The sequence below is a fragment of the Rhopalosiphum padi genome, chromosome 2, assembly GCF_020882245.1.
Source record: "Rhopalosiphum padi isolate XX-2018 chromosome 2, ASM2088224v1, whole genome shotgun sequence".
Classification (NCBI taxonomy): domain Eukaryota; kingdom Metazoa; phylum Arthropoda; class Insecta; order Hemiptera; family Aphididae; genus Rhopalosiphum; species Rhopalosiphum padi.
This window is the reverse complement of record NC_083598.1, coordinates 22335478-22407566: the sequence shown is the minus strand read 5'-3', so window position 1 is coordinate 22407566 and position 72089 is coordinate 22335478. Positions and strand designations below refer to the sequence as shown.

Genomic DNA, 72089 nt, shown 5'->3' with positions numbered 1-72089 from the left:
CCCCCTACGCCCCCTATCGCCGCGCACCGCCGGATGCACCTCCGCGCTCATTGTGTACACGGTTTAACTGTACGCATAAATCTGTGTGCGTAAAAAGTTTGCACCCTAAAAAAAGCAGTATTATTAGCTAAAATCTTAAAAAAAAAAAATCACGGTTATAGTTTTGTAACGGTTTAAAAACATCGAGCCTACCGTAGCCTGTGTACCGTATATGTTTCAGAGAAGACGTAGTCTTAAGATAACCAATAGATCATCCAAAACCATAACGAAATTAAAAATGTTCGTTTAATTACAATATCAATCTAATTATTCTGTATTCTGATTTAATAGTAAAATATTATATGCTTACAACTATTACCCATACGCATTTTTTCACACAATTGTTGAAATCAATGTTAAATCTTTTACAGAGCTCACTGTCGATTCCGTCGGTTATCCGTCGAAAGTTGAAACATGGAATTATTCTCTCCAGACCGATAATCATTCGAGATTTGAAGCACATTAATAACTATAACTTTTCGTATCTCCGTAAAAATAATGCACTAGGCGTAGGTTCATATTATCTCAAAGACCATTCTTTGGAAAGTGAACCAGACACGATTAAGAAAATTGTCACGCAACACTGCACATGGTGATTTTTAGCTTCCAGAATTTTGCTGAGTATAATTTTTCATTATTACAACGGGAAATAATATATTGATTGAAATTAAAAAAAAATCTGATCTATTGCATTTTTTAAAACTGTCTCCTCTCTGAAACACACCATTATTACTTATACACAAACGCGATCAGCAAACACCAAAGTACCGTACATATTATTAACAGGAACAAGAACGAAAAAAACTCGTATACTTTAATTTATGGCGAATATTATCCACATGGATATCAACGTAATGTCCACACTCACGATGTGTGAACATTTTATTGTAATTAGGGTTGCGAGCTTAACACCGATACATACTGTACAAACCAAAAATGTCCATATAAATGCAAAATGTAATTCATTGTTATATAATTCAAACTCTAGGTATGTTATCAAATTTACATTTCACTATAAGCTAAAAATAATGCACTTGGCTATAAATCCAGTGAATTATTGAAATTATGGATAATTACAGTGTATACGTCATAATACGATGATTGAGACCGGATATCGAAGTATTATGTACTCGTGTAGCACTACAAAACGTCACTTATACGGAATAATTACTATTATTATTCTAATTTATAAACATATACCTCTATATTATATATATACAATATACAATTATAATAAATACACATATAACTACGTATTTATTTTTTGAACGTGATTACAAGTCTTGAACATGTTATGCTAACGGTTTTATAAAATACTGCTGGTTTACCGATTTCTGTATACGTCGTATGATATACCATAGTGATGTCGTGTTTTTAATAACAATTTACAATCTATCAACCATGTTTTTTAGAACCACCGCAGTAAGTATAGTAAACGTTGGTATAGGTTGGCGTCGAGCAGTCGCGGATCCAGTGGGGTAGGTAAGGGCGCCCCCCCCTGTCGGATGTATCAAAATGTGTTATTTAAATTTTAATATTTTGCGTTATCTTAGGTGAATGTACTGTTATATTATTCAATCACAAATCTTCGTCTTTTATTTTTATAACAAACGTTTAAAGTATTCATAATAATTAATAAGAAAATATTGCATTAAGTACTATTGCATGTGTATATAATATATATATAAATATATATACATACCCGTATTTACCAGTAGGTAAATAGTAAATATGTATATAGATATTTATGATCCGCCCCTCCCATTAATGTAGGTTGGATCCGCGCCTGACGTCGAGCCGCTTTGGTAATAAAACTATTATGCGCAAATATAGTTTATCGCCGCAGCGTCGAATATGAACTTTCCGCCATCCGACGAGCGCCCGCGTAAAGGAAACGCGCGTGTGTATAACACTGCTGTGGTGCCTCTGTCTGTACAATTGTTTTTATTTACCTCGTACAAAAATTTGTCCGTATTGATTTGCCTATATACGGTTATTATTTCGGTTTGCGGAATACTACGCGAAAATCCTATTTCCGATTTTAATGACACGTAAAAATATTACGGACGAGTAACGACGAATTGACATATTATATTATTACATCAATATATATATATATTATACTACAAATACGGTATCATATATTCTACTGCGAGTATATAATAATAACGGCGGTCGTATATATACATAATAATATGTACATAGAAGCGGGCGAGTTCTGTCGATTTACGAGCGCGGGCGCGTTCGGGTCAGTTCAATACGTTGTAATATTAAATACATAATATACGTATATCATATTATATAATATGCGGGTCTCTCGGTTCAGAACGACCGGGGCCGGCGGCGGTCCCTCGTCATCCGCATTCGATTAGGGGGTATGTTCGGGCGGACGAGGGCGCGTTGTATTATACACAGTAGGTAGGTATAATATTATATTTTAGGCGATCGTGAAATCGGTAAACGCGGACGTCTGTTATTTTCGTGTACGTCGGGTCCGCTTTACCCGTAACTCGTCGTATACGAAACGTTCTTTTTTTTTATTTCTACGACACGTTATTGTACAGTATATTATTATAATAGAATGACGTTACGTTATATTTGAACACGGCGTTTTGGATAGGCAATACAGGTACACAACCGTCTCGTTCCCGCGGTGACAGTTGCTGTTCTCCGGTAATCCTATGACATAATAACGTTGAGCAGGGTTTCCACCACACCGGAACACCGCGGGTCCTGCCATGGTTCCATTTATTTGATGTGTAGGCATAACAAAACGTCGGTAACGGGTTACCTAAAAGTTGATTATAATATTCGACTCTGCTACGCGACACGTCGACTCTAATGACACTCCCTTATCCAACCTAACCCGGCTTTAGAATGGTAATACCAGTTAACACTAACCAGTTTATTCGTTTACGTTTTGTCCACTTGGAATGTGTGACGAACATTGAACAATCGATATTGCTTTCAAATATTGCACACATCACTTCAACGCACCGCTGCCGAGCTAAGCGCGGTACATAGTAACGTTTGTATTATAATGTACTTATTGTTGTCTTTCGGCCTCCGCGTCATTTGGAAAAACGTAATACGAACATAACAACAATTTCAAAACGGACTAAGATAGCTGAGAACTTATAATTTAATGATTGAGGAATGTGGAGGAATGATATAGAAACGTGTTGTATATTTTCTGATTTGCCTTCATCGGTGTTCTTTACTCTCACAATGTAAACTTTAATGTTATTTATTTACCGTCAAAACATTTAGTATGAACATCTCAAGTATATAAAATAACTTGATTGATATGCATATTAATAGCCCGGTGTCAAAAACGTTTATCGTTTTCGGACGTTTTTTGGTTAATCACACAAATCAAACCTTGAAACCTTTTATTCACATGATCTTTGACGAATAATTTAACGGACGCTTTGTTTATACTTAATATATTATTATAATTTACAAATGTTGCACTGATTCGTACCTAAAATAGTATTATACGTATTATATTAGTACTATTATGATTTGCGTCGCTAAAAATATTTCACAAAAAATGAAAATGCTTCTGTTGGCCGACTCGTATTACACGGATCGTATAAGCATCATGATATTATATACGTTCGAACATAAAGTACGACTTATATTTAGGCGGCTAACAATGCCGGTGTCCTGCACATTTTATCCTCTTCCCGTCTCTCTCCGTGTTCCCTTCACTGACTAGTCAAATATTATTATTTTTCTTCGTGTATACTCGCGTTTACGTGTAAATACGTCACATTAGCGTGTTCGTATAAAATGTAATATTATATTATGTAAGACGTACACATACGACACGAACGTCGTGCGCGGCTCGACATTTATTAGATATTATTATATTATAATATACTGCAAATACAGGAGGGGTTTTTATGCGTTTTTCCTCAGATCCTGTTCGGAAAAACACGGCCAACCACCATGTGCACACACATACACGACATAACCACACGAGTTTCGGTGCATTTTGTGCCGAAAGGATGGTTATTCGTTTTTTTTGTCGTGGCACCTTGTTATGGCTGCACCGTGAATCGTACGAAACGTAAAAATATCGGTCTGCGCGTAGTACGGCGACCACGCATGTCGTCGAAATAATATAACGCGAAGTGCCGAGGCCGCAGACACGTACATATATATAGTATAAGTATTATAGGTTTTCTGCACGGAAAAAAGCAATCAACCGGGTCCGAGTAATAATTTATGCAAATAAACATCGAATTAAATTTAATTATAAGACGATTAAACATTTTTTTGGTTGTTTTGCGATAGATGTTAAACGGTCAGCGAACGAAAAAAAAAACCAAAAATTTCATCTAGTAATTTTGAGTTTGCCACCTAGGGGAGGTGGCTCCGGTTCAGGAAACGGGCACGTCAAATTTTATAGAAATCGCCGAACACACACGATCGCCGATTCGCTTTTTATAATTTTTTTTCTTTTTCTGGCCGCGTCGTCGATGCAACGTATATTTTCATATAGGTACATTGAAATATTATACACATAGTTACTCACCCTGGTAAATGTTCAAAATCTATAAATACGTAGGTCATCGCAGATAATATGTACAAAATATTATACTACATAGTGTATAGGTAGGTCGACCGTGGTATACGTTTTTATTTTCCATTATTATAATACCGGTGTTAGTATTGTAGGTATGTATATACCTACCCACCGTAGCTATATACGTGTATTATATGTATACCTGCAGCCGTGCGTTGAAATTGTTCTACAGTCGGGGGTTCCTTGTTTTGCCCCTTATCGATCTCGAATAAAGTCGATTTACTATTTAGAGTTCCGCCGCGGCCGCGTATTTTATTTCGTTTTCTCGTGACAAAGGTCGCGAGGAAAAACAACCTCGTGATATAGCTAGCTACTATACACATTCGGCCGTACGCACTTACTTATTAACAACGTACGCGCACCGTATCGTTTTGAAATATTTATTCGTAGTACCAGTATAGGTAGTATACCTGCCTATATAACATATACGCGTGCATCACGGCTAGTGACTATAATATTATTAGTCGGCAGCAGTCCCATGGAGGTTAAAAAATACGCATTGTTCAAAAAATTATAATATATTATACATTTTTATTATTTAACAGTATATTAAGATATAATATATTATATATATATATATATATATATTATTGTAATTGTATGCAATATTTTCGTGCTATAATCGTATTATTATTGTTGTTGTTGTTGTTGAGTTAAATACTGTTTTGCTAAAAAATGTATTTCGCACAAAATTTATGCACATACATAATATAATAGCTGTCACTGTGATTGTCTAATATTTCTTCAAAAAAAAAATAAATACTTTTAAACAACACTTAAGAATCTGACTTGATTAGCGCTTTGCAAATTATTCATTATTAAATTTTGTTAAAAAGTATTTTTTCTTTAGAAATAAGTTTAAAAAAATTGTTTAATTTAATTTAGCTTTAACAATTTTGTAGGTGATTCAATTAGATATTGATGTAACGATCTCCGTATATTTTTAAGACAAAAGAAAAATGAAATTCAAACTGAACTTTTTTTTAATTTAATAAACTTTAAACAATTCATAATTGGTGTTGATTTAAATCTATGATTTATATTTATCATTTTAATTTCTTTCGCATACATTTATATTTTATTAGGTAATATTTTAATAACAAGTTATCATTTTATCAAAATATACAATAAATAGAATACTGTAAGTGTGTAAAAAAAAATATTGATTTGAACCAAACTATAAAAAATGTTGTTTAGTTCAAATATTTGAGATAATCAGTTCATTTTTCTAACCTAACCTATCGTTATAATTTATAATGAATATGAATATCAGAATATATACTAGCTAAATACGTATAACTACATGACATTCTTAAAATACAATTGAATTTATTCATTCTATAATAGAAAAATAATAATTTTATTATCGACTGGTCAGTGCACTGGTCGATAGAATATATCGCCTCTTAGCAGTTGAATTAAATACCGTTGTGTAGGTAGTTTAAGTAGTTACCATATTTTATAAATCAATCTAGTTTTCATCTTGTCTACGATGTGTAAATTTTTTGATTTTCCTCTGAACCGACCCATCTCTAGACACTCTAGTCCAACTTCTATGTGTAGGAAATAGTATGCAACCGAAATAAGGCTATATTTTTTATTTTTATTATATTTTATTTTTTATAAAAAAAACTAACAGCCGTATAGTAGAGTTCTATACTTATACACATGATTTTCGAAATTTCGAACGTTCAGTTTCAATCCATGTTTAACGCGATGACCGTTTGATCTACTTTTCTCATTTTTTTCTTTCACTGGGTTGTCTTCTTCAGTATTGTCATCGTGCATTCATGCGCGTATAATATTGTAAACGCAATTTTATTTCAATTCCGACTATAGTACCCTAGCTGCAGTTTGGGACGTTTGGGTCAAATCCATAATACAGAAATGTAACATCACGATAGTGGTTTGCTATACGTTTACAAGCTGTCAATATCGTTCACCCGTCGATTATTACCGATACAAATGCGACCAAGACTGCTGTGGACATTTTTTATATAGATAAACCTGCCTAGTACCTACCACTAAAATAATAATAATAATAATAATTATTATTATTATTATTAATAAATATAATAGTTTTATTTGTTGCGGTCATACGCGGCAGGTCAACGATAAATAATATATTATATACGTAACTTTTGTCATATAAACTTTGGTGTATAGAAAAACATTTATTATCTGTGCACCATGACCGTATATTGAATGCATTTTTTATTATCTACGTACAATTGTTTAGTCTTGGATACAGCGCATTTGCATGCGTGCAGCTTCAAGTCAGGCGTAGCAGACATTGCTACCTGCTCATTTTTCTTTCATATTATGATGAATATAAAATATAAGTAAAATCAAGATTGAATGTATGGATGGGTAATTAATATTTTTTTTAATATTTTACCGTTTCTATAACATTTTACTATATTCTAATAATATGACAAGGTGGTTTTCAGATTTACCTAGTCTTTTCATTGACATTAATATTAAAATAATCATTTTGATATATTAGATATATTTATAATATTGTATAAGTTAAAAATCTAAAACATAACTCTTATATATTATTACTAGGCATTGTGGGCCAATTACTATGCTCTAAATGCACAATATAAAAAATTAAATATTTTGATAAATCATTACAGATTTTTTAGGGGGGGAGTGGCTAATAATTTATTATTTAAGGTAGAAATAACTAGACTTTAGTATGATGCATGATGTATTAGTATAATATAAGTACCTATAATATAAATATTTTTTCATAGCTATTTTTAGTTATCTTTATTAAAATTTAAACCATTGATACGTTTACTATGCTATAGGTACTTCTTACGTGACACGTGCGTACAAAAGAGACCAGAACACTGTTAGCGTTTTTAAATTGTCCTAAAATTTTGAGGAGGGTGACAGGTTTAGCGGTGAGTTTAAATGAGGAAATGAGGCAAACCTTTCACACATAGGCTTAAGCTAAATTTAATTTTTAATATTGTTATCATGTTATAGCAATATTCGTGTACAGTTTAAGACAGGTGGTCATCAGAAGTAATTGAATACCTATATATGTTTAGATTTGTTTTCGGATTATTTTCTTGTTTGACGAATGTATTTTCGCATCAACCACAATAATATAGTATCTAATATAACATACCTATAGATTAAATACATTTTATCAACTATATTTTATCATGGCTATGAATCGTTATTCTTGTATTATAAGATATTATACGTTAAATTTGTTATACCACGCCATCGCACTCATAGTGTCTCGTTTATCGATTAGGTAATTATTATTTCATATTATTATTAGTTAACGCCGCGCGTTTCAACGTACAGAGAAATACAAAATGTCGCAACTTTTTTGGTGTTATAATATTATTATACAAATTTAATCACATTAAAAGTCAAAAAGAAAAATACAAGTATTTAGATATTGGTTATTGTGTCTTTAGATTGGCGATTGCAGTGATTTTCAGCCGGTGACACAATTTTGTAAGGTAGGTAAAATATGAGTAGGTATCATATTATCATAATGAAAACTAATTTATTGAAAAAGTAACTATTTACTTAAACTCATTAGATAACCAGGTGTAAATATGTAAAAACTAATAATTAAAAGTTAGTAAAACGACACGTCAATTTAAATTATTGCGCCTAGGCAACCAATTTAAACGTTTCTGAGTGTTTTTGAACACATGTTTCCTACAAATAATTATTCCAATCTATTGTAGTGGGTATATTACAACATAATTTTACGGAAGCCAGTTTGACAGTTTACCAACCCAACAAAATATAAAGCGTAATGTTCACAAAAGAGCGTATGCAATAATAGGTAATGTAAATGTAATAAATGTTCTACCCAGATAATTGGGTATAACCACTATAACCGCTATAACCAATAGGTAGGTACCAAAATATTTTTGTGTATGAAAGCTATGCTAATTAAAAAAAAAAACAATTACTGGTAATTGGTGTGGTAAGATAAAATGTAAAGAATTATATTATCGTATTTATTACAGTTAAAAAAGTGCAGAATTTATCTGCATGTCGTTGTAGCAATCCCTTCAATTATATTATAATACTATATTACAGATAATACCGAATTCAATACAAATTTAATAAAATGTGTATGTTCATTACGATTTTATCAAAATGACTTAACGAGGCAGTCGGGGCACTAACACCGAATGTCTTTGAATCGATCCAAGAATCACCAAACGGTAAAAGTGGCACACGTTACTTAGGTATAGGTAGGTACCTAGTAGTTTTCGGCCAAAGTTTGCTCATACATAATATACGTGTTTTATTAATGATCATTATCGTTGCTCGCGGGCAATAAAACCTAGGTACGAACTTTTGTTAGCACGACGTATATATTGATTTAAATCTGTACGCTATGTTTTTATGTGAAAACAACAATCAGGTATTTTCAATTATGTACAGTTTTTGAAGCCCGTTGGCGAAATTTATTGTAGAAAAGTTTTAAGTTGGGAAAGTAAATAAAATAAATAAATCTTTGCTGTAATAAATAGTATGTATTTTTTTTCATCACTTAACTTCTGCGTCTTTCATTTTACAGTGGACGTGGAACACCAGATGCCCGTTGTAGTTGCGATTACTCGATAATTTAATTTCATGCCATTGAAGAAAAAAATTATCTATAGGTAAGTGGAAATATATAAAGGTTACAATGACGTAGCCAGGAAGTCATTTTTATTTTTTTCAAGTGTACCTATCAGCAATACATTATCTTAACTCCTCGACACAAGTCCCTCTTGAAAAAAGAGACTTAAATGTATCTAAGTGATCGAATTATACGTCTAAATATTTCAATCAAATTATGATTCGTATTTATTCGTTATAACGATAACTCATAGGTAAGTACACTGCGAAAGACTAACTAATATTATATACTGAATCTGTATAAATATTTTATTATTTTAGCATTATCATTAAATCAACGAATTATACACAAATATAAAATGAAATACCTCTGTAATAATTATTATAGTAAGTATAGCTAATATTTATAAATAAGAACAAAGGCATAAATAAATAAGGAGAGAAGGGATAGGTAAAAATATTAAAAATATAAAAAAAAATTTAAAAAAAAAATAAATATTAAAGTTTATTTAAAGTACGAGTTTGTATTACGACTATAAGTTAAGTGATAGATATAACTACTTATAAATTAATGTTAAAAAATTTAATTAGTAGAATTAAAGTAGGTATTTACCTATCTAGCGAAATATCCTGTGTATAAAATTATTGAGAAAACCCTTTAAGTAAAAATTTAAATATTAGGTTCTATAAAAAAAAATCAGAATTTTTACCAGTGATCATTATTTACTCGAATTCTAATCGAAATCCTACTAAAATATATTCAAGACCTGAAATAAGAAAATAATGTTATCCATTGCCTATAGTTTAATATCGTAAAACGATTTTTAAATACTTTTCTTCTATAAAATAACAACAAAAAATATATACAACCTATCGCAGTTTGATAGTTGATGCGTGTAGGTTTTTACTCTTTATTAATAATTTTATTATCTTGGTAGATACGTTTTATTTTTCAGATTGCATTACGAAATTATTTGACCAAGTTGAAGAAGATGAAATAATAAAATTAATTATTTTTGAATTTAATGTATTTAAAAATGTGAATTAAGTACAAAACCAATTTAAATATAAATGTTTATTTATTTTAAGTGTATCATCTATATTATCTAATATCTAGTTATTACTTTTTAAAAACTGATTAAACAATTTTATACACTGGATTAGATAATAACTAAATAAAAATTGACTATAATGTTAAATGAGATAATCATTAATCATTAAACCATTACACAAATTTTAATATTTTGTGTAGATCATAGTATATTCTAAAAAAATATACTAACACATAGCATAATTTTGTATTTTTGTACATATTGTTAATTAAAATGAGCAATGTCAAGTTAATCAAGATTTGGAATGAACATATGAATTTGTTCAATATTGACTATTGAGCATTCAAGAAATAACATGACCTTTTTCAGTGTTGTGTGTGTATCAGCGAAACATAATGGAGTTAGATATAGCAGATAATTTCTCTGAAATTCTGATGTATCAAAATTAAAATTTAAACAAGTTTTTTTTTTTTATTATTACTTTATTTATATTTCCACAATCTGTTACATACATTTTGAACAATAAGTGAAATTGATGAAATAGATAACTATGGCGTGAAGGACGGATTAAAGATACCTTCCAGTGAAGGCACTTTTACATAAAATTTAAACAAGTAGATTTTTATTTATTGAACTTTATCTGCCAACCATAGTATAGATTTATGATAATGGGTTCAGTCGTTCAGAAGATATGGGGCTATGGAAATTTTAAAATTTTAGTAATAAATATATTAATCTATGATCTATCAATATTATGCCACTATAGTACAATCGTTTTATTGTGTGATTTTTTTTGGGGTAATAGGTATGAATAATATGATAGCACACAGATTGATAAATATTACTTTATCAACTATTTCATGATTTGTATGAAAAGTAATACCACACCAAATTATATACGAAGTAATAATGACTCGAATGGTTATTATTTTTATTAATATTATTATTAATTAACTTAATATACCTAGTATAGATGTACATAATTAATGAGTAAATTAAATTAACAACCATCTAAAAAAACGATTATGGAAATATGTAAGAATAAATTATCTCATTTCAAACGTAAATAATGCCTACGACCTACCTAACTATTGTTTTAAAATATTTAATAATACCTAATTTAATGTTTTCAGATGTACATAATTAGTGAGTTTTTCCATTATTTGAACAACGGTCAAAAATTATGTTTTTAAGTAGATTTTAGATGTAGGTAGGTATAGGTACTAATTTTAGCTGGTCTACCTATAACATAATTGAATCATATTTTTAAAGCATAATATTTTTGTTTTGTCTGTCATAAAATAATACTATACATTAGAAGTATTAATTAAATTAACAAAGTTACAATTACGATTGTGGATATCTTTTTTCTGAAAATTCAGTCATAAATCATAATTATTGAAAAAAAAATAAATAATATGTATGTTGTTGTTGTATGTTTAAAAAAAAATTGTCGTTTCTCGTTAAACCGTCTTTTCGATTATCCATCAAAGCTCTTGTCCGGATACTGACAAATCTGACTTATAAATCGAGGTTCTATTGTATTATTGTATTAGAATTAAAATGTATATTTCGGATTCAAAAATTATAAACACCTATTGCTGGCTACTGCTGCTACTGACAACTATGTGTATAGTGTTGAAATACATAATATTTTTTTCTGTCGCCATAGGCGCGATTTGAGTTTTAAATTTGGGGGTGCTATTATAATTGGCATGTATGTATACTGTACTGTGTGTATGCTCCCTGAGATATATAAAGGTGGAAAGGGATATATACAATCCATTTTGGGGGGGCTATAATTGATTTTGAGGGAGCTTATCCCCCCCAAGCCTCCTCAAATTGCGCTTATGTCTGTCGCACAGTTTATTCATTACTGTAGTGTTATTGTTACGAATAATAGGTACGTCGTGCAACATATTATTATTCTGTTCCTACTAAAAGTATTAAACATACATTTTTCGTACAACTATAATTATATCAACGGATATTATACTGCATAATTATATTCATTATCATGCAAAATAATACTACTACATCCGACGGCGAGACCCGATAGCCGCCTGCTCCGGCCGAGCATCTGGCGATGCTGCCGGTTCTAGCTGAGCCAACCGCGAATGGTCGGTCGGCAAAAGTATGTCGCGAGTTTTCTGGTCTGACCCAGGTTAGGTTAGGTTTAGGCCCACCCAGTTTTTTATGTTAGTGTTAATAATCAATACTAGTGGTGTAGGGGCAAAGCCCCACGGGTCGCTAATATCAATTAGCCAACCCAGAAATAGAGCTCTAGTTGCGCCTATGCTACTAAGTAGGTATTTCTAAATAAACTTTTGTAATCTTGCATAATAATATTACTAAAAAGTTTTTATATCCATTACTATGGGAATTATAACCCATTTAAATTAAAATAAGAGTAAATATAATTATTTTTATGAATTTTAGATCGTGAGAGAGAAGCATTTAGTAAATTTAGAAGTGGCGGAGTCAGTGATTTTAAAATAATAATAATTAAATTTTGATTTTCAATGATTCTTGAATTTTTCGACTAGAAGACTTCATCAAAACAGAACATGTGTTAGGTATTGTGTTTCCATTTTCCAGTGTTAAATATTGTACCTAATCTACTCAACATCAATACTATATGTATTATGTATAGTATGTTATTTTTAAAATAAATAAATAATAAGATAATTATTAATTGTGTGAAAAACCTTCTCAAAGCAGAATATAGGTAGGCACTTATAATAATATTAAAATAGCCATTTGTCAAATATATAATTAACCAATAAATTACAATGTAATTTAATACATATTATAAAATAAAATTATAACTTATGTTTTATGATACTTGGGTGCTATTATTTTCGCGTCATCTGCGGTTAGTTATTTAACTCAAAATGATGCTATTATTTTAAACATAGATATAGACGAGATACCATCATTTTAAATCAGGACTTTATCTAACATTAGAAAATATGTATTTAAAAACAAATTTTTAGTGTTATGACACCAAAGGAATATATAATTGTTTAACTTTTATTTAATTATTATTAAATAATAAATATCTATTTTACTAAAATATTTATACATTACATAAAAATCTGTGTATATTATATACTATACGTCTATACATGTATACATAGATTTTTGTATAGGTTGTTTTTTTTATCAATTTTTAAGAATGTTTTTTGTTAAGTGAAAATAGGAAACGCTTTTTCTCTATTTTTTCTTTTTTGATGACGGACACAGCGCTCTACATAATATTTAACAGCCAATAACAAAATTAACTAATTTTTTTTTAAATTATTTATGTTCTAGGATGTTAAGGAATAGTTACTTTCACAATAGATTCAAAGAATCAATTATAAATAAAATAACACATAATCAATATGTTTACATTTTATTTAATTAATGTTGTTTTTCACGTACAAATATATTAAAACCATCTCTACCTAAAATCACAATTTCGTACAAAAAATTGACTTAGATATACAGTAGGTAGAATAAATATTAACAAAACTCAATATTGCACTACGCTAAATACACAATTAATAACACAGTCTGTAAAGTTAGAGTGCGTTTGTGTGCTAAATAATTAGTAAATCTAATTTTAGAAAGTGAATTAGCAATATTATATAATAGTGGATGTTCAATGTATAAAATAAAATATCATAAGGTATTTATTCTAAAAACAGTACGGTTAAGTAAGATAAATGGCTTATTTTAATTATTAATGTTATTCAATAGAGATAAGTTTCAATTTAGGAAAAATAATAATGAAAGAACAATAATAATTAATTTAGATAATCGATATAGCTACCTATGTTTTGGATTGAAAATTGGATCCATGTAACAATTACAAATCTTGTAGAAAACTACAATTTGACATTAGTGAAAGCCTACATACAACAAATAGTTTGACTAGCTCATAAGGAAATAATATGTACGTTTATTTTTAATAATATATTCCAGACTAGAGTATTTAGGATTTTTTATAAACATTTAAAATAAAGAAATAGTATTAAGGAGTATGGAAAAATTAAATATTTCAACAAACAATTGAAAGAGATTCATCTATAAATGAATAAGATTAAAGTAAAAAATTATAATATCCCATATGGTTTTTGTTAAAAATAATAATTTTTGTTAAAAGGTATAAAGTATAAATACCCTATTTTAGTTTAAGTGATTTAAATTAATGAATTGCCTATACTATTTGTGACATCCAGCAAATTATTTTCTGTTATTCTAACATATTGGTCATATTAAAAACTAACTAACCACAAACCATGTCTTTATATTAACAACAATTTTGTTTAATGATGCCATTATTGATATATAAATATAAATAATTTTCAGAGTAAATTCACTTTTTTTAACAACAACATCGCCTTGATCAATTTTATCAAAAAAATATAATACAAGCTTAGCTTACTCTAGATAAACTTATTAAAATAATTTGTTGAAAAAAATACAATTCTTAATATTTCAGAAAATGTAACTGTTTTTTAAATTATTATTCTAAATAATTACAATTTAAATAAGTTGATAGGAACAAAAAAAAAAAAAATACATTTAAGTGTGTTTCACGGTAGTTTTTTCATTATTACTAGAAATAATATGTTTTCTTTGTATTCATATTACAGAATATTGTTAAGTACAATTAAAACAAAAATTAGTAATGAAGGTTGGTTGTTAACCTCACATTTAAATATAAACTAATACATACACCATTGGTTTCAAAGTCATTAAGTAATATTGTAGTTCAGCATTAATTTTTTTACAATTCCTAAGAATCATATTTCTTATTAAATTGATTTTATTGGAATGTTTGGCAAAACAATTTCTATGCCTATTCATCAACTTTGTATTAAATTTATCATAGTTAGTATTAATCGTTAAAATGTAAAGTATTTATTCCCGTATAAAAAATATACTATAAGACACATATGTTTTGGACCAATATTGGTAGGAAATTGTTATTTCAACAGAAACACAAATTGAAAAATATTTGTTTGAAAATAAAAATATTTCCAAGGAAATGATCACCTACATATATAAATATATTTTACAATATTTCAATATTTTTAATGTAAAAATTAACAAAAAAACAGGAACTAATAATGACACTAAACTTTTAAAAGTAGTTAGGTATTTTTTGAAACATCTGTTTTAAAATTATGTTCAGTCATTCTTCTAAAATACATTATTAAGTAATACTTCACACATTCTCTAAATTATATCTTTGCAATGTAATAATATGAACACCAAAATAATCTTGTATTTATTTATTCATAGCAGTTAAGTAATTTAAATTACTTGAGATTTCATACATTATATTACCCAGGTTTAGTCATCACTAATTTTTGTAAGCTTAATTAATTTTTGATATAATATAAATAGCTTTGAAAAAAAATGGTATATTTATAAGTGAAATTTATAAAAAAAAATAAATAAAAATAAAATATGATTAAATGAGAAAAATATTGAGTAGGAAAAACATTAAAAATATCACAACCTGACCGTGTGTAATTATTATCAACACTAAACTCTTCTACTTTTTTTTTTTTTTACATTATACTAAATGTTTTATTGTCTGCTATTTAACTATACATTTTTTTATTGGTTATTATTAAAGATTATTTATGTTTTTAAAGCTGTGAATTATGCTTAGAAGTAGCAGTAAACATATATCAATTGATTAATTTTAAGTTATCTTGAATATATTATTATATTATTCTTTTAGTCTTTTACAAACAAAATCTATACTCATATAATACTTGATTAAAAGCAGTTAATTTGATTATTATTATTTTTTAAACACTTTATTTCAACATATATAATCCAATAATTTAAGTTTAGGACATGGTTTAGGACAAAATATAATTTTTCTATAAATTAGGAATTAAATATTTACTACGATAATTGTTTTTCAAAAAAAAAGATTTACACAATTTTTTTTAAAAAATTTACATACAGTCAATTGAATAGAGGAACAAAACCTTTCGATTAAAAAAAAAGTTACAGAACTAAATAAATAAATGAAAAAAATAAAATAAAAGTACTTTTATGCTTTGGTCTGATTATTAGGAGACTAGGAGTATATTAAAACTATTAGGTAGCTTTCTGTTCAACTCAAAAATAATTAAGGCTATAACATCTAGCCAATCTAGGTGTGTTTAGTTTGTTTCATTTTACCTTCGGAACATAAAGTAGTAGTTGATTATAATTTTACATTTCATTCAGTCATTTAACACGTTGCATTTTGTGTTTTTATCATGTCTGAATCACTACTAGTTGATGGCTGGATATTACTCGTCCCAGCTCCTTCTGTGTTAGAAAAATTAACAATGATTAATCATTATAAAAAAAAAAAAAATTATGGTGAATTTATTCTTTGTTTAAAAACAATATTATTAATTAATTTAAATAAATAATATTACCTATAATAAGCTTAAAATTCTAACGTATTGAATTTTTTTTTTTTATATACCACAGTCATATTATTTTATGTATTTAAATATGATAACAATTTAAGACCAATATTTAGTCATAAATTGTTATCAAATGATTGAATTGATTCTATATCGAACAATAATTATGTTATGTTAATATGTTTCTTTATAAATTTCAATGACTTCATACTGAAGTACTGTTCTAAAATTATAAGAGATTAAATTAAAAGTATTTGGTACAACAGAATAATATATAGTTATATAAAGTAATATAATTATATAAATTTAATTTTATATTAATTGAATTAAATTATATCAATCTTGTTTAAATGTGTTTTTAATATAATATCCAATAAATAATTAATCTAATCTTTGCATTTAATTTATATTTTGGTATACCTATATATTGTTATATATTGTTTATTTGAGGCAAAAAAATTACAGATATTGAGTACCTAATTTGATAAGTAGTGATGCAAAAATTAATATGCCTACATGAATAATTATATAACTGTTTCTTAAAGATAAAAACATACCATACTATACATTATTTTTTTTCTATTTTAATATAATTAACTATCAACTGTTTACCATTTGTTGTAAGTGCTTGTAATCGGTCAGGCAAATCAGCTGTGGACGTTAGTTTGTGTTCACCTAGTATATCTGGCAATGCGTTCCTTCTTCCAGTTCGGCCAGTTGTTAAAAAATCAGGACTGATATCTATGTATTGCACTTGAGTGACATCTTTATCTTGATTACTTGTCATTTCTGCAGCTACCATTCTCAATGCTACACATAATTTAAATCACTATTATAGCAACATTATTTACTCATTTTATTAGATATAATATTAAAATATAAGCAGAAAATAAATATTATTAGAATACTTTGAAATGTGTAATATGCACAATTGTAAAAGAAAACCAACTATCTATACCCTTAATGGATAATTATATTTAGGGACTAGGTACTTATTATTTTTTATATATAACAGCATATTTAAGCTTTTTAAGAACTTTTAATAAACAAAACAGGATAAACAATGTATTTAAAGAGAAGAAAGTAGAAAGCAATTCAATATGCACATAATAATGTTATTTACTCACAGCTATTATTTATAAACATGAAATTTTATGTAAAAATATTATTAGTATTGCACTTAGAATTTCAAAAAACTCAATATTTTATATTAAAAGCAACAACTAATTCAGTCTTGTCTATGTTGTCCAATTGAATTTCAAATAGCTAGTCATTTTACCCTTGATGTCTATCATTAATCATGCTGAAAAACCAAATCTGAACACTCAAAACGTTCAAATAAAATGGACAATCACACAAGTCAAGTAAACCACAGAGGCAAAAGTCGACATGGAACAAGTAACACGTAGGTAAGACAGATTCACCTGATTTATTAAATACATTTTTGCGGTGCTTGCGGAGCGTTATGGACTTGTCACACAGACCGTTGTCGGCCGACTCTGACGTCATAGTATCGCCGCACGAAGGCACCTGCATCGTTTGGCGACAATCAAGGAGCACTGTCGGCACACGGACAGCGGACGGTGGCTAGGCGTCGGTTGCACATTGTGTGCGCCGCCAGCCGTCCAACGACGACCGTATCTCTATTGGTCTCGGCCCTATCAACGTCTGGACGTAATCTCGAGGTTAAAAGGCCGACGCGCGGGTCGAGCCTAAAGATAATGATGGCAAGTCAAGCGCGCGAGCGCATCACCCGATCGGCGGCCGGCAAACGACGAGAGTAGGGGAAATCGAATAAAAAACAACCAGAGAATATTATACATATATATATAAAAAAAAAAGGCGAAACGGTGACGATGATGAAACGTTGTTGTGTTATTAAATGCGACGACGACGACGACGATGACGACAATTACCTATAATAAGTAATAACTAATAACTGTACGACAACAGACGATTTACGAAAGAGGCGGCGGCACAACCACTCGACCGTCCGTCGCGCGTTATTGTAACTTTACATAACACTATTGTCGTTGTTCGACCGAGTAACGGCCTCGTCGGCATTGTAAACTATACGTTGTTATTATTATCATTACAATTGTGAAAACATTTATTATCATCGCGGCCGTCGTCGCCGTCGCCGAAACGCTTGCAAGTCGCAGCTGCGTTACTCACCGCTATGACTTCGCCGGCGTGCGTGCGTTGCGGGGGCCACAGCGTCTTAACGGCGACGCATTTTTCGTGCGTACGCCGCCGCGTCCTCGAGATTCGTGTGAAGTTGATGGGCGCGTTCGTCCGTTTTTTTCACGATCCGCTACGAAGACTTGGATTCGCGGCGGCGACGAGCCGGCTACGACGACGATGTTTTTATGGCGACTCGGAGAGTTGCGACGGACACGCGAAACGAGATATTCGAGATAATAATATTATTATTATTTTTGTTGATATTATCGTGCGCCCGTTATCAGCGAGCACAGTAATCGTGCGGTCCGTCACGGTTGTTGTTATAGTAGTTGCAGTTGAAGCAGTCAGCGGCCTGGGTTACGATACATAATCATATTTTTAACACAGATCTGATATCGGTTCACAGATTATGAGGAAGGGATGCTGTTTATGATGTTTGCTAATGTTATCTGTGATCGGCGCCGCCCGAATTCGTAACGATTTACAAGACGAATATCGTCCAATAGTCGATATACCGATCTCTCTCGACACTTACGAATCGCGATGTCGTCGTCCGTGATTCGTGTGATAAATGATAATGCCATATTAGGGTCGGTGGCGCGCGCGCAAGTACGTCACGTCGGGTGGGACGCACAGGCACAGCGCGATGACGTAGTTTACCCGCCGAGACAAATATTGTCGTTGTTGCAGCTGATGTGAATGTCTGAGCATTCTATCTTTTTATATTTTTCCTATGGTCCAGATGAGCAACGATTTAAGATAATAATATCTTTAATGTACTGTAATCACACAGACTTCTATTCGTCTTCTATATTCTTGTATTAATGTATTATACTATTGTTTAGGTATATAAAACAACTGTGTATATAAATATATATTCACTAAGACAGAAATAAGTAGTCCAATCTAGCACCACCCCGTCCACCCCAGCAGGCAGCGATCGAGAAATGTCCCGTGGACCAAAAAAATCTGCACTGTTTACTGCCACTGATAACGCCTCAGTTGTTTACTTAGCGTGTAAACTGTACATAACATTAATACCGATATAGAAATAAATAATGTTAATTTAGATTTTTTTTTTAATAAATATTCAAATACCACCCTAAAAACCACCACCCCACGAAATAATTACTGGTACCGTAATTTATGTTTGCAATGATTACACGGTGTTTACTGTTTAAAAGCAATATATTCACTTTAAATTCCAATATGTCGCAAGTTGTAAATCGTATTGCAAATATTTGTGCAATGGAAAACACGATTATGAACGAGTAACCAGTAACCATTGATACAGAATTCGCATTAAATTTTACCCTTTTACTTAACTTTTTTAAGCTGCGCTTGGTTGGTTAGTTAGAATAAAAAGATATCTCACAACTTAATATAAAATGTGATTTGCCAAACATGTTCACTCCAATTTCTTTATTTATAATAGATTAATTCAAATTCTGATTTATGGAATATTTAAATATATTTAAAGACCGTGGTTTTCAAATTCTTGATAATTTTTATATTATATAATATATATATTATTTTTCAAATGAATGTGGGATCTTTTTTATTTTAAATTATTCAGTTTATATGATAAGTAATAACTAATAACCTACTTAATTCAAAATTCGAACGAATAGGTTTTCAGTTATTAAAATATTTATAATATGAATAATAGCATGAACTAAGATAATATATTAATATATACATATATAATAAAATAATATTATCTTAGTTAATGATAATATAGGTACCTAGTCTTTAAGAATACAAAGTAAAATGTGTTATATCGACTATATTATTTGTTATGCTTAAGCACGTTGCACGTAGCTAGGATTACAATTTTTTTCACATGATTGATACATAAAACGATAAAACTTTTTATTTTAAATTTTGGGTAGGTTCAAACCTTCTTGGAAACGTGTTTATAGTAATATTAATTGCTACTAGTCTCAAATTATCATAGTTCACTATCTTTTAAAATAGTGACAGAGAAAAAAAACACTCATCGTAAAATCAATACATTCTCACTCCACTAAAAATCTAAAATAAAATAATTTTTAATTTTTATAATTTTGCATTAAACTTAAGAAAAATAACGTAAAATATAAATGTTTTTTTTTCGTTTTTAAGAAAATCTACCTATTCCCATAGTGCAGATTATTATTTGTTAATTATTTTTAAATTACCATTATTTATACAATTATACCTATATAACTAATGTAATATAAATGTCTAATCATACCCTGAGGCAAATAATAATAACACGCATTATTGTAAAATCAATATATTTACCATTCCGCTCAGAATTTAAAATGTAAGCATTTACTAAAATAGTAAGGAATAAATAACGATTTCCTTGCAGCCGGAGTTGTAGGTAAATGCATTTTAAAAATCGAAAAAACGAAAATAACTTAATAACAATGAAGAAAAAAATAAATGAACGTAATTTTTAATTTTAATTAATTAAAAATAATCAAATAATGGCAGGAAAGCTAGGGGTTTTCGTACACAAATATATTTAAAAAAAAAATAAAAAAAGGTATACCTATAAGATAATGTTATATCGGAAACAGTCAACAATTCTGTTTCAAACAGAAACTACAATATATTTTTATTATTTATCACAATAAACAGAATAATATATATGTTAGCGGTAATGTATGTAATACGTTATTTTATTAAATAACTATAGTTATTCTATAAAATTCCTAAATATACTCGTTAATATATAAATTACACTGTTTTACTAGTTAATATATTAAATACCGATTGGGTTTTCGCTAATGTATGAAATTTATATAATTTGGTAAATGACTGGGGCTGGATTAGATAACATACAAGATTTGTTACCGTTGTCGTTTTATTCATAAAAATAATAACCTAACCTAACGTCCCAGATGTAGGGTTGTAGGACACTTTGTACAGTCACCAGGAAAAAATGAAAACCACGGACAGTTTGTACTATTTCAGGTAAAAAAAATGTTGAAACATGAAATGTTAGACATAATTATTTGTTATTACAAAACACAGGTAGTTAACAATGTTAACATACATAAATAATAATATTAATCAGGGCTAGGATTTGTATGCAATAAACAATTGTAAAATATGCATTTTGTTTTTTATTTTTAGAACCTTTAGTAAGAAAATATGTATTTAAATTGTTATAAGATAAACACAAAAATATAGTTACCTACAAAAAAAATATTTATTTATTGAATACATCAGTAGTTGGATGTTTGTCTTAATATAATATAATTGAGAAATAAAATAAAATAATTTAGAAATAAAATTTATAATTCACATTCAATAATGGAAATATTTTTCATTTTATGTTTGACAAAAAAAAAACCAAGTTTTATACTTTAATCAGCAGGGCTAGAATTAAATACGAAATATTAATATTAAATTATAAATATTAATTACGAAATATACTATAAAACATGAATTTTTCGTAATAATATTCTTTTATTCAATATATGCAATAATATGCATTTTATCCAAAATATGCAAAAACATGCAAAATAAAAACACCACCATTTACACACCGTATAAAATGTCTGCTATCGAATTTTACCAATTTATTATCACCGGACAAAGTGTCCGCAATCGATTTCTATCAATTTATTATCATTTATCACCATACAAAGTGTCCGCGATATGCAACTCAAACAATAGATAGTGCAAACTGTCTGTTTAGTGTTTACCCAGATGTAGATATTTGTCTTCGAAAGGCATCCGAATCTCAATCACTTGCAGGTAAATAGGTAATGGTCAAGGGTTTTTCAAATGCACATGCCAACAAAAGTGCACCACAAAACAGTGCATATGTTTAAAAAATAATTTACTTTGTAACTCTAAATGCAATTTAAAAAGTTCCTAGGTACTAATAAATAAATTGTAAAATAAATAATAATTTAATAATTATAACTATAATAATAGGTTTTTTATTTTAATTTGTAATTTGTTTAAAATTTTAATAATTATTCAAATAAATTGACGTGAAATAAATTAATATTTATATTTTATACAATAATGTAAGGCGTTTGACTTAATACTAACAATTGATTTTTTTTTTTTTTGTAATTTATAATTTGATTAAAATGTTTATTCAAAATAGTTTTAAATACATTAACTAAACCCGTATTGTTAGTTTATAAAATATCTAGTTAGTATGTAGAATAACTATAGTTGAAGTATGTATTTATGAATTCATTCAATACATTATCTGAAAGTACCTGTAATTCTATAGAATAACTAGTTATTTTATAGAATTACGGAATCTCATACATTAACGCTAACATAATATACAAGTGCATTATAAAACCTAATTAAATCGATTATAGTTAAGTTAATTATAAAATGTTGTTATTGTAGCGGAAGTCTGAGTCTATAGTTCATACCCATACTGGCCTTACTCTATTTTAAAAAACAAACAAAAAAAGATTAAACACAACAAATATAAACATGTACATAAAATGATCAGAGGTGAATTGATGATAGCGGAACAACGTACAAAAAGTGTATACAAAATTAAAGAGATCAGTTTGGGATTATTGGCAAGAGTATAAAAAATACATACAGAATAAAATAATGAAAGAAAATTATAAAGAAAAATAGCAAGTAGTGTAGACCCACTAGACCCCAAGGGCATCCGTGTGCAAATGCATTTTAAAACCTAAAAATAAATAAACAATGAATAAAATACCAAAAAGATAAAACATAAATACAAAACCGAGAAGTTGCTCAACTCGGATAATATTCAATTGAGTCCATTGAACCTCGAGTCCTCGAATGGCGTGTAAATGTGTAATACGTAACGATAATACGATATACTCGACAATAGCTCGGTCTCGGTGGTATCTGCTATCTATACATTCGCTCAAAATTACCACAGTTTTGCCAAATACTTTGTGAACACACAATTTTTATAAATAGGACATCATACACGTCAAGTAAAAAACAAAAAACAATTTTCATCATTAATAATAGGTTTAAGTTTCGATGGTTCGTCGATAGACTTGTTGTAAAATTCATGTAAGTATTTTTTTTTAAATTATCCTCTTATAATGTAATTTTATGTGATAGAAAATTAGTAACTGTGTTAAAAGGAAAACTTTGGTTTTTTGACAATTTGCGCGTTTTTTGTAAGCAGTGGCGTCATTTAGACCGCGCGGCGCGCAGGGTAGGTTTATATTTGCGTATTTAAAATCTAATATTGTAGTAATTTGGCCCACATTATAAATTGACTGGCCTGAATAATTGATAGTGGCTTGCACTTAAGTGGCCTGCTCTATACGCCATGCGTATTAAAAAAAAAATTGAAATGACGCCACTGTTTGTAAGACTAACTTCCATATGAATCATATGATGTCTCATCCTGTACGGCGATAATATTAATTTATAGGATGAAGCTGAAGGAACTTAACTGAAATCAAAAAATATTTGTTGGACTCAATTTCGACAACCCAAAAATATTTGTGGTAGGTACTCAATTCAATATTACCTCTTTTTCTTTTGCTGTACCTATTACAATAGTACATAGTTTAAATAGTGTATTATATAAGTGTCAACGTCAAGTGTACTTACTTTGTCATTGAGTAGGGAAATGTATATAGCCATATAGGTAATGGATTTATGGATATATATTAAGTTTAAATTAAATGTATAAAATTGCATATTTGAATTCAAATTTAACAGTCGTATTACACAGATCACAGATCCGTTTGACACCTTATGTACTTACAGTAAAGCGCAGCAAACGAATTTCGTCACGATAATAATTAACAATTACACTAATTAGTAATTATTGTGTTTTGTGTACCTTTTTGTGTCCAATGAAATTTATATGATTATTGACTATACTAATTGCGTCCGATGCCTGTTGATACTTCATTTGATATTGATAATTATTAATTACCTCTGAATTTTATAGTTTTGATGGCTTATCGTTATCGTACCTAATTAGTCTATTGCTTTTTTCCTCGGCGGGCCACTGGTAAACAATTATCTGGAGCCGGCCACCAAGTATATAAAAGTACGAAAAATCTCAGCCTAACAATATAATTTTGTAACACTACATGATATACCTATTTAGTATAGGTACCTAATAGCTAGTAGGTATAAAATACACACGAAGTTTATGTTGGACTTTGAGGATTGAAACAACTGAATTCTAACCAAATTGTTCATTATTAGTAAAATAGTAAACGAAGCACAAATTCAAATTTCACATTAAAAATAAGTGTAAAACATTTTTATAAATATTCTTTAGTTTTATTATTATTATTGTATTTTTGGAATATTTAAAAGAATTTATAAATTAATAAAAATTGTATTTTACAATATTTTTTTTTCAGGGATGGAAAACTTTAATTTTTTGGTTTTCGTTATTGTTTATTGATTTAAAAACTAAAATATTTATTTACGGTTCTTTATTATCTATGTTATTAACGTTTTTGTTTAATGTTTTCGGTTTTTTTTTATATTCTTAATTCTTATAAGTTATTACAGTACCTACCGTGCAATATAGGTAGATACAAAAAATAAATTAGTTAGAATTAATTGTTCGCAATAGGTATTTTAATTTTAATTATAATTTATAATTTAATACAAATTAGAAAATTCAAAATTTCAAATTAAAATTCTCTTAAATTTTAAAAGTATATGGGTTAAGTGAAACACTATCTTTATAGTAAATAATAAAAATAATCCTGAACTCAAAAGTTTAACATACAGTTGGTAGATATAACATACTTCTAAACATCAAAATTAAAAATTTGCTCTTATGTATTGAAACAAAAATACTAAATAATAAATACTATTTATATTAAAATATTTTATTATCAACAATAATATTATTATTTATTAGAATTATCAATTTTTCGATAACAGAAATATAATTCTTTTATTTTTTTTTTCGTGGTTTAATTTATTTTTGTTTTCGTTTTCGTTTTTTTGATTAATAATGTTTTCAAAAACGTTTTCTATCTGTTTTTTTTTTTAAATTTGTAACGGGCCACGTAAAATACCTTTGTGGGTTATATATGGCCCGCGAGCCAAGGGTTAGGCATAACTCGTCTATTGCCGTGTTTTTAAGTTTTAAACTTAAATAGTTGTATGACTTGTATGGCTATGCTCACTAGCACGTTTAATATTTTATTTTTATTTTTTATTATTTAATTAAATATATTATGCATAGGCGTAACTATAGACCTTAAAGTTTGGGAGGGGGGAGCTCTAGCTCTAACATTTTGAAAAGAAGTAAAAAAGTGAAAGGCTCTGTTTAATTTTCATTAAATTTAAGTGAAATCTAAAAGATTTTTAAAGGTAACATTGTATTATAATAAATAGGCTATACTGCTATAGGAACTAATTTACCCAATTTTGAAATTATGATAAAAATTCGTGCTAATTAATAAATATTGTTTGTTGCTGGGGTCAATGATGTACTTATACCAAAATTTTTTTTGTGGGGAGGGGGTAAATTTTCAAGTTAACAAGATGACTTGAACCATATAAGACATTATAATAAACTTAAATAGATTTTATTCGTTATTATTTTCAATTTATGTCATATTATAATTAATATAATTTGTATTGATCGAAAATATTCTAAAAAAATATACTAGGGGGGTTCAAATTAAATTGTTACTTGTCATTAAATATTTCTTTTCATTTCACTTCATATAACCGTAAAAAAAAAGTATGTTTACGTATTAATCTACTATTTTTAAATATATGTTAGTACAACTTATGATGAACTTTCAACTTGTACAGTTACCTAACTACCTTGTAAGTTATCTATATAACTATAAAATCATGTCATTATGAAAATATCCCTGTAATGAGTATGTTAAATTTTAATTCACATTTATGAATTATAATGGAAATCGATTCTAAGTGTAGATACCTGACCATAATATGTGCTAAATTAAAATAATTTGAAATCGAAACCCCCATGAAAAAAATGTATGAAGTTTTACATTATTATAATTTTTTCTTGAAAGGTAAACTTGTGATAAACATATTCACATAGTAATACATTTTCAAACCATAAGTATAAAATAGTATATGTACTTTTCATTGTGATATCTATAAATCTTCATGGCATTAATGAATTTCATAAACATTTGAAATTCAAATGCTTACAAGAAAAATAGTAACTTATGTATTTTTGATGTTGCAACATGCTTTTTTTTTTATATATATTTGTATAATGGACAAACAATACCAATAAACTTATATTTGTAAACCAAACACATGTCGAAAAATTAAAATACTTTTATTAAGAAAAAATATATTGTTTGTCAAATATCAACATTAATTTGGCTTAAACATAGGCCACAAACAAACAGTCTAATTTATTATAACCTTATGTTGATTCATAGATAAATAAAACAATTTTATTGGTAATTAATAATTACAAGTTATTAAAAAACTATACCTACATTACCATAACAAAATGTATTTGAATCTATATAAAAGAATCAAAAAAAATAATATACAACTATAATTATATTGTACGAAATAATATACCTTTAGGTTAATTATTTTACAATTTTCGAATTTAAATTAATTGTAAAAAATATATTTATTCTAATTTTATTTTATGAGTACATAAAAAACATAGAAATAATTATAATTGAAGTCCCAGTTTAATTGATTTAACAAACATTATAAATGTAAAAATAATTAAAAATAATATAATTATTTAGTACTAGTTAATATTTTAGGATTAAACTAAATTAGAAAAATAAAATAAAAGAATCAATTCAGATTACCTAATTGTAAGTATACTATTCAACACAATTATGTTTGTTGAATAGATAAATATCAAAAGAGATGCAAACAAAATGTTACAACAATTAAAAATTCAAATTATATGGATCAAACGGGAATAAAATTAACTTATACAATGCAATTTATATTTAAAAAATAATTGAATGAGGTATTAATATTGAATTAAAAATGGTAATAAATATTTTTGATTACTCTGAATCATCATCATCATCATCATCATCATCGTTGTCGTCGTTATCATTATCATCTTCGTCGTCGTCATCATCATCTTCAGATGAAGAATTTTCTTCATCATCTGAGGCACTAGAATCATTATTTTCAGTTAAAAATTCAGGTTTTCTCAGTTGTAGATACAATTGCAAATCGGCTTCAGAAAGACCTCTTAAAAACACTTTCAAATTTTTCATATATTCTTTTTTAAGAGCTTTAAGTTCGTTTTCATACATAAGTTGTTTTTTCCCATTTTTTTTGTTCCAATCTTCTAAACTTGTAATAGGGTGTTTTTCATTTGGTTCCAATTTACTTCTGTATAATTCAAATGCATTTTTATAAGGTACTGCTTTTGGTTCATTTTTGAATGTTTTAGTTTTTGAGTTATATTGCGAAGTACCTTTTTTCTTAATTTTTTCTGTAGGTTTTTCTGAGATTACTTCTCTAGCATTAATCCTAGGTACAACTTTTGGCTCAGGTTTTTTAGGTTTTCCTTTGATTTTAGCCATTTCCAATTGTTTTTCATTTTCTGGTAGTGTGTTTAAGTATGCTTCAAATTCAGTTTTATATCGCTCAGTTATAACTTTCAACTTGTCTGAATAAATTTGTCGCTCTTCATTAGAGAAAGCTTTCCATTTCTTTGCCAACATTGACATTCTTTCTTTAGGAGGAACACCATCTAATGCATTACTTTGTAACATTTCTTTAGAGAAAAGACCATAATTATTGACTGGAGGTTTTTTTGGTTTCCCTGATTGGGAATCCAAAATATTTCTATCACCTTTGGTCAATGCACTTTTTGTAGGCATAGTGAAAGCAGGATCATTTTTGTGGTCTTCTTTTAGATTGTTTAAATATGTTTGTTCTCTTTCATTTGCCAATTTAATCCATTTTGATTTTTTCTTTTCTGTCATACCATCCCACTTTTCTTTTAATTGGTTTTGAAATTCAGCTTTTTCAACACTACCTAATTCTAAATCTGATGATTTCGATTCCATAAAAATTTGAAATGGAGTTTTCGGTTTATTTGATTCTTTAAATTTGAAACCTACATTTGTTTTATCAACCAATTCAATATATTCAGTCTTTAATTTTTGTGCTCTATCAATTAATGTTTGTTTTTTTTCAGGAGATAATTTATTATATTTTTCAGCAATAATTTGTGTCAACTGAGGCAATTTTAAATCCGGATGTTTTTTCTTGTATTTTTGAAGAAGTTCTGTATAAAATAACATGTATGCGGTTCTAGGTTTTTGTAACCGATTTGTTTTTGAACGATAGGTATCAATGCCTTTAGTTTCCAATAAATTTCTAGCATCATGAATAAGATCACCTATAGTTTTAAATGTTCTAAGCTGATCTTGAATAGCTAACCAAGTGGATTGACATTCATCTTTACTATAACTATCAAATTGAATTTTATCCCAGTCCAGTTTTGTAAATCGACTTCTAAATGTTTGATTGTCATTCTTAGGAAGTGCCAACTCCATTTTAGATAACAGCTTTTGGATATCATCTTGAGGCCAACGGCTGATGGTAGGATTTTCATTTTTTACTTCATTATTTAATCCATTATCATGATCAGATTGCTCATCAGAATCTTCAGAAGATGAAGAAGAAGCAGGTTTTTTTTCTGTTATGCTCTTTCTTTTTTTATCAGTGTTCTGAAGAGCGTTAATTGACTTTCTTTTACGATCTAAGCCCATTTTCACCTGAAAATAACAATAAACGATTTAATAATTGGTAGGTATTATTTCTTTATCTCTATATAAAAACTGGCATTTGTAATCTCTGAAATAGGCGGTATAGTGTGAATGGGCAGTTAATTATTATTAGGTAATTAATTAATAATAAAAATTGCTTTAGTATATTATTAATTAATAATATTCAATATTTTAGCAGTAGGTAGAAGGGTCATAAAGGCAGCTTAATAAAATTTTCTACCAGAATCTTGCATTTGTTGACATAATGACAGGCAAGGGTCACTGCAACCAATATTAAACATATTTGTGAATATTATTGATACGGACCCACATTGTTAATAGCATGGATGTCGTATACCAAAAATACTTTGGAATAAAATTCACCTTAATATTAAATCTAACAATAAAAAATAGATTATGCTGAATACAAATTTTATGCGTTGAAAGTTAGTAAGATAGATCACAACACATATGGACATTTTCTTAACACTATTTTAATGTTTTATTATTTGTCTTTAGAAAAAAAAAATATTAAATTAGGTGTGTTAGGTGTGAATAAGTGAAAAAACTAAGAGTTGTTATAAGATTATATAACATAAATATAAGATAGGCAGTCATAGTATTTGTCTCAAATGATATGTCAAGTGGATTTATTAATTACTATAATTTTCTTTATATGTATAAGAAACTAAGTCAGTTTTTATTTAAACGTAACAAATTTAAGCATCATAAAATAGAAATATATATTTTTGATCAGAAATCAGAATTGGTAATCTGGAAATGATGGATGCCACATTAAATAGCACCAATTTTCAGAAATGGTATCAAAAAACATTGTGAAATCAAGGTCTTTTTTTTAGATTAAGTTGGATGACACCACATTGATATATTTAGATAATATACAAACAAAGGTTGTAAAATGGGTTTAAAGATTATTATAATAAATAAGGAATATAAAGGAAAAATGTATAAGCAACAAGGTAAAGTATATTAAACATAATATTGTTTGTATTTATTCAAAAACATAACAATTTCTGGACAGATTATATTCAAATTAGTTTTCTTCTTTTTTCCATTTGCTTTCACACAATATTAATAATTAAAAAAAAGAAGAAAGAAATTAATATCAAAAACAGAAGTAGATCAAAAAAATGCAGACTTTGCTTAAGATGTTTAAGTTCAATTATTCAAATAAACAGTATTGTCTTTTTATTTTTTTAATATTATACAATCTTTGTCTTATGTTGAGATGAACAATGTCAATATCAGTTGAATGCTTCTAACAGTATAAAGTCTAGCCACTATATCCTGTTATCTTTATTTAGTATAATTGTTGAATTGTGAATTTTAAAATAAAAATTCAATATGAAAATAAGTCAGCAAGATACACAAGTTCATAAAAATAAAATAAGACTACTACATTTTGGCTAAGAGGAGATGCTTGTCGAGTTTCTAGACTTACGCAGTTTCTACCACACACGATTCTGTACTGTAAATGCACTGCTGAATTACTATAGGATTATACTGGATTTATGTTTATTCTCAAATATATATAGTCAGTCTCAATTAAGCTTATAAAATAACATCATTTTAATTTTTCTTATAATGATAAGAAAAACATAGGAGATGAAATTTAAGTTTTTTAAATGTTGATACCAATGAATAGGTGGGCGGCATTATTTATTTGAACGCAGAAAAGTTGTTGAAAGCCGAGTTTAAATGTTAAGTTATTAGTCATCCCTAGTGAAAATAATTACCTGGCTGGGCAATCCACCAACAGTAAGTTGCATATGGCGCCAGTGTGATTTTATTTAAATAGTAAATGTAATTCACTTGTGTACAAGTAATTTTTTAAGTAATATCAATATTAAACTAATGCAAATAACACTGTCATTTACTGGTTTTATATTAGATTGTTTTAAAACTTTGTAAAAAAACTTCAAATGGTAAGTACCTATTCCCCAAGATCACAGATTGGTTACCTCATATAATATCTTGTAGGCAATAAGAATTTCTTTCAAATTTAAGTAATTTATATTTTAATTTCAAATATAGTTTTCTGACTTATACAGTTGTAATACAATTAAATAGGTAATTACAAGAAAAAGATTAACGTGGTCGTAATGTACAATTAGTTCTTTATTTTATTATTTAAACCAAATTAAAAGAGAAAAATAGATATGTAAGGTTAAAATTATTGAAAATTTAAAAAAAAAACAATGATAGCAATCTATCTCACTAAAAAAAAAAAAAATAATAAAAAAAAAACATCAAGCATGTAAAACAAAATACACTTCTTTTTATTCAGTTTTATGTACCATTTTTATGTTTTGACAGATCATTACATAGTATAACATACTGAAATAAAAACTATTGAATAGTCTGCTTTAACATATCCAAAAGCAGGCCAGCCAACATATACATAATATACTTAAGTTAGGCACTATAAAATTAATATTATTTAGTTATGGTGAATGTAATATCAAAAGTTTATATTTAATGCATTACCTATTACACGGACATTACTCATACAAATGATATTAAATGACATTGTATAATCACAGGTATTAACCATTTAGATGTTGATCAAACAAGTGTCTTAGAATATGTGGAATAAAAATAAAACCTTTTACTAAAAGTAATACTTGGTATTGATTGGACTACTCATAGCACCCAACAAGTACATGCGTTTATTACTCAAAAAATTTACTTTTTTAGGTACATGAAGAAGGGAACAATAAATTTTATCATAATACGGGTCTGATTGTGAATCAGAATACACCGGGCGATTGTTAAATGTTGTCAACTACCATGTACGGCTACACATGACGGAATACCACAAAACAAGCATCCCTATTCACTATCTACAATACACGCATTACTATTTATTAAAAAAAAATACATTAAGTTTTGATTTTAGGGCTTTACAGTGAATGAGACACTTGTTAAGTTATATTTCCATGATTAATATAACGTACTGAGATATTAACGGACAAAACGTATTCGTTGAATTAAAAAAAAAAAAATGTTGACTTGGAACCGTTACATACACGACATAACGACAAAATCATTATACTTACGTTCGTTGGTTACAATTCAACATAGAAACCAATGATCCAATGGTTACGAAAGGTTCAGTGAACGGCAAATCGTAAAATCAACGGCAGTGAGAATGAATGAATGAAATACAGTCGAACTAGCTCGTCGTAAGTAGAGCCGAAAATTCCGTTACAAAACGCTAATGTCGTCAATGCCTCATTGCCTCCTAACCGCGTAAAATTGTTGGGGAGCAAGTACACGCTTAATATGTGTGGTAGGTTTTTGTTGATAAAGCAGCAATTTGATATTTTGTTTACACCGTACGGCCATGGAAGAAACAATACGATACGATATACCGGATGTCGTTAATTTATTACGTGTGCGCGCGCAAAATATATCCGACGTAATACTTAACCTAAATTCTAATAACGTCGATGAATATTTTGTGTTTGCTAACTATTTATCCCGCGGTTTTATATACACTACATAGGTCGGCCAATTCGGTACCACGGTCTTATATAAGACCGTGTTTTATTCATTAGTTTTGGTTTTTACTCTTAACCTATCCAGCTGTTCTGCTGTTCACGACTTCAAAACTGGTTTGTTACTAACTTGTCAATTGTCAAAGAATAGATAGCAGACTGGTTTCAAGCATTGATTTTATAATATAAAAAATCAATGGTTTCAAGTGTGAAGTGAGGCACAATATCGAAAACCTAATAATTAATTAATTTATGTATTTATGACTTAAGTTTCAGTTGGCCAAAAATCCCTTTTAATTACAAGGCCACAAGGGTGCCATTTAAATATAAATGCTAACACTTTATAATTTAAAATATTAAATAGCAATAAAGTAACTATCTTATTACTTACTAGCAATTGAGTAATTAACTAATTAACGGTGTAGGTATCATGTAAATGATAAAAACATAACAAAATCAAACCAAATATAGGAAATGTAATGTAGGTACCTAGTTACACAAAATTTGAATACATTTTTGTTATATTTTAACTTAAACGCCATGTAAGTATATTGTATATAACTAAATAAATAGTTTATTATATTAAAGGTTTAACCGAAATGATTCTTATTTTATTTATTGTACTTTGTGTGTTGGTTTTTTACTACATAATATAGGTAATACTATTTATACTCAATAATAATAGAAATTAGAATCGCGTTAGCAATGATATAATGACTACTTTTCGCAAAAATATAAATAATGTCTTGAAAAGTTGTCCCTCGATAACAAAATTTCAGATGCATATTATGTTCTACTCCTGTGCGCACGCTTGTTTTGGTTTTCCCTAAAATGTTAGCGATTTTACAACGTTCTTTTTACTTTGTTTAAGAATATAAGGTTAGATTAGATGTCTACCTTTACAACATTTGTAATTAATAATTTTGTGATGGTAGGAGATAACGAAAAATAAATGAACAAATAATTATTTGGTAGTTACCTAGGTATATTTTTTTCTTGTGGGGGAGATTAATAATTAAAAATGATACCGTCATGTTATTTAATGGTGGGTAAATAAACGTTTATTTTTAAAATCTGCTCATGATTGAATAAAAAAAAAAAATGTCATTTTTAAAACTTTGACTACACATAATCACCACATTGTGAATTGTATTCGGTATAGTACCAATAAAATTATTCAAAATTTTATTTTCAAGTACCTAAATAAAAGTAACCAATATGGTAATATAGTTAGGTATTTTCTATAGTTATTAATTTATTATTAAATTGCAGATACAGGAGCAAAAATAAAATGTAATAGGTACCTATTTTTAACTATGAATTCATAGGCGTAAATAGGGGAGCTTAGTGGGGCTTAAAATTTGTATTGTCCCCCTATTTTTTTTTATAAGTTTTTCAACAAATTTTATGTTTTTATACGAGACAATTATAAAATGTACTACGTAATTCCTAAACAGGATATCCGATAGGTATCGTATGCTATATTGTTATGTGAACATTTATTGTCCATACATGAATTTTGTATTGTATATTTATAATAAAATTAGAATGATTGAGCTACGTTAATATTTTATAACGACAACGATAACAGGTTACAGGGGTGTAGCCAGGGTTTTCTCATGGAGCCCCCCCCCTCCTCCATTGCCAAAATTTGTTGGTAAACTTACCTATATTTATATAAATGCCTACAATTTTTATAAGATTAAAGCTTTATATTTTATCAACGTATATAATTATACAAATAACAAATACATATTATATAGAATATAATCAAAACTTTTATTAACGAAATATTTGATGGCAAGTTTAATTGTTTTGACGATAGATTTTTTTTGGTCAAAAACTAAAAAAAAATGTCATTATCAAGTTTAAAGTTTTTCAATCTCGAAAAATATTTCTGCCATTTTTTTAGGGGTTTTCAACTCATGGGGTTATGACCTGATAACCCCCCCCCTTGGTTACGCCACTGACAGGTTATGTATATTGTATAATATACAATGGAAATATTATTTTATAGATTTATAGATTTATAGAAATGCGACATGCGATGTATTTTGGGTCTATTATTATCGCTAATCGGAAAAATTATTCCGATCAGACTATTAATAGTTAAGAGGACGCCATACCCGCATGTGTTGTTTCTGTCTTACTAACATACATCATAACAAATGTACGTTCATCAGAATACATTTTGTAATGTTAGCTTTAATATTAGAGTACATTTACCTATTTTTAAATTTAAAGGTAAGAACATTATCTAGAAAATGACTTATGCTTTTATTGATATTATCATGTTAAAGTGAATTGTGAACATTTTAAATTTGTAATATTTTATATAGCTATAACTCACTTTAAAATGATAATATCAATAAAAGCATAAGTTATTTTCTAGATAATGTTCTTACCTTTAAATTTAAAAATAGGTAAATGTACTCTAAATTAAAGCTAACATCATAAAATGTGTTCTGCTGAACGAAAATTTGGTATGATTTCAGATGGACGCCAGTAAGGTACATTTTTTTGTCTATAATACAAATATTTTATTATTGTTGTTGTATACTTATTAGTTATTTGTACTCAACGGTAACAGTCGACGCTGCTAAATAGGAATAGGTATACAATGATTAAGATAACGTAAGTTAATTAATAATTAATCAAATTAAGTCTATGATATTAGATATTATAATTTATAATATATGATGGGTAATTGATACCTTTTTGTATAATATATATTTTATACTAATATACTCGATGGTTTTAAATGAATACATAAAATGAACGCAATTATAAATCGATACACCTATATTTTACAATAATGTTGTGTAGATAATTATTACATTTTAAATCACCCAATGAGTATAAAAAAAAATAATCAAATAATTTTACATTTGATGTAATAATCTAAACAATGTATAAGCTTGACAGTATTTGGAGGTAGATACAAAAGTACAGTACACGTACAATTACAGGCAAATATGTATAATATTTATATTTATAATTAAAATTAAAATAATTAAATAGTTCATTATTAATGTACATACATAGGCAAAACCAGACATTTATATTGGGCTAGGCCAAAATATTTTAAAACTGCCCTGTTTCTTCGTCAAAAAAATATTAGCAATTCATGTATATATTTATATATTTTTTAATGTTGTAAAAACACTTCCACATATTTATACAATTAATATTGGTTTTTGTATTAATATTTAATATATTTAGATATTGGTAATTTTTTTTTTAAATTATAGTTATCTCTCTTTTCTTTGGTTCCAGCGCGATAGGCGAAATTAACTCCCCCAGTTAAAATCGCCGGGGAGTAAAAATGACCTATTACAGGTTTCAGAGGTTTTACTATCAAGGACCGATCCATGTATTTTTCTTAGCACATTCTACTCAAAAATCGTTACTCAGTTCTTCGGTTTTTTTTAATGCGTACATTTCTGAGTCGTATAGGGTAGTTCGTAATAGTTCCTGTATTTAAATTTTTGAGAGTCCTTCTAGATTTTAGAACTTTTTCATTATAGTCATACTACCAATATCACAATACATTTAAGCTTACAATGAATTCTAAAAATTTTTATTAATAATTAATAAATAATACAGCCTATTTTTTTTGAGGATATACCGTGTTCTGCAACAAAAATACGATATATCGAGATCGTTTGTGGTAGCCATTCTTCTTGTTTCTACAAATAACCTACCTTACCTATAAGTTATAAGTTTATAACCTATGCGTATATTTGACGAAAACATATTGTACACATTTCTTTACAATCGAACATAGTACATTACATTAAAATAAATATATTATATAGTATAGATAAAGGAATTAATTTGTTGATTTTAATAAAATATTTTAAAAACCTATTCTTATTTCTTATAATTTCTTAATAATTAAATCAGGTAGAAGAAGCTAATTTTATACATAATATTATGTTATATTAAGAGGACGCAACACCCGCATGCAGTTGCGGATTTAGCAATTTACAAGCAGGACATTTGCCGCCGTCTCAAATTATAATATATTATAAATACATTTTATTTTTAAATGCGGAAAATTTGCCTAAGTCTCTGTATTCTTAAGTATTAATATTGTGAACAGTGATACAAATTTCGGGAAAATAATCACAAAAATAATATTTTAGTTTTTTTTTTAAATAATAAGTACATTATTATGTACCCCATCATCGTTTTCGAGACCGATAACTTGTCGGCTTTATGTCAGGCTACGGCCAAATTTATCTAACCTGTAGTTCTGCCTATGTTTATATATTATAATTAAGGCTCGGATTTAAATGCCCTAAAAAGTATCAAATCCGCCAAATATGCAAAAAATGTCCCAAAACAATTTACTAGTACTTGAAACATATTTGTAGCTTGGAAAACACCGCGTTAGATATCCCCCAAAAAAGATGCAAATGCATTGAAATCCCAGCCCTAATTATAATATATAAAATATAACTATAAACTAATTAATACTGTACGGAAATCGAGTTATTCTTGTTTTTTAAGTACAAAAAAATAAACATACATATATTAACTAATTTAATGAACAAAATGAGCATTATTTTATTGTGTCATTCATTTTACGAAGTTCTTGGTACTATTTTTACGTAACAACCGTCGACAAATTTAAGTGTTGCTAAAAACATTAATCTTAGGTGTTTCGGCGTGGGACATCTGTCTGATGGAAAAAATGTATTTTTTCGCACTAGTGTCGATATGACGGTTTTCATTTGGAGCATGCCATATTTTATTCCGATACAGTTCCTGTATCCCGCACTGAATGGTATAAATGTATATGGGTGCCGGCTGCGACACGTATCTGGTAAAAAGTTGTCGGGGTTAAATTTTTCTGGATCAGTGTAGTACTGCGTACTCGATTGTAAAAATAGTGGACTGACCATCAGCGTTGAACCTTAATAATTTAAATTTAACTACTTATATAAGACATTTAAAAATATTATATCTAGTAGGTAGTAGGTACTAAATTACCAGCTGGACACAAATATTCTCCGATTTGCATTTCCTCCTCTAAACTTCTACCAAAAACAGGTAAAGGAGGGAAAATTCGTAATGTTTCTTTGATCACCCGTTCTAGATATTCCATTTGTTGTAAATCTTCGTATGTTGGTGATCTATTCTGATCGCCGATCGAAAATATCGATTGTAATTCTTCAAACACCTATAACTCAAAAAAATAACTATAATTTAAGTAAACGAAATTATGGACATAAATAATTGGTTAAATATATTTGCCTTGTTCTGTACTTCTGGATGATGAGCTAACATAAAAATTGCACATGCATTGGCCATAGCAGTAGTTTCTTGGCCTCCTAAAATGATAATTAACTGTAATTTAAATTAATTGCAAATAAACATAAATATTTAAAATTTATATTTGAGAATATTTTAAGTTGTTAGAATCCCTTAACTCATTAAGTAAAAGTAATTAACTAAATAAAATAGGTGGTTGTGACGTATTCACGTATTATACCTATATTTTTAATACATAAAAACTAAAAAATAAAATATCATGAAATCAATTATTATTTAGAAATAATTAACGATTTATAGATTTTTTTTTATAAATCATTATGAATTTAATTAATTGTGCACCAGTTTACCTACTTTATTTAGTTATTATACATTATATGTTACATCCTATATTATATTAATTATTAGATTATCTTATAATTATTATACTGTTTAGTGTTTTTAAGTTGATACTGTATTAAATTTTCTTATCAATTATAATTTATAATCAGTATAGTTAAAAAAAAAATGATTTGGTGTTTTGAATGTAAATGCAAACTATTATATTACTATTAAATTATAATGAAAAAGTACTAAATATGTTTACATATTTATTTTTTTGTATTTACCAATCATGATAGTCACAAGTTCATCTCGTATTTGTTCATGCGACATTTCATGATAGTTTCCTAACAAAATCTCTATAACCGTTTTTGTTTTTCGACAAATATCTTCGTCATCTGTTTCTACTTTTTTTTCATTATTTGCATTTTGATTCAATTCATCAAGTTTTTTATTAATTATTTCATCAGTAAAATCGTTAATGATTTTTTGACTTTGATCGTGTTTTTGATTAACTGATGAAAGCCGGAATAATGTTTTGCTCAAATACCATGGATGTGTAATTCTGTATTCCCATGCCTAAAATAATAGGTAGTGATTGATATTTAAAATGAATAAATAATAATATGATTATATAACAACATTTTCTTACAATCATGGCTGTTTGTAAATTTTCGACAAATCGATGACGACCGCCATTTTGAGCATTAAATTTTACACCTAAAGCGGTTTTTCCGATCATTTCCATTGTAGCCATACTAATAGGAGAACTTATATCACACTCGTTTGATTTCAAATCATAGTTTTGTTTTAATATGTTGTTAAGAACATTAGATTCTTCGAAAAATATCGGTATAAATGATTTTATAATTTTAAAATTAAAACCTCCTGATACCATTTTCCTAAAATAAAATATTAATAAATTACAATAATGTATTTTTTATTTTATATAAAATTACTTTAATCCATAAACTATAACTTTTTGCTTAATATAAGTTACACCATATTATTAAAGTTTATCTTTATAAACTATATCCTACGCTTAAAATAAATTATAGCTTACCTATTACTTTTCCATTTTTTTATGTCATCGATTGAAAATATTCCTTGGCCCATGATGGATTCTTGTAAAACCAAGTATTCTTTAGATTTCTTTTGTAATTTTGGATTAGTAAGGACTAATTCTATATCTTCAGGTCGTGTAAGTACAATGTAAAGGTTATTTAAGACCCATACTTTAAATAAAGACTTCTCATATCTAGAAATCGTATTTAAAAATTTCGTTGCTTAAATTAATTTATGCATAAATATTAGTTTTTTGTAGAATTATAGGGCTTATATAGGTTTTCATTGTAAAAGAATTAGATATTTTTATTGTGTTACCACTAAAATATAAATACAATTATATTATAATGATAAGGCTTAGTTATTAACTTATGAAATCTCAGTTTATATATACAAATATTATGAATTATTTATATTAAGACCACTAGGGGTGCTATAATTACTTACTTTTGGTACACTTTTAATCCACTTGAGATAAGTTTTTCTGGCCCTTGTAGAAATAATGGCAATAAGCCAATAAAAATTGAACCATCGGGACCTGGTATTTTATTTGCCAATATTCTTTTTCTTCTGCCTTCCAATCGTAGTATCATAACTAATATAATTATCAGTGAAATAACAGTTAAGTACCATATTTTTGATTCGTTTAAATCTATTACCTACAAAAATATTTTAATTGAATATATTACTATGTATTATTTAAGAAAATACATCTTATATATTATTATTATTTATTATACACTATACGTTTAAACGTCAATACAGTATATAATATTATCTCAAAAAGGGATTTATGATGATTTATCCTTCTGATATACGAACATTTGAAATTCTCCAGCAGGAATACACGTGCAATAGGTGAATAACTTTAATTTATGTATATATAGCATTTGAAATCTCAATTATAGACAATGAGACACAATATAAGTGTTATATTTTGCTAGTACTACATATTATAATAAACTATATATGTGATTGAAAAATTGACTTAACTATCTTTACCATTGCCAATATGGATTGTCTTGCCAAATGTCAATTACACATTATAATTACTATAATGTGAGTCATCTATTAATCTACGTATCTTTGTCAGAAATATAGGGACGTTGTTTTGGGCTTATAAATAAATAAAACAGTATATATATATATGTTTATTGTATAGGTACACACCTACGACCTACGTATTAAATAGATACTGTAGTATAATTATTTGCATTATCAAAAATATTCGTTATGTGTATACTCCGATACTGTATAATTAATTAAATACAAATTATATTTTGAATAAATAAATAATTTGAAAAAAATGATATACATTTTTAAATTTGTTGAATCATATTACTATAATATTTACTTTTTGCTGTAAAATATTTATTATATAATATTACATATTAAACTATATACTGTATACAATATATACTTCCTATATTGTTTTGCTAATATAGTTAGTATATGCCGTATTACTTATTTCATAAGTAATATTTTCCTTATTTGTTAATGTAACAAGAGATTTGTTATTTGTGTTGTAAATAAATAACAATGGTCTTATAAATTTACAATATAGCATTTCAACCGTTTTGTTTAGTGACTAGTAGGCTTTATTTATATATATATATAATAATAAATGGTTTATAATTCATAGAATTTATATACATCGACGATCGACGATGAGCGTGTAATAAAAAATAATGATGTTGTCAGAAATTTAAACCATTGTAAATATTATTGTTTGATTTATAAATAATTTAAAAGAAAACTTCAATTTTAAGGAATATAAGATAGGTATATAATTATTTTGAATTTTTGATCAAAGCAAAGAAGTTATTAAACCTTTTTTCTGTAATATTCAATACCTACTTAAATTATATGATTTTTTTAAAAAATAATTGCTTGATTTGTTTAAAAGTTTATTAATTAATTTAAAATGTCTATAAATTATGCACCAAGGTCATGAAAACTGCTAATATCACCATGCAATAAAGTAATATAGTTACTAGTAAACTGAATCTGCACTCTGCAGCGATAAATATTTATAATCATTTATACAAATTATCATAATATTTGTTTTAATAGATGATATAGTTTATATGAATTATTAATGCTTAAAACTATATGGGTCTTATTTAATTCTTTAAAAATTTTCAAGGTTATTCAAGTAGTTAAATTATTTTTCGATTTTAAGTTATTGATAGTTTAATATTATTTGTATAATAACTATTAACATTTTACAATATTGAATATAGATTGAAACAATAAATATATTGTTAAAATAATCTGTTTAAAATTCATCGACCTAATTGAAAATAAATCGTAAATTTAATATTAGAAATAAATGAAAATAGTAATACCAAATGTTGTATAAGTTCGTAAAAATACTTATTTTTATGTTATAGTTTAAGAAATAATGTTTCTTATAATATTCTTATAAACTGTATCTATTATTTTTCTATTTTTACATTTTTAAAATATACAATCATCAATACATCAATGCAATATAATAATAAATAGTAATATTAGTAATATTACCGATACCTTTAACTTATTGTTTTGAAATAATAATTAATAATCTAACTATATCTAAGTAAGTAGATTATTAATAAACCTACTCTTTATAAATATTTTTATGTTTTAAAATACATATAAAATTTATTTTTACATTCCAATTAAATAAATACCTTATTATTATTATTTTTACTCAATAAAAATATTAACAATTCTTATTAAATTATTAAATCCAAAGTTTCAAATCCATAATATATTTTTCAAATGTTTAAATACTTTTTTATTTGTAGAATTGTGGGAGGTTAAATATTTGACTTCTGAAAAAAATGATTTATTTAGAAGTAATAATTATTAATGGAAGACGATATCTTTAAAATGGGGACTTGGTCAATACAATCGATTAATATTTAGTATACCTATATATATCGGTTTAATTCATTAAGTCGTTATAGGTAACAAATATATTCCCCCATCCTTATTTTTCATTATTTTGGAAGTATAATTTAATTTAAAATGAGTCATTCAATTAAATCAAATTATACATAAAAAAATATCGCTAACTTAATTCCATATTTAATTTAATTAATGAATTATTATTATTGTAAAATTGTAATAAAGTGAATCATTAAGAGAAAATTAAATATTTTAATTTCAAAATTTAATCATTTTACTTTTTACTTTTTAGTAATATATAAATTTAAAGAATCAGCAAAAATCTATTTATGTACTTATCGAGGTGTTGTGTAGAATAAACCGGTGCATCCGAATTGCGTGCCAAAAAAATAAACATAAATTGGAATGTCCAAATTGCATGCTGCCTCTTAGAGAAGTCTGTCCGAATTGCATGCCGTGAACCTATTACCACCTACAAGTTTATCTTTATTTATCATGTACTTACGTGCACAACTTAAACTTTATTTTTGATTTTTCTATTTTTTTTAAAAAAAAACGCATGCATAGAAACTGATTAGTTTCTAGATTGAAATATTTTTTTAAAAATTTTATCAAATTACAGGAGAAGATGACATTGTGAATATTTAATAACACGATTGTAGTTTAAGTTAATCAGGTGAATGTATTTTACATTTTCACATGGAATTTCAAATAAATAATAATATTATAAAATTTGGTGAACTTTTTTTGACAATATACAATATAGTACAAGTATATATATAATAATAAAATAATAAAAACTGCAATTTATAATTGAAATAATAAAATATGTCAATATGGAAAAAGGGGGAATAGTTTAAAATTATTGAATTAACTAAATTACACTGAAAAATTACAAATAATAATAATAATAATAATAATATACGAAAAATCAAAATTAAAGTTTAAGTTTTACATATAAATGCATCGTGCATGATAAATAAGCTTGTGGGTACACGGCATGCAATTTGAACATACCCCTCTAAGAGATGGCATGCAATTCGGATGCAGTCGAATAAACATATTCTACTCCACAAAATCATCAAAAATATTATTCATAATGTTAAGTCGTAAGGTAATAGGTAGAGGTAAATTTACATTCAAATTTTTAAGTAAGTGCTGTAATACTGCAATTTTAATTTCAAAGATAATATATTATACAACTACAACATATCATAATATACCAAGGTATGATGGCGATGTATAACTATGAAAACCTGCAGGTTTTCCGTATTAAATAATATTTATTTTCTTAAATTTTAATCGAACGTTTTCCCGATAAAAATATTGTGTTAGGTTTCGTAAAAGAAAACTCTTCTTTTATACGAAAGAGCCATTTCGTCATGGCACGAATTTCTCATTGTATATGTTATTGTACCAACGTTTGGTTGTGCGCTTGTGTGGACATAATATTATTTATTATTGTGAAAATTCGTTTGAACGTGCCGCTGAGCCTATAGTGGGTTATTTATACTCGTGTTGCTATAATTTGATCAGTCTAGTACCCGCTCTTACTGTAATTCCGCAACGATATTTATTACACACATACGTGCACGATGGTGAAAATAACATAACATTTTTAACAATGCCACGATTATGCGGCGTATTATATCGATTTATTATCATAATTGCAAAACGTATTTTCAGTCAAATAATATAATCGTGCAGTTTGTGTGTTATCGATTCTACTCCTGAAATAATCTTTAGACGTCGCGATGTCTATATTATATTAATATATGTTATTATCACAGTGTTTCAACATTTTTGTCACATGAGCCGTGAGAATGTATGTACGTACAGTTTTTACACTCATTTTGTTGTTATACGTATTATATATTTGCTGGGGTTGCAAAAATCGTACACAGCAGAGTGCAGGTGGATTGCGGACTGCCGACTTCTCTGAAACCGTTTATACACTATATAAATATCGCATTGGATGGAAAACGTTGTAGACCGAGTATAATTCACAGACCACGGTAGGTATCTGGTATATCATAAAAATTAAGATATTACATATTGTTCTTTAGCATATTATACCTATACCATATTATCATATCTACCCACGGCAGCTGTACAGTTTAAGCCAACTACCTATAATTGCGTGGCGCGTATCTTATTGGTATTATATTGTTGGTATACTACCTATAGACATATCGATACTTTAGGTTTGAAGTTCTTGCACACTGTAGTAAATAGTTAAAATGTATGTATATTGATGTATTTTAATTTTCAATGGAGAATTTTAATTGTATAATATAAAGGGTGTTTCACCGTTTCTAATGATTAATATTTTCAAGACATGCAGTCTTTTAACAGCCAAAATTATTGAAATCAATAGTACGTTTTTATCACGTTTCTTAAAAACCCGAAGCGGACAATATGTCAATATATAGAATTAATTTTGTACAAATATTTAAAAAATTAAATTAACCATTTTGTTATTTATATTTATTTTTAAATTGTTAGGTAAGTAAGTTTTCAAATTTAATCAGGTTATGGCCTTATGGGTACAGATGTTAGGTGTATATTTAGTAAGCAATTATGCCATATAAATGAGAACAAACATGATGGTGTGATGCTATCCATATTAATATACAATATTTATTTTTTATTATGAAAACGTTTTGATAACGTTCAATGTGAGTTTTCTTTTTATTTCGCCCATTCGCTTTACCTTCTATTCGTTGGTTTGTCATACACTCATATATCATATTATTTAATATTATTATAACTTATACGTATGTGTACAATAACGAAATGGAATTCGAACCAAGAAAAAATAAATTATGTCGCGTGTATTACCGATTCGGACACGGCAACTAAGCACGCAGATTTTATTTCCACATAGATAATAGACAGTATTTGACCGTATATTAACGGAACTCTCCCATCTTCTTTGTGTTTTATATTTCATAAAATTTTTGTATGACGCTAAAAAATAGCTACTTTGAAAACGCAGTGATATAACTTATTTACTTATTATCTATTTTGTATGTTTATCGGATCTCGTTTTACAATAACGTATGCGCCATCATAATAATGGTGGTTAGTTCAGAACACGAAAGCGTCGACAGATTATTGAATGTCAATGTATCGAAGGTACATAGAAAAAATAAATTATTTTATTCCTAACTTTAGTTAAAAAACCCTAAGCTCCATTTTTTTTATTATTATTATTGAATCATAATATAAGTACATAATACAATTACTTAAATACAGATTAAATGATTATATATCTCTTAAAAGCTGTGATTGAGTTAGAGAGTAATTAAATTAACTTAAAAACAATAAAACAATCAATTTTAAAAATATGTAGAAAGGAAAATAGAATTAAAAATTAATCATTTTACATTAGGGAAGTAACACATTTTACAATATGTAAACATTATAAATTATAATTATTCTTATTCTATAGACAATTATAAATTATATTTTTGACATTATTTTGATTACAATGTATTTTTTTTTATTGAAGTGGTAAAGAATTAAAATACGTAGGCTATAATTTCAACGAATGATTGACCGAAAGATTTGAAAGCATACCTACTTCACAGGAATATCATAAACTTATTTGATCTTTTATTTTCGAAAAATGGCTTGCTATTACCTTTGCAGACAAAGCGTTTAAATATATACATAACAGCTTTTTTTTTTTTATAAATATTTTACTGAAATACACTCAAATCACGGTAATTTAGCCTAGAAATTCTTCTAAGGTACAGTTAAAACAGATTCGAACTATATTATTTTGGTTAATTTGAAGCGTATTTAAAATATTATTATTTACCCTCTCCCCATACTAGTAATTAATATTGATAGATCAACTGATATAGTGCATAATAATATTACACGCGTTGCGGGTTTGGATATTAGATTTTTAAGTTTAGTAAATTTGTAAGTTATTGAGCGTCACTTCCCTATTCAATTATAAATTTATATGTTTCACTTTATGTTTCACTTAAGATATTTGTATTTTATTAAATTAAAAAATAATATTCTATTATGAATTCGAATAAAAAGAACATGGTTTTTTATATTTTTATAAAGCTACATAATTTTACATAACTGTAGTCTGTAATTGTTATAAACATTAAACATTGACAATTTATAGTCTATTTAAAATTTAAAGTTATAATAAAATTATTGCCTTGCTGTTATCAATACAAAAATATATTTATTAGTAAATATTATTTACACTGTTTGATCATCGAGTTTAGTTATTGTTAAAATACAATTAGATATTTAAGGCGGAATTTATCAATTAAGATTTTTATAATTTGTGTTAAAAACTTTTGAATATTATATAAAATATATACCTGTATAATATTTGAAATAATAAAGGTAACAATTTGTAAATTTTCTATTAATTTGTATATAAAAAATGATGACTTAATGACATTTAATTTGATAGACATCATTTTAAATTACGTATTTTATTATACTGAGAAACTTGAAATTTATATAGATTTTTAATTAAAATAATAGTTCTTTTTATATAAAAAAATTTTTGTTTTTATAGGTATTGCAATATTTTCATTACTTATAAATACTTTAAATCAAAATAATCAAATATATTTTTTATAAAATTTAAATAGCTTAAAATATAATATAGTAGAAAACTATATTTACCATATTATTTATTTGGCAACCGGATGAGTAAACAATTTATTACATAGTAGATAGTATTTATCAATCGTGTCAGCTACGATTGATTGAGTTATTTTATTATGTATTTTCTATCTATATATTTGTAAGAACTAAGAGATTTAATTTAGCAAAATTTGCGATTTAAGTAGTATTTGTAGGAATATACGTAATTTGAAATCAAAATCAATATTATATATTGATTAAAAACTATATTTTTTAGTTTATGAGAATAAAGTTTTTATTGTTTTGAAAAATATGTGTTGGTTGTCATACCTAATATAATTATTAATGCTAATTTAAATAATTTGAATTCCAGTCAATTATATATTAAAATATAAGTATTTACTGTACTAATAATTAATAATTAATATTTTTTAAAGATAAAATACAAAAAACTTGACAACTATTATAATGTATTTTACGCTGAACTAGTTATTTGTTGTAATGAACAATTATTTTTTACGATATTGCCAGATCTATATCCATTATTAAAAGAAAGTAGGTTCCATAGATTCCGTATTACGATTTTCAAAATTAAAAGTTAATGCATTATGAAATCTATATTATGATATACTATTTTATTATAATAGTAATAAATCGTTCTTTCAGTTTTTTTTTTTTTAATCTTTAACGTGTTTTTGTTCATTTATATGAATTTACGAATATATCATTATTTGAAAATAACTTAAACTAACTTATATGATAAATTATGATTTACCTTTTGTATGAGTGTGTACATTTTTGTTTATAATATTATTGTAGTTCACTACACTTCACACAATACCGAATGACAAGTAGCATACACAACGTAAGAACGAACAGTAATGTAATTGGACCTCTATAATGGCTCACTTATATTATATTTTCCCTTCCCTTGACAGTTTGATTTTGTTGGTTTAGTATATATTGTATATATATAAACACACACGCACACATAAATATATATATATACATACATGTGTTATGTTTATAAGTACACATATATCCTTAATTATTATTAGACAATTAATGTCGTTAGTACTTTTTTCTATTGTAAATTTTCCACAACATAGATAAATTCATTTTATTCTCTTTTAATAAATTTAGCTATCATAAACCGAAGGAGTTAAAAATACCACAGTAGACAAGTACATTCAATTCTACTCCATACTCTTTAATAATTTAGTGAAAACTTAAATAAAGTAATAAAATATGATTGCATAAAAACATAATTTTTTAATCCCTTAAAAAGGTATCACTATATGTCTATATTATTTTTTTATTAATCTAAATTATATTTTTAAAAATAGATGGTGTTAAATATATATTAAATGCTGAAAATTTAGTACAATAAAACTAGATTACGAATATATTTCTCATATTAATTTACAGACGTTATGACGTCCAACATGTGTTTTAGGATTGACCATCATATAATAAATAAATATTAAAATCTGTTTTTAAATATTTATTGTAATTGATTCTTGAGATAAATAAGAACCTACATACATATTACATTATTACATAATATGAAATCATCACCTATAATTAAAATTGTACATAATTTTAAACGATAAACACATCAAATAAGACTTAAACTGTCTATCAGTCAAATTAGTCAATTCAATAATTTTGCAAAACTATGGATCTTTTTGACCTTTATATTTTTCAACGATTTTAATTCTCCGTTAACAGCAATGTCATATCTTTATTATCATCATCATCATTTAGTCTTATGCAAAAGAACAAACAAGTCTAAGTAATTAAAAAGAAAAGAAATAAATTATAATAAAAGTATATACATATACATATTTGTAAAAAAAAACAGCATGAATAAAGTTTATTACTTACTCTAATACTCTCACTCTCTGCTGGGTTACATAATTACTAATGCGTATTTTATTCATAAAGAATAGTTTTTAAATTATGTTTATTTTAAATCGTTTATAGCTATTTTTAAATTATTCGAAATCAATTGAAATTGATTTAGGTAAAAGATAATGACATGCCTATACTAAGCACTGAATACAAATAATAGGCAATAGGTCAATGAAAACAATTTTGATTGGAATTTAGAAATGATTATGAGCAATGAGACTATAACTCACAGTACTTATAATATTGTATTCTATGGTAGATATACCATACCTACTTATGACAGTAAGATATAAAAAAAAACCGAGAGAAACAATCCACACAAACTATGTGATAAGAAAATTATACAAATTACCTAATTGAAAAATCAAAAATGGGGGGTAAACTGATCTATATCCCAAACTTCTATCCAAACTGGTGTTTATCGACACGGACCAGACTCGGAATCATAATACACGTTACAGTATTGCACATTATTTTCGCTGGCAAATTTGTTTAATTTTATAATATTATTTATTTTCTGTATCGATATCACAATAAAATTGTCAATAAAGGATTGATGCTGTGGAGCTTCTAAATGTTGTTAGTCAAGTGTACATGCCAACACTACAGACGTCATTTGCGCCTAAATCGAGGACTGCGTATATATCAATATATTAATCATGAATGAACGTTTAGAAGGTTTTAAACTAGTAGGTACATTGTACATAACATGATATATTTTGAAAAACTCAATTTACATAATATTATTATATTATCATGATACCTATGCCTTTCTAAACTGTACGAATATAAAAAAAAATCATATTGTTAGATATTCCGTTTTAATATAATTTATAACCGTCACAAATTTTCCATATTATAATTTTTAATAAATATACATTTTATTATTTCCCGTCATGGGTTTGATATCATATATATCTGGACTTCGACATAATATGAATAACTGTTTTTGAGCCTTAGTTAATATAGTTTGTTATTACCTTTATTATTATAGTAAGACTAGTAAGAGAATGAACACAAATATTATATCAACACTAATGAATTGCAACATAATATAACTTTGAGACGTAGTCTTACGACTTTTGGTCATTAATTATTAAATATTATATACATTTATACATTTATGCTAAATTAAATTACTTTAAATATTTTTGGTAAAAAATTGAGCATATTTTGTAGGTAATAATATCTTACGGCCATTTTTTTTCATTTCTATAGTACTAATCGTTTTATTTTTATTTTTAATTAAATTAATCATGTGTACTTACTATATTATATTGTGTATAATTACTAATTAGTATAAAATATTATAGCGGCAGTGGCAAGCGATGCTAATCACACCATTTGGCAGAGTTTGGCGGAAGGTATTATAAAACATTAAATGTATTTTAATATAATTTAAGAATATTTAAGACATTAGGATTTAACATGGTTGTTTATTTTAAACATATTCATTTTTTTATTTACTTTGCGTGATAGCTCTGAGAAGGTTTTTCATAACAATAATATAACAAGTAGCACTCCTCAGAATGAATTTACTGCTGTCATCAATTTCTGTTTAAGGGCTGCAGTATAATCTAGTATAATTTGCTTGTAAACATTATCAACTTAGATTTCGATGTGAATAATCTCATATTATTATAATACATTAAATTAACTATACCGCGGAGCTTGTGCAACGTAGTTAGCGGGTTTAACTCTATTTTCGGTTAATTAATAAGCTTACCCGGGGAAGGTGGCTCACATTTGTAGGTAAGTTTTACAATCGTAACCATCAAGGAGCTTGTGCACAGAGAGCAAACGGTTGTTAAAAAGAATAGTTTAAATAAAACAGTAGCGGCGCTAGATATTTTTTATCGGGTGGTGATATACGGCTAAATTTTTTCTGATGGGTCATTTATGTATGGCTACTCGATCGCCCATTAATTTGTTTAAACCATATTTTTAGGAAAGTATTACTAAAAATGTTTTGGTTATAATATGTTATATTTCTAAATAAATAATCAAAAAATATACCTACTATATTATTATCACAAATGTACTACCTACAGTAATACTTTTCAAATTTCTTCAGTTTTCTTTTATTTGTATGTAACAATACATAACTTTTTTTTTTAGTGTATGAGATTTTAGAAAGTGTGTAGTTAGTAGTAACTTTATTGAGTATTTTTATGTGCAAAAAAGAATAGGTATTTAATTTGAATATAACAGTCAAACTTAAAATAATATAATTTAAGTCTAAAAACTCTTTAAATTAATTAATACTATTTTATATATTAATAATGATTTACAATTTATTTATTTACTTACATTTTTTTAACATTAAAACATAGGGGGGCGGCAATGGTGGGGCAAAATCAATTTTTTTTTGCACTTCTTGCCCACCTTTACCTCCATGTAGCATCGCTCCTGAAATAAAAGATAATGATTTCAGTGATTGTTTCTTAAAATATGTGTAAAATATAAGAGAATCAGAAAATCGACCACTTGAACTATAACACTCCCGAAAAATTGTGACTTTGTGATGCGTGTGATCACACAATATTATCAATGTCTTGACAACTGGTAGATATTTGCCGGGAACAGTAAATTATTGTTTCTATTGTGACCGGTTCGATCGTACCATTCGTACCTACATCATATAATCCATTTATCACGATCTATAATAATATTATTATTGTGTGTGCTATTTTGGCTATTCTCTAGTATTTACCATTTTATTGGGTATGTAAACATCGCACAGTGTGCATAAGTGATTTATATATTATGTATTGTGTATTTTATGCGTACAATATTATTATAATTAAATGTTTGTTGTTACTAACCAGGAATCGCGAAACGGAGCGTCGTTGTGAACAATGATGCAATCATCAACATCATCATAATAACATTTCCGTTGGTCTCGTTGTATTTAAATCGTTGAAATCTGAATCATTTTAACATTGAATTGAAAAAAAAAATAATTATAATAATAACCTGTAGATAGGGTACCTACTTATATTAAATAATAAGCCATTTTATTATTTTAAAGCCATTTTCATAATTAATATTGTTATTTTATTTATAACAATGTAATTTTTATATGATTGAAATTATATGATATCATTTATAAATATAAGCCATTGGCTATCATACTTAAATTACAAATTATTTAATATTATTTTAAATTAACATAAATTGTACGTATAATTAAGTTGGAAATATATGTATATATTTACATTTAGGTACATATAATATTGACATTTATAATTTAATCGATACACTCTTTTTCATTAAGGTCATTAATTACTTTACTAATTGTCCATTAATATTAAACGAATGAATTTCACATAAACATTTAAATATTTTATCAGAACCTTAACATCCTATTCCAAATTATTAAATTTTGTTTCCGCCTTGTAATCAATGAAACTTCTTAATCTAATTTGTGCTAAAAATATAAACTTAATATATACTTAATATTAAGTATATATAGATTTGTACGTATTTGTTTGATATATAATTTATAAATAAATAAAGTACTTATTTGCATAGATAACTCAGCTGTTGTGTATCTGAAAGAAGTAGTTTACATAGCTTTGGGTAATATGTGCTTAGAAATTGCTTGTTCTATTTGTGCCTTCTAAACACGTCATACTATAATATAATAATGTTGAATATTAAACACTTATCTTATAATTGACTTTTTTTCAATCCACCTATAGATATGTAATTGGTGAATTTCGACAGTTTGTTTTGATTTATCCCAATTATATTAGATATTAAATAGAGGTATTTAATGAATAATTTACCTATTTAATAATTATGCTAGTACTGAGTTAATATATAAATTTAAAAGGCTTAAAAACTTTATCTTGTATAATTTTATAATTTTTGACATAACAATAATTAGTATAATAAAATCCAATAGTGGTTAATTTATTGTTATGTGTTATTTAAATAACTACTATAGTAAAACAATTTAATGTATATCGACTTAAAATTCTAATTTTAAAATTTTTGTAATAGTATTTGATTGAATTAAATGTCTTTTCCACGACTTTAAAAAGTAATAGAAAGCTGCAAAATATTGAAGACTTTTTTTTTTATTGATCATAATAAAATTTAGCAGCAACAGCCATTAGCTATAACCAATATTTTTCTTAACCTAGCTTTTTATACGACATAAATAAAATTGGTTTTTGAAAGAAAAATAATAGATTTTGGTTAATTTCTAGGTCTGATCTTAAAGGCCCGTCAGCCGGGCACCTCGAATTTAAAGTTTCAACTTCAAACCTAACATGAAAAATAGAATGTAATTTGTCATTTTTAAAATTATTTTTTCTTAACAATTCAATTTTATAAACGATTCTTTGAGTCAATCACTTTTTTGATATATAAAATTGCATTAATTTATTATCTTTACTCAATAGATAGATACTTACTTTAGATTATTTTTAATTCAATTTTTGTTTTATAATTAAAATACTCGTAAGTAATAACAAAATATAGCATTTATATTATATAACAATTTATTTTATGGAAAATTATTAAATTTCATACTGAGTTCTCGAGTATCAAAAAATTCAAATACACACTAGACAAGTCTTTGGGAGGGTATTCGCGGGATTTTGTTAAACTTTGTCAAATATAATAGGCAATATTATGAACACGATATTTTACCGTATATTATTATTCAGTTTATGGTTTGATAAATCGCTATTTTTGTTAATTAAACATTATGGTATGTTTTCAATAATAGTACAAAAAATATTGTTTATAAAATCTATAATATTATAAAGTTTGAAAGGTATATTCAAAAGCCTATAAAAAATTAAATTTTAGTGTCATGAGATGGATAGGGGGGGGGGGGTTGTCTTAGATATCGAGGTAACGAAGATTTGTGACCAAATTTTCATTTCCATTGGAGTTCTGGAGATTTAAACTTTTCAAACTAATACTACAACTAAAAAATAAGGGGAAGGGGCTAGGGAAATGTACTTATAAATCCTTCCAAATGAATATTTATTGTAAGCCAATAACATTATACAAAGTATCAAGTATACAAAGAAATTTTGAATAATTATAAATATAATTTGGTACATTTTTTTAAAATGTCTATTATTATTATTATAGTTAATATTTAGTATCCAATTTTATTATTTTTTATTTTGTTGAAATTATAGTTTTTAATATGCGATGACTTAACTGTTTAATTATATAGGTTGGGTTAGATAGAGCTGATAGAGGCAATTGTGCTATTGGGGTAAGTTAATGTAAGTTCGTTGTTCTAAATTATGTACAAATATATTATATGTACGACGTACGTGTGTAACAACTTATAATATACGTGAATGTTGTAATGAATACTAATTCGAATATATTTGTAAATTTTCAGACTTTGTTATCAACATTTTTGATTTGATAATAGATACTTGAAAGTAATATTATAATCGAATAAACTACTTATTCCAAATAATGTTAAGTTAGGTTAGGTACCTATTGCTGAGCAAGTAAACTCAAAATGTATATACTTTTTGTTTTTGTCGTACATTTCATAAAATTTTTTAATTAAATATCAGTAAAATTCAGAGATATATTTTACTTGTAAAATTATAAATACATATGGGATATAATATGTTTACATTTTTAAAATAATATATCGGAGATAGTGCGTTAATTAAAAATTAAAAATTTTTGTTTGTTGAATAAACTAAAAAGTAATATTAATTATAAGACTTAGTATTTTTAAATTGTTATAAATTATATTTAAGTACTTTGGTACTTCTTATTTAAAAACGCGTTTAAAGATTAAAAATTGGAAAGTCTGAGTTTAAAGCTGTTCATTGTAATCTACCTACTTACTAATTAAAATTTACACATTTCGTTTTAATTTAAAATGTTTATGTTAAGAAAAGTAAAAAATATATTCATATTTATATTTTTTTTATGTAAGCTCTTGTCCCGTGGTTTTTCTTATATATATATTTAACTTTGAAAAAAAAATGATGATACTGCCCCCAGTTATGGATAAAGACTATGCCATTACATATCTTTTATAAAATATTGTACAATTAACTAAATTCTTAATCGATTTCATTTCCAGTTTAAAATATCAATAATTCAAAACTTAAATAAAATAATAATACTCAAAGTAAAATAATAAACCTAAAATGTTAGCCTACAAAAAGTGAAAAAACAAACTTTATTTAAGGAACTCACCTACCTTTACTAATTTTGTATGCATATATAAACTATAAATTTGTTATAAGAAAAATTTTAAATTATTCACTATTTTGTGTTCTATTTATTTGTAGGTACTTAAACTTAATTATAAATATTTTCGATGCATAAATATATTTTAGTACGCAATCGTACCAAAATTTGTAAAATGTTTGCACTGATCAGCTAGTATATTATATTATTATTCATAAGATTATTTAAAAAAATACATAAATTTACATACCTATAAAGTTTTAACATGAATTTAATTTATTATTTAAAAAATACATCTTGTTTAAAAATATTTTTAGAATGTTATTATTAACACTATTTTAATTTTTTTTTCAATTTTACGATAAACGATAAATTATGTTATCTAATGTATATTCATTTCATTATTTTTAATACTTTGAGTTTACCTATATTAAATAATTGAAAAACCAATTTAATCTATGTCCGGTTTTCTTAATATGTTTTTATTATTTATATTCACGAGTTTTAATTTAAATCTTTAAAAACTAAATTAAACTTAATTTTAACAGTGCATACTTAGAATACCTATTCTACTTATAATAATTTAAAAGAATGATTTAGTCATTTTTTTTTAAAACTATAACGGTTACATTTTAAATTTATTGTTTAAATTAACTATAAATCTTGACTTAATATCGATTTTGATTATTTGTTGAATTTAAATAAAAAAAATAAATCGAGACGGTCGGTGCTCTTATAGGTTTACCTATTATTTATTTTTGGTTGTTACACACCAATAAGGTAAGTACGTGATGTAAATTCTTAGTTATATTCTCATGGGAACTCTTTCTATATATTATTATACTAGCGACCGTCAACGATTGATGTTCAATGTACATTGTACATCGATGACGGTTTAGTATTGCTCATATCTAAACAGTAATTTGTATGGGTTTTATTTTAATTTTTATAAAATGTGTGTATGAGTATCTAGAATTGATTGAAAAATTACCATATATTCAAATAAAATTGCTCCAAAAATGTGTCGATGTTTCAAGAAGCTATAATATACCGAGAATAGCTTAGAACCGTATCTCGAATGCATTAATATCTATAGTAGTTATCAAATGTATTTACAAAATAAATGCAAATAAGTATATGGTAACGATACTAAAATACTATAATAAGTGCAGTTTTGACGAGAGCGAATAAAGTGACACGTTTTTTGGGGGATCTTATGACTTGTAGTTGTATTTAAAAATTTGATATAAATCTAATAATATTATTATACGTAGTATAAAATATATCATTGATAGTATAATAATTACTAAACAATTTTTATTTGTAATTTATTTTATTATTTTGTTAAAAATCATATTTTACTGACCTTTTACAGAGCGTAAACTGCGCGTAAGTACCTACAAAGTTAGTTTAGTCTACATCAAAGTAAACATTGATACTACGTTAGCGATTAGTAGTATACCTTCAGCATAAGCGTGTATAATAATAACTCCTTCATAAAAATTCCGGTCAACGCATTTGTAGCGTAATGTTTATTCAACAGTCGTTAAACCAAATAGGTAATATATCTTGTTTGAGGATAGGTACCTAATATATTATATATAATAATATTAGCTTAGGCTTGGTTAATGTTATGTTTTGTACGGACATTGCGGAGCGACACGCCGTGTACATCATGCGTGCATCCGAATATTACACCTATGACGGCCAACTCAGTTATTACAAAGCAAAATGTAAAAAATTTAAGTCATGGAACGTTTTTCGAGTTCACAGAAGTCGTGACAAACGTCATTAATTTCGGTGGACGACCGTTCAATCATGGTTTGACGTTAGTCGTTAATCGTTATCACTGTGACGTCTAAAGTATCCATTTTTGTTTTTTTAGCTAATGACAAGCCAAATCATGGGTTTTTGAGCTCTTATCCGTGTTTTAGTATAATATGTTTTTTTGACGTTTACTACGGTCAACCGTCGTATATATACATGTAAATTAAAATATGGTTGAACGACCACCATCTTCTGCGAGTTTCAGTGTTCAATTATTAACGTGTTCGCCGATGGTTCAAGGATATACGACGTTATTAGGTATTATTATTATTAACATCATCATATTCGTCATCATCATCATTATCACTAATATTTTTAATCAAAAATTAAAAATAACTCATGTGTAACATTTTGGTTGTTTGATCACATCTTGAATTTTGTCCTCATTAGTCATCTAATTTAACTCGGGTTGGGTGTGATATTGAAAAATAGTCCTGCTGTAGTTATATAATATTAATTATATTATTTGACACTTTTCTTTTACCTTTATAATTACTATTTTAGCTATTTTTGTAGTATTTAAAGATAAATAAAATTTATGATTTATGTATAATAAAATTGTTGATTGTGTATAAAAATATTTAAAAATTCAATACTAAATTACTTATAACTGTTATTAGTTATTATTGTAACAATTAAAATATTTAAAAAATTCATGGTGACAATTTTTTTCAAAAACGTTTGAAGTTTATATTTGTTTGACATTTGTCTAAAGAACGACCAATTTACAAATTATTCAGTAGTTAATAATTCATATCATTTTTATTTTTATATATTTTAAGATTTTAAAATTTAATAAAAGATTCCTTATAAGTTTTTTTACTAAAATACGTCGCTATGAAACCCGGCGTACTTTATGAATTATGATGGAAGCAGCGTAGTGTTATTTTTGCAAACAAGCAGTTGGAGTTATATCGAGAAAGTTGCTGCCCCGGGCGGAAAAACTTTGACAACAAACTACGCCGCTAGAAAGATGTGTGCATAAAAATAGTTTCATACAGGTCAGGTTAGGTCACTGAATGGAGAGTGGAAATGTCATCATCACTCCTTCCATTGCTGTAATTTAGGTTAGATTTGGGGGATAGATGGAGAATATTTAATAGCCTAACCTACGAGTATATGAATACAAATTGCCGTTTTAAGGTATTTAATATTTATAGTTCTATAAAATATGAAAAAGATCTATGAGACTCAACCCCTTCCCAAATCTGCTATCAATTATTATCATATACGTTTAATAGTGTGATAGCTCTATTATGACATTGTGACGGTAACTATCATTGTCCTCATGGTAACAGACTAAATATATTTATCTTTATTTTTTTAGACTATCATGATATAAGATACTACGATTACAATTATCACGTTTTACTAACGTTTTGTGGACTAAGCTAAGAAATTGACGATGGTAAGATCGGCGATTTGACTTATTTTTAGTATCTTGTGTATTAGGTATATTAATATATTCTGTAAAATAGGTTGAGCAAAAAAATAAATAAAATTTGACCTAACTTAGGTATTATAGTAAAGTTGTACTATATCAAATATTAACGTATATTGCCGCAACGTATTAAATGTAATATGTAAAATATGTAGGATGTATAGGTATTATCTATAATGAAATAACTACATTTTTTTCTATAATACTTTTTATAATATAATATTATGTTTCTATAAACCTTATTTCTCATGTATCCCCTTTTGGAATTTTGGATATCTGATCATTGGCCTAGTTTAGAGAATTCGTTCAACGTTTCTACATGACTTATTTAATTTTGTATTAAGTGAGTTGTCCAAATGTTTAGCCTCTATCATCTTGTAGGTGAACATTTTTAGTATTGTAATTTGTTTTTATGCCATAATTTAAAACGCTATTGTTTGAATTTATTTTTATAGTTAACATAATTTTTTTGATGTTCTCAAGTTGGACTTGAACCACCGCGGGGTACTTGACCACTAACTTCCTCTTTTCCGTTTTATATGCACTCCAGCTCACCTTCCGCCTTAGCACAGATGGCCGTTAAATTGCCACGATTTAAACTTCAGGAAAAATACTGCTGTAGGGACTAAAAAATTATCTACTATGAATATTTCGGTTACCACGCCAAATGAAATAACGAGAATTTAAAAAGTAGGACGAATTATTATTATTATTTTTATTTTATTCTTAGTTTTTGGAATAAATTCGAAAATGGTTTGTGTATATAAATGTATATTTCATTACTTCGATACAGCTCGATATTTTATTCAAATGCGGATCATTGTGTTTCGTTGGTTAAACAAATATCACAAAGACCTACTACCTGCATACTTTTTTAATTTGCATTTATGTTTATATGTATTCACTTCACATCACGTCATTGTCTGTATAACATACATATTTTCTATACGATTTATTCTATTTATCTTGATAAAAAAAAAAAACAGTATTTTTCTCTCTACATGGGTATCGTCCAAAGTTTAGCCAGATATTTACGTACCACGTTATTATGAGTAATGTAATATCATGATAATTTATGTTTTAAAGAAAATATTTTTGTATTAAAGTTGATTTATGTCGTTAATAAAGTACCTGTGCTTGTGTATAATTTAGTACTGTGCGTTCTAGAGCTAAATAATTAACCAATAACCATATTAATAGCTTTATAAATACCTACTTCCGTAACGGCCCATTATTGGTTATAATTTTTTAATAATAATTATACTCATCTATAAGACAAATGGTTGTTACCGATATATTTCATTCCATTAAGTTATGCGTTTAGATTTCAATATAGAATAACACAATGTTTAGTAAATAACATTTTCGTATTGGTACGTGCGCAGTTTAAGTTCATTTCACTATGTTTTTGTGCGTGCAAGTAAAGTGCTTCACATTCAAAATATAATATTTATGTTTGTTTATTTTTGCCAAGTTCCAAAGACACTTCGTTTAAAATGTAACTCTGTAAGCGTGCATCATTGTGTTGTGTACATACTGAGTATTGACAGTTGCATATCCAGAAGACCAGAACTGTATCCTACAGGCTATACAGATAGATTTTATGTGCATGCGTGTGTGTGATGGGTTGGTAGAGAGGGATAAACGTATTAGAGTACATAGTGTATTATATATTGTGTAAGACAGAATTTACATTTTTATATTATATTATTATTAGACCCTAGATCTATATGCTAAATCAAAATCCCATAAATTAAGCTCTTATACAGATGCAAAATTATTATCCAGAAAACAAAACACTTACTAATTAATCACACCTACTTCAGTGTCTATATAATAAATATAATATAATATAATATTTTAACAGCTATCGTTATGTTACAAACATATAACATCAAATATATAAATATGTTATAAATAATAACTTGTAGGCATGGAACTTTTTAAATAAAATATTATATATATGTAGATAATAAGTATTGTGTAGTATTATAGTTAATATTAGTTTGAAATATGGGTACATTATTGTTATGGAATTGAGTATATCAGCATTAAGTCGCACTAACATTTATTCGAGGTTTTCAAATTTTTAATTCCTATGGTTATCTATCATAGTATATTCGTACTTTTATTATTTCGACGACATATTAAGTTATAACATTCGCTTATATTTGAACTGACTGTTCATAAATTTGATCACTTTAATTCATTTCTCGGTTTTCTAATTATTTATTAATTTATATTAGGTTATTCATGATTTTTAACAGTACAATTGTTTACATATTATTCTTACGAAAAACGTATAATTATTATTGTCATAAATAAAAATAAAATCACACTATAAAATGTAATTAAATTTCAATTATTTGATTAAATATGTAGCTTATATTATATACTTATATTTATTCAAAGATAGGCAATTATTATTTTTTATCCCAGAAATATGAAACAACTTGGAAGCATATTTGAAACTTACAATTTACTCATTATAAAACATCGATTTTTAAACAAAATTATTCTAAATCAATAATATTTATTATAATTGCACTTTCACAATATTATTACTCAAATATTTAATTTAAAAAATGTAATGTATAATTATTGATAAATAACACCTAGATATCATGCGAAATTCAAAGATAAATATAATAATAAAACTGTTACAATATATTTACACGGCAATTACAAAAATCATATAATCATATTCATCCTGTCTTAAATGTCAGTATTAGTACGTGTACTAATACCATACGGATACCATTAATCCAATAGTATTGTTTAAACTATATAGATGGGTAACTCTCAACATGTATATTTGTCACTGCAAAACCATTAAGTCTATATTATTATGTTCATTCGCGGTGTTCTGTAATTACGTTTTTAACCTCAATAATGAAAATAATATTGTTCATTCTCTGCTGCGTTTATTGTATACATGAATGAAAGCGAAGCTAAATTAAATGTTGGTTTGAAAGGACATAAAAAATAGTTTATGTAACATGATATATCATCGCATCAGCAAAGAGCGTCTAGAACGGTTTTTTCTCTAGAAAATCTAAAGCTCCTGTAAATTTATTGATTGTCTATGATTTTATTTCACCCACTATAGCTTCCAAAACACTAAATTATACTATTATATATGTACAATCTAAATTACCATCTCGGCATGTTTTCATTTATAATTTTATATTTTTATTTTTCTAAATGCTGTATTCGTCAACTTTAAAGTAAATAGTTTTAATATTTACAAAGTTGAATATAAACAATAAAAATCAATTAAACGAATTGATTTTAAAACAGACCTAACGATGAAATCATAAAATAATATTAATAATAGTAATTATACTTAAAGAAAAGTCAAATTTTGACAAATCATATTTTTTAACATTAACTTAAATATATAACTTAAATTTTCATTCTGATTACACTCACTAATTACACTTTTTGAAAAAGAAAATCGTGTTATACTATTATATATACGCTACAATATTGCCAGAGTTCTGATCAGCTTACTGTCAACTACACTTTAACCTGACCAGACATTATGTTTTGTCTGATAAGATTCTATTAAATGAAACGGCTGTACTTGAAATGTTTGCCTACACAATGTGAGTTGATTAAATTAATGTTGATTGTCTTGTAACAGTTTGTAAGTTTAAAAGACAATAAATGTTCACAATTTAGAAAAAAAGCAATGGGTGGTTATTTCACTCCACTTTATTACCGTCCATAGGTGATAATGCTATATAATAAATTTATTACTCAATTATAATTGATTGTACTATTTGTTTACAAAAGTACGCGTGAATCGCGTTGTTAAAAAAAAAAAAATACAATGGTAGTTTCAACAAAGTGCCCATAAAGTAATAGTAATTTTAACAAAATAAAAAAAACTTGAGTTCACTTTAAATCATATATTTGAGTCGGAGGAAAAATATTAAAATGTATAATCTTCTTCTTTTTCTCAGGCTCGGGACAGACCATTGAGGTTTTTCGCCGCTTCTACAATTTCTCTTCACTGATTCCTATCCAATGCCAAACTAATGCTATACGTAGGATCTATACTTGTTAAGTTTCTGTTCACCGCGTCCATTCACCTATGGCGAGGTCTCTTTAAGGGTCTTTTTCCACTCGGTTTTTTTAATGAGAACTTTTTTTTATGAAACTTTGTTCTGCACGCCAATGTGCTCAGTCCATTCTAATCTTTTGCTATCAAGGAATTGGCAAATATTGGGTTTATTATATATAGTCTTCGTAATTCATCATTTTTTCTTCTTTCGAACGTTCCCAAATTCACATTATACACCGGTTCATATATTCTCTTCAAGATTTTTTTCCGAAAAAAGCGACTTTTCCTTCATCGTCTTTTATGCTGGCCCATGTTTCACATGTGTATAGTACAATATAATAATAGAGTCTATACTAATAATAAAAAATATATATATTTATACCTATCAATAGCACTAATATGATACATAATTACTCATACAAGTTTTTTATGTGTTTTTGTATACAATGCTACAATTATTTTTATCCGATTATTGAACCCAATAATATTTCTGTGAATAATTATTAGAATTTAATATGTTTTGTAATAAATGTAACAATTGTGTTGCGGTACTTATGCAGCAAAATAATAACCATTGATAAATTATAAAAAAAAAACATATTAATTATTATTATTTATAGTTTTTATGTTATATATAGTTATTATCTAATATTGTTGATTAAGTCATGGCAGTTATTTAGACAAGATAATATACATTATAATATTAATATTATATCGTATATTTTTTGTGTCAACTAGCGAAGTTGTGAAACATCGTTTATCGTATTTTATACCACTAGATCGCACTAATATAAATAATTTAATAACTAACTAAAGACATCAGTTTCAAAATTAAAAATATTAGTGTTTGATCCGAAACCATTTTAAAATTCTATTTGAGTTTTCTTAAGAACCTAAATCCAGAACCGGCACTACTCGTAATATTTGTTGGAGAGAATTTTTCGGCATTTATTGATTCCAATTTAAATTAACTATTTTATGTATTAAAGGAAAAAATAATTGATTCATTAAATTTGGTTGGTGTTTTAAATGTATATATGTAATATGTATTCATATTTTTCTATTTTTATGATCTATAACAGTTTCAGGAAACAATAAAGTATGAGCAATTACCAAAGTAGAAATATATAAATAATTAGTATTATTAATCATGGCTCGTTAAGTATATAGTCAAAACCCAATGTCATAATTATATATTATATATATATGTTGTGTGCTGTTTTAATAAACAATCATAAAATTTATATATTTAATATGCAACCGTATAAATGAATAAATTTTGATATAGATTTATGATATATAATATATATATATTATTGAAATTAATAAAACTATTTATATATCCGTAAATATTAAATATATTTATAAATACATATATATAATATTATATTTTAATTATTTCTCAATAGGTTATTATAAAAATAAAATAAGCATAATAGGAAGTAACAAATAATTTGTAATATTGATTAATGTTAGATTATTTGTATAAACATCAAAAAATAAAATGTATGATTCCCATTATTCGAATATAATCATTAAAAACATTGCACAATACCTATTTAATATAACTTTCAGTTGTTTTAACTTATACAACTAAAGCTTATAACTTACAAGGGCGGGTGACAGATTTACAACTATAGAGTAAGTTAATTAAGAAACTAGGGACTGTATAAAATGGATAATAATTACTTATTTGAGTTTCTTTAACCTATTAAGACACTGATTATTTGAATATAATTGTTGATAATATGAATATGTATGACGTGTGTACTTGATTTTTTATTAAATTGCTTGAAAAATGCTAATTAATTTATAAACTCGATTTTTCATTTATGTTTTGGAAATAAAAAGAAAACATCTTTTCCTTACAGTTTTTTTTCACGAAGAATTCTATGAAAACAGTTAAAGAAAAAAAAAATCATATTTTTAACTTAAGTAAATCGTGACTAATGGAACTAATTAATGTGGCTTTCAGAAATACGGACGTAATATTTATATTTTAATAAGCCATAGTGTAGCGCAAAGCTATAAATTATATGATCTAAAAAATAATCAACAACGCAAACAAGTTTAAGTTAAGAGAGTGACACGGTGATTGCTATGTGGGATAAATCAGAGGTATTCTAAAAATATGTTATAGTAAAATTCAAAATTAGTGACCCGGATCAATTGTGGCGTCAGTTCTGTTGTTTTGAATAAAATGTCGAACCACTTTCATACAAAAAAAACTGAACGTTTATACAATACATAATTAATTCAACCTTTTATATTTTAAGTTACTTTATATTATCAGTAACGGAAAATTCGTATAATTTATATTAATCTTTAAAGACTGTTGTAAAAATGTTGCTATGTGATCAGAAGAACAAAGAATTTTTATATAAAAAATATATATTTTCGCAAAGAGCAACCAATTAATCATATTTATCCGTAATACTTTCAAAAGTGTTAGGTAAGAATTATTATTATTTTTTTTTTTTGTATTCAGAAGCCAGAAGGTATAGGTGCCTACATCGCCGCCTGGTTTAGCTGCCTCTGTACTAAGGTATTTGTTTTCACTATTTTCTGACATCACCTTTTTTACAATATTAAATATTTAAATGCAAAATATTCTCTATTTATATGACCCGATCAATTGTTTTATGTAAGAATTAATAGCAAAAATAATGTCTATAATACCGGTGGTATATATTTTTTGACGTCTTCAAAATAGTATACTGAAAATCAAATTTTATTTTTCTTCTCCATAGTTAAAATATAATATAAATAATTTCGTTTCACATTTATTTTAGGATACACAATAATTTTGTGTAAAGCGATTATTTAAAAAGCGATTTTGTTATATTTTATCATGAGATGTTCGAAATTGTTTGTCTGTTTTTTATTTTTCGGAATATTTTAATTATTTATTTTAATCAGTATTTGTTCGTAAATTTAAAACAATACTTGTGTTCATCTGCATGTACCGTTTGTGTTAACTGTCATTAATCGTTATAAATAATTACAATATGTATAAACGCATAGGTACAGCGAGTATAACGACATAATATTTACATTAACCCAAAGTGAAATAATAATTAGTCGACTTAATGGACGATAATTATCTGACTATGTCACATAATTGTCACTCTATTAATCGAACTCCGTACGTAATTTATTACAGGACCATTTTAGCGCATCGTCCATGTAATAATATTAATAATATTATGATTGCAATCAGAAACGCGTGTGTCACGTGTGTGAGACAATTAAAAAATAAAAAACTAAATCAATAGGACACGAATTAAAAATACATTTCAAACTATGCTAATAGAATTTTATTATATTCGTACGCATTTTGTAGGTACCTGTAGTGCATTTATTATTTTTAATGTGAATATACTATTAAATTATTATAGTTTTACGTCAACGTTTGACGTATCCGACCTTATCAGTTCACCAGGATTCGATTCTTCGTGGTTTTTGGAAGACGTTTTCAAGCGATATTACAGGTACCTATTTTAATATTCTGCCTTATTGTATCTGAGTTTATTTTTATTACCACGCACACACACGACGCACAACAAAAGTGAAATTATAGATCATATTATGGAAGTCATACAAGGAGCTAAATATGAATAAAAATGAATTACTCAAGTTTATCTATAGGTATGCCAACTTATAATTGATGTGCATTAGTGTATGTATATAGAATAGAACGCATTTGTGGTATTAATAATTTTAAAAGCAATGAATTCCTTAAAGGTAACGGGTACGTCTTTGTGTTTCTAAAGTATGAATTGTTTTAATTAAGTTTGAAGTTTTTCATATTTTCTATATTTTATACCAATTTAGGTTCCCATCGTTTGGCCGCTATAGTAAAACAACAGTGCTACACACATTAGATCTCGAAAAACAAAACAATACGATATCATCCAGACTGAGTCAATTGAAAATGGAGTAAGTATTGTAAGTTAAGTAAATTAAAAATATACGTTATTTACATAATATATAAAAGGTGGAAACGGACAGAGGCTAACCAATTACTATTATTATAGTAGAATTATAAAATATTATTGTTAGAGTCTTACTTGTTTGTGATACTCATGTAATAAGTAGTAAGTACCAATTTGTAATTAAAATTATTAGACATAAGGTAAATGTATTATTTATTATTAATATTCATAAATTCATAAAAGTTAATAACGCCAAAAATAGTAATGCGCAATGAATAATGATACATTTATCGTCCTTTCTTCATTTCTTGTAGTAGCTATTGGAATAATTATATGTTTTAATTTACAATATTGTTTCTACGATGCTTTTCATTTATAAATATATTTTGTTCGTACAGTATAATAGCTTTAAATATATGCCGTTATCCTATGCATCTAACGAACAACGAGTCTATTTAATATTTTTAAAAGATAATATCTTGATTTTGCTTAGTATTATTTTATCAGGTGCAAGGAAAACCTAATCGTGAAAAACCTCTGTTGAAAAAATCTCAGCGAATGTATTTTGTTCATTTTCGTTTTATAATTATTGCTTTGAAATTTATAAATATATAATACAAATATAATATCAGTATCTCGTACTGTGCTGAGCACAGTGAAATGAATGATCAATATCTCCGGTGCCGGCGGTACCTATTGTCTATTGAATCCTTTATTACATTTACAAAATATTACGATGGAAATGATTTTAAAACTGAACTTACACGCAGCCAGAAAACTTAAGTCATACCCCAACGTGAACAATTTATTTTACGGAATTAAAGCTATAAATTCGCGTACGTAAATTATTGTAAATACCTATATAATAATATTCGTATACCTACACATAATGAATATACTTTTTTTTTTTTTAAATAAATATATGAATACTGAATAGGTACTTATTATTTTTTTCACCAACAATTTCTAACGATTATTTGCATGCTAATATATGAATATAATTATGATGATTATTACAAGATATTAAAAATGAATATTAAAAATTCTATTATTGACTGTTGTACTTAGAATTTAGACTATACTATTCATATTCCATTATTATTAATTATTTGACTTACGGTTTATAATAAATTTACTAATATTTTTTAATTTGTCATTTACCGATTATAATTTCGAAGTGAAATAATAAATAATACTAAATATGTAATCAAATTAATCACAACTTACTATTATTAAGACACATCTGTCTTTAATTTTAAATTACTTAATTTTTAGTACCAACCAATGATAATGAAACATGAAAAGCAGTATGATATCCAAGCTGTCGTTGTTTAAACAAAGTATAAAAATTCTGACAAATTTAAATCTTTAAAATTTTTGAGTGGCGTATTCAAGGTCTGCGTAATCCTTGTTTCTGTTTTGTAATAATAGTTCGCAAAAATGGTCGTTTTCCCGGTGTACCTATAATACGCACGCGTCTCTCTAATAAGTTATAATTACTATAATTTACTAAATTACATTACTATGTTTCAAAGCTGTGCGTTTACATTGGTCATTGTGTATAACTCTCGCCTTGTCATTTTCTATAATATTACGATGATCACAACAGAAAGACAATTCCGAGGTTACATGCCGGAATAATAATAATAACAATAATAATAGTGTACTGTAATATAGTGTAGCATCACTCGAATCGTATTTCCCGAGGATTTGCGAATTAGTATTTAAATTCACATTTAGATTATTATTATTATTGTTATTAGTTTGTTATTAATTAAATTGTTTTCAGTTTTCACTGTGAATATGTGATGCGTCATAATCTTTACATATTGAGTACCTATATAGTATATATTTATATCATTTTATATATTTTTTCCTTGTAACTTTGTAAGAAATTATTTTGAAAATTGTTTTCTTAAATTTATATATTTTGTATTTTTGTCTATAGGTACTCTATACCTGCTACTATTAATTTGTATTTAAATATCCGATTGTAGTTCAAACCCAATAATTGTATCCGTAAAATAAAATATAAAATACAAATTAATATAGCCATTCTAGTAATCAAATATACATGGCTCCGGACGCAATTTACAATCGCCTACGATTAAAATATTCTATTATATTAGGAAAGTTTAATTTGACAATAGCGTTTACTATTACCATTTATGTGGCATTGAAGGTAATGTCAATTATGGGTTATACTTATTATTCTTTACGATCGTAAATGAATACACTATCAGTTTCCTAAATGTTAATATCATATCATATACTGCAGTGATCTCCACTGAGAATTATAAGATATTCCATTGTTTTTGTTTATTTTGCGAGGCTGTGCCGTATTTTACATTTGACGTCAATCAAATATGTGCACCCTTAAAAAATCGAAAAAGATTCAGTACAACACGCATACATATAGAATGTATTGCCCGCGAGTTCACCATAAAAAATAAATCACTCTGTATGTAGCGCACGGGTGTCGTTGGCGGAGATGGATTCGCGATGCGCCAAAATGTACGAAATAGACCTTATACATATTATGTTGTACAGCCGACAGCCCTGTCGACAGCTGAAAAGGCGACGCGTGTAATAGACAAATCCGTAAAGAAAAAAAAAATTTCACCTAACCAAAACAGAACAAAACGGTGTCTTACAAAACGTTCACATCAACGTCGACACACGGACGACGGCGATTGCGGTGGCAGTGGTAGTGGTCGCCAGAGAGACAGTATTTCGCCCCATGCCACCAGAGACAAACCAACAGCTGCCCCGGCCGAATTATAAAATATAAAATATACAGGGTGTTTTTTTATGGTTAACATGCATTTCTTTGAAATGTACATAAGATTTTTAGATCAACGCAGTAGTGAAGAAAAAACATTTTATGGGATATCATTGTACCAATCCGCTCCTTTATTAGGAGTGCTCCTACTTCCTAGGTTTAATTATCAATACTCGTTAAGTTCGCCTTAATGCTATATTTAGTATTTTGCTGGTGAATATTATAAATATAAGTTTCAAGGTTAATAATATAATACTATACGGGATGATTCTTTTATCAAACAACACTCATTATTTCAAAAAGTTTAATGTTTTTGAAAATATTTTTTCACAAAGTTTCAAGTTGTTAAAAAACAACATTTTTAAATATTTTTTATCCTTTTTACTTTTTTTAATGACAACAGAGTGTTTTAATTTCATATTCCAAAGCAGAATAACTTTCTGAGTATTTTGATACATAAAATTTGAATTTAGGGTGAGTAGTTTATGAGTTATACTTATTTAAAGTTTAGTCAAGCGGAGTAGTGGACAAACATTTTGCGTGGTAACCCCGTACCACTCCTCTCTGCGCAAATAACTTTCAATACGTATAACTCATCACAATAATACTCGCCTTAAATTCGATTTTGATGTATCAAAATACTCAAAAAATTATTTTGCTTTGGAATATGAAATTAAAAATCTATGTTGTCATTCAAAAAGTAAAAAACTTAAAAAATTATAAGGATAAAAAATATTTAAAAATATAATTTTTTAATAAAAACGTTGTTTTTTTAACAATTTGAAACTATGTAAAAAAATATTTTCAAAAATATGAATACTTTTTGAAATGATGAGTGTTTTATGATAAAAGAATCACCCTGTATACAAGTATCAAGTATATGTGTAAATCACAAATTCACAAATATAAAAAAAAAATTTAAAAAAAGGTGGGCAAGTGGATATTGTTCTGCTGTATAGTAGACATGGAGATGAGTAGGTCACTATAATGGATGTGTTAAATTTGAATGCAGTGACAATTGACAGGTATCATTGTACAAGTAAAACGATTCTGAACAGAGATAATTTGTAAGTCCAGGATAATTAGTAGGATATATTATATTATTAAGTACCTCCGTATCACTCCGTTCAGAATCTAAAATAAACTTATTTCTTGTAAAATAGATTTCAGTTTATATTGTTTATATTAATTAATTCATTATTATGCTTTGCAATACAAAATTTAGTATTACATTAATATTGAATATTGTTTATTCTTGAGCTTTTATGTATTGCCGAATCGATGTCTGTATCGTTTATCATATGTATAATATTTATAATATATTAATTTTTGGGTTCAGCCCGTTCCGTAATTAATAAACCAATATTGGATATTTTAGAAAAGGAATAATTGCACTTTAATACATTCATGAGGAGGCTTTACCACATTGAATACCACTTTGCCCTTTCTGTCCACGTAATCCGAATAAGACAAGGAATATATACATTGAAATCCACATCTTTCCATAGCTTTTGCTGTAAAATAACTTGAGCACTCCGTGTATATCATTTGATATCCCAACTCTAATGCCAACTCTCTAGAAATAAAAATTATTATTGCATTAATATTGTTAAAAATTATACAGGCTGTATAATGTCACTGATATCTTACAACACTTACACTAGTTACACTAATTGTAAAAATATATTTTCAGATTGTATAATAAAAACATAAACGTTAAAAAAAACCTACCGTTATACTAAAATTTATTTTAATTTTAGTATAACTGTATGTTTTTAATAGACATAGGTATATATGTATATATATTTATATATATAAACACATTACTAAGACACTAAATATAATTATTGGTATTATAGGCTGACAATACGTTTCCGCTCAGAATCGTTTTTCGTATACAAATTTTATATTATTGAATTCAAATTTAACATATACACAATAATGACCCCCCCTCGACACATAACGTATATCAGAGCGGTATTCTTTTGCCTAACTTTTTTTTTCATTAAAATTATTAAACGATATAAAAAATATGTGCCACGACAATGCGTTCAATATAGGCTACTCAATTCTAGTTTTTATTTTATGCATGTTGAAACATACGTCATATTATAATTATTTAATATTTATATTAGCATTTCATTAAAATTTTTATAATTCAAAATACTTATATGGATTGCTAACAATGCTAACTTTAGAATGGTATTTAACATATATTTTTATAAGCTATTCATAAATTATTATGTTTATATAATTATGTTTTCATATAGATACGTACTTTGATTTTTTGACGAGAGCTTGGCAAACTCCTTGACCTCTAAATGCCTCATTAACTGAAATAAGCTTTAATTCCATTATACGATTTATGTTTACGTTTGGAAACTTCCCAAATAGATCAATATCTCGTCGAACTTTGTTTAATAAAACCTCAATGTCATCAAACCTTGAACTTGGATCAAAGTTTTCATCACTGTACTGTTGTATTATATAATCATCCATGCTCATTACGCTATTTAGTATGACACCCATAACTTCACCGGTTTCAGATACAGCCATAAATGATAATCCTTGATAGAAAAAATAATCTTATTT

The 72089-nt window shown here is 26.8% G+C and overlaps 3 protein-coding genes and 1 long non-coding RNA gene across 9 annotated transcripts in view; 1 reads left to right on the top strand and 3 right to left on the bottom strand.

The window, feature by feature from the left end:
* Nucleotides 1-9216: 9216 nt before the first annotated feature.
* LOC132919758 (uncharacterized) lies at nt 9217-9634 on the top strand. The gene is made up of 3 exons (XR_009660668.1): nt 9217-9288; nt 9352-9501; nt 9569-9634. It is a non-coding gene; the product is annotated as an uncharacterized LOC132919758 (long non-coding RNA).
* A 4046-nt stretch (nt 9635-13680) lies between these two features.
* Nucleotides 13681-18899, bottom strand: LOC132921051 (uncharacterized). The gene is made up of 3 exons (XM_060983871.1): nt 18155-18899; nt 17343-17540; nt 13681-16626 (listed from the first exon to the last, which is right to left on the bottom strand). The coding sequence occupies exons 1-3, from the start codon at nt 18264-18266 to the stop codon at nt 16547-16549; spliced, it is 390 nt and encodes a 129-aa protein (XP_060839854.1). The 5' UTR covers nt 18267-18899; the 3' UTR covers nt 13681-16546.
* An 8277-nt stretch (nt 18900-27176) lies between these two features.
* On the bottom strand, nt 27177-48180 carry LOC132920431 (uncharacterized). Its single transcript, XM_060982828.1, has 11 exons — nt 48110-48180; nt 40258-40469; nt 39809-40003; nt 39398-39647; nt 39033-39324; nt 38407-38483; nt 38143-38332; nt 37738-38065; nt 33942-33943; nt 32767-32819; nt 27177-29632 (listed from the first exon to the last, which is right to left on the bottom strand). Exons 1-11 carry the CDS (start codon nt 48128-48130, stop codon nt 27899-27901), a joined length of 3354 nt encoding a protein of 1117 aa, XP_060838811.1. The 5' UTR covers nt 48131-48180; the 3' UTR covers nt 27177-27898.
* Nucleotides 48181-70661: 22481 nt separating this feature from the next.
* Nucleotides 70662-72089, bottom strand: part of LOC132922997 (arylalkylamine N-acetyltransferase 1-like) — a 5527-nt gene continuing 4099 nt past the window's right edge. For all 6 annotated transcript variants that reach the window (XM_060986764.1, XM_060986766.1, XM_060986767.1 and 3 more), the window contains 2 exons: nt 71776-72064; nt 70662-71073 (listed from right to left, as the gene is read on the bottom strand). In XM_060986764.1, coding sequence (XP_060842747.1) covers nt 70872-71073; nt 71776-72064 — 491 coding nt within the window. In that variant the 3' untranslated portion in view covers nt 70662-70871. The remainder of the gene's footprint in view (nt 71074-71775; nt 72065-72089) is intronic.

Bases quoted from the DNA above. Each gene is read 5' to 3' on its own strand.
- LOC132920431 (XM_060982828.1), bottom strand. From the start codon at position 48,130: ATGTACACACTCATACAAAAG. The intron at 38,333-38,406 runs GCAAATATATTT...TTTGAGTTATAG, and splicing joins ATCCAGAAGTACAGAACAAG to GTGTTTGAAGAATTACAATC. The intron at 29,633-32,766 runs GTTCACTGAACC...TGTTATTTTCAG, and splicing joins CGTTGATTTTACGATTTGCC to GTGAAAATGGGCTTAGATCG.
- LOC132921051 (XM_060983871.1), bottom strand. From the start codon at position 18,266: ATGCAGGTGCCTTCGTGCGGCGATACTATGACGTCAGAGTCGGCCGAC. The intron at 17,541-18,154 runs GTGAATCTGTCT...AATTATGTGTAG, and splicing joins AAATGTATTTAATAAATCAG to CATTGAGAATGGTAGCTGCA. The intron at 16,627-17,342 runs GTAAACAGTTGA...TTTCTAACACAG, and splicing joins ACAAGCACTTACAACAAATG to AAGGAGCTGGGACGAGTAAT.